Below are 72,089 nucleotides of genomic sequence, written 5' to 3' on the forward strand. Positions count from 1 at the left end.
AAAAAAACAACAGGCACAAATGCTTAAACAAGACGCTAACACGGGAAGTAAATACAGTGAAAAACAAGCACAAATGTTTTACAAAACAAAACAAAACAGACGGCAGCGGCGTCAGCCGGCAACGAGGCAGGCAGCGAGGCAGAGGGCACAGCGAAGTGGCACACGCAGCAGCTGGTGGCCGTGCGGCGCGGGGGTGTCCCACAAGTGTTTCATCACTGAGTTAACAGTAAGGGTATTACGAGTTTTTGCTGTAGGTTTTCCTCTGACCGCGTCACCTAATGGACTGATAACAGTTTTAACCGCGTTTTTAGGTCCATACGACAGTTTGTTGAACTTGCGCTTTGCTTCGGTTAAGCATGTCAACTTCATGTAAACAGAGAGTGTTTACAAAGGTTAGACCGCACACCTCAATTTTATGCATGCAGGGAGTGGGCCTTTAACCGCACGTATCACAATTGCACCATTTTGAAATTCGGACACGACAAATACACTGAGTGAGCAATTGTTTCGGCACTTTCTCGCATAATAACCTGCAGAGTGAACCCGCTCACAACACTCGGTGTATCGGGCGTTTCCGCCATTACCGTGGACACCACCTTGATTGTGCATTGATATTGACTGCTTTAGATACACACGCTACGCATGCTAAATGTGGCGAGGATTCCACTGCCTTTTAAATTGCGCATCGCACAATACTCAGACTCACATTCACTCTTATTTATGAATTCAACATTTTTGATAATCGCGCCATGCACAATTTTCAGATATTCACTCACTTTGCATCACGGTTTTCCACTTTTCACTATTTGTTACATCAAACTTAAAATGTTCATCCTGTGCTATTAGTACAAAGTGCTTTATTTTGATATTTTCAGAATTAAAGCCTTCTGAAGAAGGGTGTTAGCCCGAAATGCATTGGGCGGAATAAGTTAATACACGAATACTATGAATGCAATAGTATGAAAGAATTAAAAAACAAAATTAACAAATGATCTAAATCCTTTGCAAGACTCTTATATACATTATTGAAAACTTGACAAAGTGTGCCGATTTGGGGGCGTTACTCCCATGGGAGCTAACGCGTTCTTCAACAATGAAGGTATTCATGTTAGCCAGCTCAAACTCAGTTTTTGCACGTGGCGGAGGAGCAGCACCACACTGGCTCAGAGCCAGCAGGACAAAAATAAAACAATTACCTAAAATCGTTTTACTTTTTATTTGCAAGCTCTGAGCCAGTGTGTGCAGAGAGGGGCTGTGCATGGGAGGGAGGAGGAGGGCTATGTGCACTTTTTAGTGTGCATGTGTGTTTGGCCGGCTGTCTCAGGCTGACCAAACACACATGTGCACTTAGGTTTCTCCTGCCCGGCTGTATTGAAAAGCAGAGCTAGAGAAACAGCACAGACTCCCTGGTCTGAGTGGAGTGCCTTTTTTTTCAGCCCACTCAGGCCATTCCCTGCATTGCTCTATTAGCATGAGAGCAGTGCGGGGATTGCACATGGAGTCTAATGCCGCTCCAGTGCCTGCTGGGACCAGGAATAATGAGGTGCGACATGGAAGGCGGCCACAGATCCAGGTTAGTGGTTTAAAAAAAAAAGATTAACCCCCTGTGAGCTCCACCTCCGGTGCTCCCACACACTGCGTCCACCCACCCCACCACCTCTTTGTGTCAGCCACCACTGGGTGGTCTCAAGCACAACAGTCAGAGAGAATACTTAGAAAAAGAAAAAAAGGCCAATCAAGGAGAATTTAAAATTCTAATTGGTCTCACAAATGCAATGGCAGTGAACACCAAGTCACTGTATGGCACTGCACAAACACAATTCCAAATCCTCACTGCTGATCACCAATATGAGAAATTAGGTCGCTGGTGTGAACACTGGTCAAACAGCAATCACCATTCTTGTCAGGGTAAGGCATGAGCAAACCCTAGAGAATAACTTCTGCTCAAGCCCCTGGTAGCTTAGCACAGAGAAGTCAGGCTTAACCTAGAGGCATTGTTTAAAGTAACAGTAACAGTTAAAAACACCACACAGAAGGATCCCACACAATATTTGTAAAATAGAGTAAAATATAATTAATGAAACAAGACACAAACAATGAACATCTGATCAGTAGGACCAGAGACATGCATTTTTAAAGATGTCAGTGAATAAAACGCAAAAAATCACAAAGTGCCAACTGTAGATATCGAATTGCGCAAGACCAGGACAAAGTTACAAGTTCAGGCCTACAATGATTGAGCACACGCGGGCTACAGGGACCCAGCTAGGCTTTCTGAATAAGAGTATCATAAATCATGTTTGTGAAGAGATGCACAACCTCTTGTCAAGGATGCCTCACACAACCAAGGCAATGTCTGGTCCGGGTCAGGAACTGTGAGGCTGCAATACAGAGTCCTGCATTGTCACTGAGGAGGCCGTCAATGAGGGAGGCTTACCATGCAAAGTCTTGAGAAAAGGATGCATTGTTCATAGGTTGGTCCTGAAGAAGCAGCAGGGTTTGCAATACGGAGTCCTGCATCAACGTGTGATCAACGAGAGGCTTGCGATGTGAGGGCCTGAGTTGGGGATGCTCTGCACAGTGGTGTTTTTAATTTACTTCCCACCCTTTTCCTCTATAAACCCACAACTTGAATAAAAATAAAAATTATACCTACTAAAAATGTAACACATATATTAAAAAACATAAACAATACTTAGACCAAAAAAATACATCACATACATTTAAAATATATTCTAAAATATATAACTCTAATTAAAAAAACGATATTTTAAACAACTATATATTTCAAACGGTATTATTGACTTACTATATTTTTTTAACCGATATTTCTTCTCTTCAAATCGATATTCTTGACTGTCGATATTTTTCATAGACGATATTTAGGACTCGATATTTCTGTAGTTTGAAATTTCCAACTCGATATTTTGTTGGCACACCATTTTTTAAGCCAGGCAAAGCCACTGTGCCTGACTCTGAGTGGCTCCAAAAATCATCTGCCTTGGGAAGGCATTCCGTGGGTATTGTGTGGGTGTTCCCTTGCACCTACTTTGGTTTGTGTCACATTCCCAGATTTACAAGAACTTGCACCAAAATCTTACATCATCCCAGGAGAGGCGTGAATAGAAGAAATTTCTGGTAATTTCTTCTTCTTTCTATGTGTGCTGCATTGTGAAACACATATAGAAAGAGGAAGATGCCTCCCAGGATTGTTTTTGTGAAGGATGGTGCAATTTCCTGGTGACATGATCAACACCAACTTTCTAAAAGTGGCATTTTCAGAACTGTGATTATAATCTGATTTTACTAAGAAAGAGTGCTTTTAATTAGAATTATTTAGACAATTAACTCATCTTGCCCACCTGTTCCTAATTGGAAGTTAGTGTTTAATGAATGTAATGAGGTAACTCCATTGTTATCCTTTGGGAGGGGTAGGCCCTGGAGTAGAGAAAAACGATTTTAGGAGTTCTTCACTACCAGGACATATAAACCATAAAAGTACATGTCCTACTTTTTAACTTAACTGCACCCTGCTCTAGGGGTGTACTCTATTTGGCATGGTTACCCACCTCGTTTTGCCTGACCCTGATGCATATTTGACTGAGTGTGCACTGGGTTCCTATTAACCAGGTGCCCAGTGCCTTTGTTCTATTTCAAAACTGCACCTTTGTTTCCACATTCACATGTAAGTTCCTTGTAAAATGTACCAGTGGTACCAAGGACCCTGTTAGCAGAAAGGGTCTCTAAGGCCTAGAACATGTGTTCTGCCACCCTAACAAACCCCTCACCAGAACCAGGCAGACTACCACTGCACTGTGTTTGTTTTAGTGCAGATACAATTGAAGACTTAACCTGGCAGATATCCATGTGTGCCAGGCTTACCAGCACTGCAAGAGGCATAGGTAAGTCACCCCTACAGCAAGCCTTACAGCCCTAAGGTAGGGTGCACTCTCTCATGTGAGAATATAGCTGCATGAGCATATATACCCCAATACTGTCTAAGTCCGTTCTTAGACATTATAAGTGCACAGTGAAGCCATACTTAATACATTGGCTAGAACCTTGTCACTACGAATTCCACAATTCGATGATGGCTTTGTTAAATTCCAAGATGTTTGGTACCAAACATTTCATCCTAATAAACCCACCCTGATGCCAGTGATGGATTTATTAAGAAATGCACCTAGAGAGCACCTCAGAGTTTCCCCCTGAAATCCTACCAACTTGCTAGTGTGTGCCTTCCTGGTCCGCACCAACCTGCTACCTCTAGACATGTTGCTGAGCCCCTGGGGTGGGAGACATTTGCTCCCATGGGTCGAAAACAAAACCTGCTTCGGGTGAAAGTGCTTTACACCTGCACACAAGCATCAAAAGTTGATAAACGTCAAATATTTCCTGTTCTTTGTTATGCCGACCAGGGTCTCTCCATCTAGTGGAGATGCTCAAACCCCTGACCAAGCCCCATTTTTGGCAGCAATGTTGGCTGGAAAATCAATAAGCAAGAGAGGTGTGTCCCCTTTCAGCCAGGACAACCCCTAGGGGGCCCTGAGCTGGATTGCCCCCCTCTATGATAATCCTCCATACTGCTTTGGAGGACTCTAGCCAAAAGGGTTATGATATGCCCCTTCTCAGAGGGAGTGGTCATAAAAAAGGTGTAGGCTCCTGAAATGCAAGTAGCCCATTGGCTATTATCTTTGACTCAATACACACACGGCCATCAGGTCTAGTGAGGTGCAAAACTGAAAAAATGGGGACTAACTTACAAGGGGATATCCCTTTTTAAGGACCGTTTCCCTGACCCACCAATGGTGGCATGTTTTATCATTGGGAAATCTTTAACAAAGGGGTTATAACTAAAACCCAACGTGAGCTAACAGGTTGTCAAGACGGGTGTAGTCGATGTGAGTTGGTGAATTAAAACTAACTATAAGGTTCACCTATTAACACAGCCAGAGTGATTATCTCCATGGTTGCTACAAGTACTAGGGATATGCGCATGTACGGAAAAGGGTCACGCGGCAACGACCTCGAATAAATTGAGGCGTAAAAGTGCTCTGCCTTCAATGTAACAGACAACATGTAGATTCAGGAGCCAGAAAATAATTTTCCACTCTTGCACTTGGAACTTCTGGTGCGTAAGCACTGGAACAGGGATGTCAGCCGAGGGCGGCTGAATTGCATGCAGTTATACAGGAAGAGGTATCTGAACTGATGACTACTTCCTGGGTTGCCATCCTGAGGTATGCTGGGACATGTAGTTAGCAAAAGTGTTGGTGAGCCAAAACCCCTGACCCTTGGCCCATCAAGATAAACATTCCTGGAACTGGGCCTGCTGGGCGGACTGCCTGCCTTCCATAAAGTTCAAAGCCCAAAGCTCTGCTTGTGGAAAAACCGACCACCTCTGCATCCGACGCCTATGGCCCAAGACCAAGTGACCCACCGGTCCAGAAAAAAGGTTCCTCAGTGATCCGGAGTTACAGTCACTCATGGCTTGACCCCTGCTGGACTCCACTTTGACACCTGCATCCTCTACATGATGACCACACTACTGTGACCTCACTGATAAATGTTTTCTGACATGAAAAGACTCCCCTGAACCCAGAGCCCCCCGAGCCTTGGGAAGATCTGTTGATGATGTCCCAAAGTTCCAGCACATCCCAACTTACCAGTGCAGCTGTAGGTCACTTTCGTTTGGCCTCCTGGCCTGAGCCTGCTTCCTTTTTCTGACTTTGAGATTCTCCATTGGTTTGCATTTGGCATCTGACGCTGTGTTGGCACTCTCCACCTGGCTGCCCATGTGACCCTGAAGGTGTAAGTTGGGGCTGACTTTTGCCCCCCATGCTTAGCTTAACCCCAGAGACTGGGTAGAAAAACTGTGCTACTTACTTCACAATAAAGTACCACTTTGATTGCCCCCTTTCTCCATTGGATAACATTGGCACCAGATACCAAGTTTGAACTCTATACCCAGCCGCCCCAGTGCCGCTCGTGGTGCAATTTTGTCACTTTCCTGAAACTTGCCTGGTACTGATTCTTTCAACAGAAACTCAATATCGTAAATCATTTACTTACCATTATATTGCTGAATGTGTTTCCTTCCAGAGGATAACATTGTAATACTGGAAAATGCACTGTGTCCATTGTTTACTGTGAAAAGCATTGTTATTTTATATCGTCTTTAGATGCAACAAAATATCTTTGATTCTGTAAACTAAATATACTAAAAGTATGATTTTCACCAACCATAAGTCTCATTGAATGTGTATAATCATTTCTTGCCTGTGTATGTACAAAAAATGCTTAGCACTGCCCTCTGATATGTCTAACTGCTTCCCCCCTCTACCACAAAAGTAGGCATTAGTATTACCAACTTGAGCCTCTGTAAAGCCTCAGGGGATCCACTGGACTCTGTGCGTATACCTCATTTTGGTACAGGATATACAGAGCCAGCTTCCTACAAATGCACTCTTGTTTGGGCCTGGCAAAACTTTTGTTTTAGGCAAAGCTGCACACTCAGGCTACAATGGCAGGCCTGAGACATGTATAAAAGTGCTACTTAAGTGGGTGGCCGGAGTAGTAGCATTTAATGTTTACTCAAGTCTCAAACAGTGATATGCCTATAAGCACAATTTGGAGGTCAGCGCAGGATCAAGACAGAAGCAAAGTGCTAGCCTGTTGCGTCACCAGAATTCAGTAATCTAAGGACAATGCTATATAAAGTGAAAAATATTGCCTCCGGACTTTTATATTTGGACTGTTGTTGTTGCTAACTGAATTGTAGATCAGGTCATTTTGGGCTGATGTAATGTATGAAATATTGCCAGCTGAACACGTGATTTGGATGCCATTTTCTTGTGTATTGATGTCTTGCTCCATTTCTTTTCAGACGTTTCAGAGCCACCCTCAGTTCAATTTTGGATGCAAAGGTGCATTTTGCCCCGGTAGAAATTTAGGGGTGGGTGTTAAACTATGCTCAATCTGTGGCGTTCTCAGAGTTTTGCCACTCCATTTGGAGTGTGGATTTCTGCAAAAACTCCTCCATTCAACGTGTGGCGGTGGTTACAGATGCCCAACTCTGGGTGTCTCTGCCTTTCTCAACCTGTCTGTCTCCGGTTCTGATGCTGCTTCCTATCTCTCTTTAGTTCATTCTCTGTGGCTTGGACAGAGCCTTAAAAGTTTGTAATGTGGAGTTTTTTTTCCGCTTGCCCTTCCCACACCACATGAGTTTGCAAGAGATTGAGAGGCAGTCAGGCTCCTGTTCATATGTCGTCGGACAGCCCCCCATCCTCTCACAGGCAGGCAGGCAGGCAGCACATATGCACACCCCGTAGTAGCCCCTGGGAAGCTGGCTGAGCAGAACTTACTGCAGAACTTCACAAGCAGTAAGTCTAGTTCAGAGACTTTATTCAGTGTACAACTGTAAACCAAACTGCCCCTTAAAGGGCAGAATTTGTAGCCTGGGCAAAAAATTCAAGGAGGTTGCATGAGAGAGTAGTAAATATTTGAAGTTTGCTTCTCGCGTGAGACTCTATAGCTATGAAGCATGTGTGGACTTGTAACTGGAGAGGATTGGCCAGAAATCGAGTGTGACATGACTTGCAGATTAGTTGGTAGATACAGGGAGATGTGGAGACTGGCAGTCAGGGATGAAGAAAAGGTGGGCAGTTGAGAGTTCTAAGAGTTGATAAGAAGTTAAGGGGGAGGAAGTGGTGAGGATGTCGATTGGCGGACATGGTGGTGGGTGGAAGTTGCATGAAGTTGTGACCCCAAGGGTTCTGCTATTAGGTGGAGATTGGCTGTGTTGATTGCAAGGGAGTGGATGGAAAATAGATGGGTGTTGGTAGGGAAAGTTCACATCAGAGGGTTTATGACATGGAGATGGTCAGAGTTGGGTGAAGGAAGAGAGGGTTGGAAGTTTATGGGGATGGATAGAACATTTAGGGCCCGATTCTGATGTTGTTCGGAAGGCCTCCAAATCGGATTTGGCTTTGCTGGATCCGATTCATAGCCCTAGTTTCTGACTGAATCATACCCAGGTCCGGATGACCAAGTACAATGTGTAGATTGCGTAAGCACCGACCAAATCGTTTCCAGACCCAAACCGCTCCATACCTCTCGTCCGTAGCCAAACCGTGCCGCGCAAGGGAGACAATTTCTGACCGAGCAGGTATAATGTGCAATTCGGTCAGATGCTTCGCCTCGGTCTCAGCAAGAAAAAAACGCTGTCGGAAGAGTACTTCTGGAGGCAGTAGCAGGCCCCCCATCACCCGGGGCATCTGAATCGGTCATGGGGGGTGCCCATGGGTCCCACCGATCCTAACATGAACAAAGTGGTGGGCGCCTTGGGGTGCCCGTCACAGGGTGTACGCTTTACCCTACCCACCCATTTTAAGCTAGGGGAGCCTGTGTATGCTTCTGTACACAGGCTCATTACACACAAGAGAGAGGGAAGGGCCCAAGGGGATGTTTAAAGACCCCACACTACTATAACCCCTTAATACAAACTATTACAACAGAAAATAGTAGAGGGTCTATTGAACAGTTGGCTCTAGTGTGTGTCTGCAAAGGTAGGCTTGAACTACGTCACAAAGTTGAGCATCTTTCCTGTGTGGAAAAAATACCCATCAGTTGTCGATCCTGGGCACCCTGTTCATCATTTGGGTTTCCTTCACACCGGGAAGGTAGGTTTTAGGCCCATAGAGATGAATGAAATGGAAACCTTTTTCTTGTTCTCATATATCAGGGTAAGGATGGACAACTCAAGAGCAGTGCAAGTGTGGAGTGAAAGGGTGTGAACTGTAATGTGAACAGATAAAATTAGGTAATAGAAAGGAAAACAAACTTTAATAGACACCTTTCTATTCCTAGTGTAAAAAAGTGTGCGATGCTAGTGGTTTTACCAAATAGCCACTACACTTTATATGTGGTCAACATGTTTCTACAGGCTCAATTATGGATCCTCTCAGGTATCCTGCTGCCTCCTTCAGGACCTTATTCGCGACTGCTCATTAAAAAGTAAACAGATGAGGGAACTATCACCTGGGTATTTCAGTAGTATATCTTTCTCCTACCTTCCAGTGAAATCCAACGGATCCAGGTGGAGATGTGATGTTCAAGCAGACACATACAAAAAGACAACAACCAACATTTCAATCAGTCAGTTAAATTACAATGTACTAGAGTTACATGTATTAGCTGAATCGTTATAAAATCGAAACATGATGGTTCACAACGTGCACCACACTTTCCAAGTTTAAAGTGGTCACTCTCACTTACAAAAGTTGTAGGAGAGAAACGCTCCACCCCACCTGGCCACAGCTCAGGTACATGGAGCCCCTGCACCAATGAGCATAAAAAAGGAAAACATATTAAATGTCGGGTTGGTATGACATGTCAGAACACTGACTTCATTTTACCACTCAGAAATCAGCAAAGTAATTCTGTGACTTCACCTAAGTATGATAGCGATATTCTGAAATGAGGCATGCTTGAATGTGCTACTTAGCTTCAAAGAGCCTCTTCTCTGTATGATAATGGTGAGTAACATCATGCTTTTTTGTGTGTTTCATCTTTATAAGTAGCACATTGCTATTATGCACAGCATCTTAAAATAGAAAACCTTGCTAACAACATCGACTCTGTCCACTTCTTCCTGTACCGTTTAGTGAACCAGCCTTGAGATCCCATTATTAAAGGTAACTGATTATTGTCTTTTCTCTAGTTCGAACGCCCCCTTTATTACAAATAAGCGCTTACTCATATCCGTAACGTGATCTAAACCCGGAGCCCCACTAATGTTTGTATCAAATTCTTATACTCTCATTAAGCCCGAGCGCTCCATTGTAATCGTCGGCTCTGCTTGATCTCTATCGTTTGCAAAAAGGATCGAGCACTACTGTGGCAGCTGCCCCATTGATGTTGGTAGCGAATTCTTACAATTATGTTTAGCAAGAGCGCTCTGTTGTGATAGTCGGCTCTGCTTGTTTGCAGAAAGAATCGAGCACTCCGGCAGCAGCCGCCTCCCTTTCAGAGCAGACCATTACTGTCTCGCTAGATTACCACCAGCCATTTAAATACAGAAATCTCTCCGTACTAACCCCCGCTAGTCGCGCGACACACTTACCATCCGGTCGGTACTCCAGACGTCCTTCTGGGCTGTCTCGGGGAGGTGCCGACCGGATAGGAGTGTTCGCCTTTGAACACTAGCGTTTGTCGCGAGCAGCGCGTCATAGTTGAGCGCGCTCGCATTTGCTCTTGGGAAATGTAGTTTTAAGCTCTAAGTAGGCCCCTACTCGTGTTTCCTGTTTACTTCGAAACGGCTCATTATACTGATCCTTTGGCTTACGAGTATACAACTCTTTAGGTGCATCTTATTTATGATGTGAATTATTTATGGGAAGCCAAGGGTTCATGTCGCTAGCATGATGGCCACACCAGATCAGAAAATACCTTAGTTAACAGAGCCCTACTATTCATTAATGTAAGCTAGGTGTATCGTGGACAATTGATTTATGCACTGACTCCATATATCACGCACTCCATACAGTTGGTCACTTTAGCTCTGGATCCCTTTATAAACAGTATTCCAGATATTATGTTTAAGGGACACCAACCGGGGGGGAAGAGGGATTCTGTACCTTAATCTTCATTAAAACTAGGTGTATAGTGGACAATTGATTTTATCGGTTGCTGCATATGCCACGCACTCCAGACCATTGGTCATTTTAGCACCTCCCCGAGACAGCCCAGAATGACGTCTGGAGTACCGACCGGACGGTAAGTGTATCACGCGACTAGCGGGGGTTAGTACGGAGAGATTTCTGTTTTTAAATGGCTGGTGGTAATCTAGCGAGACAGTAAGGGTCTGCTCTGAAAGGGAGGCGGCTGCTGCCGGAGTGCTCGATTCTTTCTGCAAACAAGCAGAGCCGACTATCACAACAGATCGCTCTTGCTAAACATAATTGTAAGAACTCGCTACCAACATCAATGGGGCAGCTGCCACCGTAGTGCTCGATCCTTTTTGCAAACGATAGAGATCAAGCAGAGCCGACGATTACAATGGAGCGCTCGGGCTTAATGAGAGTATAAGAATTCGATACCAACATTAGTGGGGCTCCGGGTTTAGATCACGTTACGGATATGAGTAAGCACTTATTTGTAATAAAGGGGGCGTTCGAACTAGAGAAAAGACAATAATCAGTTACCTTTAATAATGGGATCTCAAGGCTGGTTCACTAAACGGTACAGGAAGAAGTGGACAGAGTCGATGTTGTTAGCAAGGTTTTCTATTTTAAGATGCTGTGCATAATAGCAATGTGCTACTTATAAAGATGATACACACAAAAAAGCATGATGTTACTGACGATTATCATACAGAGAAGAGGCTCTTTGAAACTAAGTAGCACATTCAAGCATGCCTCATTTCAGAATATCGCTATCATACTTAGGTGAAGTCACGGAATTACTTTGCTGATTTCTGAGTGGTAAAATGAAGTCAGTGTTCCGACATGTCATACCAACCCGACATTTAATATGTTTTCCTTTTTTATGCTCATTAGTGCGGGGCTCCATGTACCTGAGCAGTGGCCAGGTGGGGTGGAGCGTTTCTCTCCTACAACTTTGGTAAGTGAGAGTGACCACTTTAAACTTGGAAAGTGTGGTGCACGTTGTGAACCATCATGTTTCGATTCTATAACGATTCAGCTAATACATGTAACTCTAGTACATTGTAATTTAACTGATTGATTGAAATGTTGGTTGTTGTCTTTTTGTATGTGTCTGCTTGAACATCACATCTCCACCGGGATCCGTTGGATTTCACTGGAAGGTAGGAGAAAGATATACTACTGAAATACCCAGGTGATAGTTCCCTCATCTGTTTACTTTTTAATGAGCAGTCGCGAATAAGGTCCTGAAGAAAGCAGCAGGATACCTGAGAGGATCCATAATTTAGCCTGCAGAAACATGTTGACCACATATAAAGTGTAGTGGCTATTTGTTAAAACCACTAGCATCGCACGCTTTTTTACACTAGGAATAGAAAGGTGTCTATTAAAGTTTGTTTTCCTTTCTATTACCTAATTTTATCTGTTCACATTACAGTTCACACCCTTTCACTCCACACATGCACTGCTCTTGAGTTGTCCATCCTTACCCTGATATATGAGAACAAGAAAAAGATTTCCAATTCCATCATCTCTATGGGCCTAAAACCTACCTTCCCGGTGTGAAGGAAACCCAAATGATGAACAGGGTGCCCAGGATCGACAACTGATGGGTATTTTTTCCACACAGGAAAGATGCTCAACTTTGTGACGTAGTTCAAGCCTACCTTTGCAGACACACACTAGAGCCAACTGTTCAATAGATCCTCTACTATTTTCTGTTGTAATATTCTGTACACAGGCTCCCATAGAATTCAATGGAGTCCGAGCGAACCGACTCCGTAAGCCTACGGCAGCATCGTACTGGCTCGCCCGGACTCACAGAGCACGTTTTGCTTGGAAAGATGCCCGGATCTGAGTCGTACGGAGGGCTTTATAAGCAAGATTGGAATTTGGCCCCTAGAAGTAAAGGGCAGCCCATAGACCTTGTATAGCTTGCAGATGGAGGATGTGTCCTGTTTCATGACTGTGGGAAATCTTGGTGCAGGAATTGACATGCACACTGCAGGTTACAAAGGTTTGAGTCTGACGGGGCTGACTCTGTGTTTCATCCATTCAATGTTTTTTAATTTATCATATTTTAATGTTTTATAGAGCTCTAAAATATCCTTGGCTGCTTCAAAGCACGGTGTGTGGACCGGGAAAGGGATGATTAACATAGATAGATTGTATCTTTGCAAACATAGAAGTTTTATAAGTTTCGTTCTCCCCGCACGATTATTTGAAAGCCATCAATCAAGAGTACGATTTGCAGTAATCAAAAGATCCATAATTCAGTTTTGTCACAAGAAATGTATTAACATCGAGCATGATAGAGTTCTCGCAGAAGTTGTTGAGTAATTCCTTAGCCAGCCATAGATTCCAACTTTTTTTACACAACTGTGAGGGGAGTTAGTATTGTTCAAAAGGAGAGGGTCTGTTTTATTCTCATTGGAAGAAGTTAAATACAATTAGTTTTTATGAGGGTCAAAGACGTCTTTTGCACGATGTTAGACCTGGCATAGTTTGACGTTTTTCCCCTGTCTTTTTTGCTTGCTGACCTCCTTGTTTGGACTCTGGTTTTGCTGGATTATTGTCTCTATGCACTTTCTCACTGCTGTACATTTTTTTAAGTGCAAGTGCTCCTATTGTAAATTGTACTTTGGATTGGTGTTTCAATGATTGGCATATGTGATTTACTGGTAAGTCCCTAGTAAATTTCACTGAGTGTGCCAGGGCCTGTAAATCAAATGCTGCTAGTGGGCCTGCAGCGCTGAATGTGCCACCCACACAAGCAGCCTTTCAAAGAGCTCTCAGACCTTCCACTGCAGTGTCTGCACACACTTTTTACTGCTATGTCGACTTTGCAAGTGCACCCACTTGTCAAGCCCTAACCTTCCCTTTTATTGCATGTGAGAAACCCCTTTGGGCAGGGTGCAGTGTATGTGAAAGATAGGACATGTCCTGGTGTATGTGACGGATCACTGACAAAATATCGATTACACTAATATAGAATTGGAAAAATATCAAGGATAAAATATCGAATACAAATATATCGAATTCCTATCTACAAACATGTAAGTACAAAAATATTGAATTGCAAATATCGTTCCAAAAAATAGTTAGTCAAAATATCATTTTTTTTAAAATGTCTTAAAAATAATTCAAAATTAATGAAATATTAAAAATAATTAAATAAAATACTTCAAAATACTTAAATAACCTTAAAATTATTAAATAATTAATTTAAGTTATAAAAACACATCCAATTTGAAAAAACCATAGGTTATAGGCCATATATAGTTAGGAATTTACATTTACAAAACCTTGAAAATTCACTGAAAAAAACATTGGTTATAGGCCATATATAGTTAGGAATTTGCATTTACAAAACCTTGAAAATTCACTGAAAAAACCATTGGTTATAGACCATATATAGTTAGGGATTAGCCTTTTCAAAACCTTATTTTACTCACACAAAACCATTGAAATTTCATATATAGTTAGTTCCACTAACTATATATCGCGCACCCGCAATCCACTGCTGATGATGTCACATATTACATCATTCATGACATGGTTAGTGACATCACTGATGACATCACTGATGACATCTCAAATGACATCACTGATGACATCACTGATGACAACATCCAGTGACTGTATGTTTCTGTAAAGTTAAAATATGTCTTACATATTGAAGAATGAGTGGATGTATAAGTGTCTGGATGAAGGATTTAGTAGGTGCATGACTGACTGTATGAGTGAGTGATTAAATGTGTCTCACTGAGTGCATGGGTTAGTGACTAAACTGTTTTAATTTGTGCATCATTATATCTGTTGTTCTACAAACTGCTGCATATGTTGATCAGTAGCTATATGAGTAACTGTATGGGTTATTCATTGGTTGTCCAAGTATTTGTATGGGAAACTGAGTGTGTGTGTATGGGTGGCTGGGAGGTGTTTGACTCTGTACATAGATGTGTGAGTAGTTAATTCACTATATGTATGGGTTCAAAAGTGCATGTGGAAACAGCTGTATGGGCGGTTGACTGTGCATGAGTGTATTAGTGAGTGAATGGATATCTCAGTGCTACATGTCAAAGTAAGTACATATGTAAAACACAGTACATGTGAGAGTTGACATATATAAATAACTGTGCATAAGAGCCAGTGAATGTGTGAGTGGCTGTATGGATCATTGTGAACATGTATCAGGGATTGTATAAGAGAGTAAAGTAAATATGTGTTAGTATATGTTTGAATAAGTAAGGTGTGTATAACTGTATAGTTGAGAAAATGGAGGTGTGATTGATTTTTTGCATAACTGACTAGGTGTGTGAGTAACTCCATGGATGAGTGACAGTCTGTGACTGTCTGTTTACACTGATTGTATCTAAGGTTATATTAGAGTCTGAAGAGGTTCATGGTATTATCACATGAATGATATCATCAGTGATGTGATCAGTCATGTCAAATGAGATGTTATCAGTGATTTTATCAGTGATGTCATTTGAGATGTCATCAGTGATGTCATCAGTGATGTCATCCGTGATGTCATTTGAGATGTCATCAGTGATGTCATCAGTGATGTCACTAACCATGTCATTAATGATGTAATATGTGACATCATCAGCAGTGGATTGCGGGTGCACGATATATAGTTAGTGGAACTAACTATATATGAAATTTCAATGGTTTTGTGTGAGTAAAATAAGGTTTTGAAAAGGCTAATCCCTAACTATATATGGTCTATAACCAATGGTTTTTTCAGTGAATTTTCAAGGTTTTGTAAATGCAAATTCCTAACTATATATGGCCTATAACCTATGGTTTTTTCAGTGAATTTCATTGGTTTTTTAATAGCAAATATCAAAAGCTGTAAAATGTCAAGTACGTGATAGGTAAAAACTTTTTCGTGTTTATGCACGCTGATGTGCTTTGAACGCTGCCCCCCTCCCCTCTTTTCTCTTAGTAGTACTCTCTCTTTGCAGATAGTGAAGAGTAGTTAATGCAGGCCTTTACCCCCGTTGTAATCCGTCGTGCCTGCTTGTCTCTCCATTTGATTGATTGTTATCCAAGCATTTACTGTTTTACAATTGATTCTCTTTGGTTCATTCTCTATTTACAAACAAGCACAAAGTCGCAATACTCTGTTTAGTCTTTGCAGATAGTGAAAAATCGTGAAAAATTGTGTAAAAAAATAAAAGTAATCGAGCAAAATCAGTAGGCCACTAATTGGATCTCTTTTTGACCTCGCTAAAATAGAAACATTAGGAACAACCCTTCATGAGAAATACGAAAATAGTGAGATGAACTGAGCTCCACACCATGAGGGCTGCAAGACAGCTCGGCTCCGTCACCCACCCCGCCCAAAATAACGACAAACCCTATGCAAATATTAAAAATATAGACAACACACCAGCAAAGTAACAGGGTAAAACATTTTATTAAATAACTATTTACATTACGTTGGTTTATGAGATGATGTCAGTAGTGGACCGATGTGTGAATAGGTCGGAAGCAGCACAAGGCGCCAAGATCCGGATGGCAAGTCCTGGATGTTGGGTGCCATAGTTCAGAGTTCTGAGTTTGAGCCTTTTTCAATGCCTGTTTTTTGTTGTTTCCCCTCCATCCAAAACAAAAAAAATATATAAAACTGTGCAAAAATACAAAAAATCAAAAAATGTTTAGAAAAGCAGTGCTTGTAAGACTGTCTGAAGCTTATTTCCACCTACTGCAGCTTCACTATTCTCAAAGTAAGTGAGGGTCGTTTGTGGACCTGACTGCATTTGAAAACAATGTTATATGGTACCTCCCTAAACCGCTTGACGGAGGCCCCCGAGGGGCGGTGTGATGGCACGGACTCGGAGAAGACGCTTGGCTCCGACCCCCTCCCCAAGTCTTATAGCACTGGTGTAGCCTGAGATCGCCCCCGACATAGGCGGCCGGCTCCCGGGGTCCGGCGGAACTTTTTGCCTTTTGATGACTCTTCTATTCTGGACTTTGTCCCACAATCCGTTTGACCTGAAGACACGCTGTAGTGGGGCGCCCCTTTACCGTTTTAATTGCCATTCCGCCCGCTTTTGCTACACTGTGCCTCTTCCGCCATTCAGCTGTTTACCGCCCGCTCTTGCGACTACAGCGTCTCGCTCACCATGTAGTTGAGTTGCTCCCGCTCTTGCGGTGCAGCGATAGGCGACTGCCACAGGACTCCCAAAATGGCGGCTGACTCTTCGGTTTTGGGCCTGGTCCACTAAAATGGCCCTGGGACACCTTGGAACTCGGACGCTTCCCTGATAGGGCTTGGGTCCCATTCTCGAAAGCGTCCCCTCAGCCGTGAAGATTCTACAAAAGTCTTGGGGGCCCCCGACTCCCGCAGGCTTCTGGTGGGGAGCGGCTGCCATGTCTGCTCGTGGAATGGCCACGACGGAGCTACGAGATGGTAGTGCTCTCATGCTGACGCCAGCTTTAGTCTGAAACATCCAGAAACACTGTAGACTACCAATTCGATCAGTTCCGGTAGCGCCCCAACATGACCCGGTAGAGAAGAACTTGCCCTCCCCTCTTTGACTGATGGTTCTTGTTGCCTGTCCCTCCCCTCTGTTGTCATTTAACAGAACTTTTTGGACTGCTGAAAGGGGTTGTGTTCCGAACGCTGGTTGGTGAAGACATTTTGACTATATTCTTGACCTACGTTGTCGCGTAATGCGTTATATGACACGCCGCGTTAGCGCACCCGGAAGTGATCCGGGGCGCGGCGCGCAGCGCGTAACGTAAGCATAACAGGTCATGTGACTTGTTAATAAAACTTTTCATTGGTTCATTTTACTTTTGTTATTTTAATGATGAAAAGCTTGGTCATATGACCTAAAAATTACGCTTTTTATTGGTTTCGAACATTATTTTTTTTAAACATATATGTTATAATATTCCAGGCTAATGTACTTTCCCGGAAAATTTACAACTGTCCTGCAAGTAAAATATATTCCTTTTTCGAGAAAAAGGGCGTTTCTTCGTTCCATGACGGAGCCGTTGAGTAAAAGAGACTCGGCCTGCTGTCTTAGTCGCCGAAACGCCTGATTATCAGATTCTTATCGATCCCTTTATGTTGCAGGAGTGGAAAACACAACTGCCCTTGACCATTTATCTTTACTGCGTTCCTACATATTATACCTTTTATCCGTCATGTAATTGGACTGCTTTATTTCACTTGCCTTTTACTGATTCGAAAACAGTGACTAAAAGTAAAAACTTTAACAATGTAAATACTACTACCATGTTTTGTTTTAAAAACCTTTATTGTGAAAATGTCAGTATACAAATACGGGCCTATAACCACGTGGGCCGGCCACGGAGCAAACTGAAATCGTATATGATGAGGAGACATTTACATTATAGAGGAACGTAACGAGCGAGCCATTAGGTTGCAAGAACTAAGATGTCTAACAGTTGCGGAATCGGTGGACGTACATTTTGTAATTAAAATACGACAGGGCCACTTACAAAAAAGTTATCTAGATATACATTTGCGTGCAAGTACCATGGGTGACGTTAATTCGAACTTTCAATAGTACAGTAATAAATAACACATCAGAACTTAATATCAATAGGGATGTCGAAATATTCAATCAATTCTCGTCCCCGCCAGCCATGAGCATCAAAACTGCATTCATATCTCGTGATATCAAGGTTGTTCAACCAGTACACAACAAGGAGTTACGAGTCCCATTTATACCGGCGCCATTTTGGGCGAGGCCGGGCAGGTCCAAGATATAGTCAAAATGTCTCCACCAACCATCGGCCAGACCAGAACCCCTTTCGGCCCTTTATGCTACAAGATGGTGTCTTCCATTCAGAAAATATTGTTGGCAGCATTTTGAAAGGAAAGATAAACAGCCGTTCTCCTAGTGAGTCTCACATTGTTACATTTAGGAAGAATGTTGAAGAGTAATATGTGGAAAATCTGAAGCCATTTTTCTACAAACTCTCAATCAGCCTTGGATGGAAAAAAAAATCCTGAAGAATGTACAAACTGAAAACCAATTTTTGTCTGTATAGCATCAACAGCAACGCTTGAGTCAGCTTTGTGTCAAGCCGCCATTTTCATTCAATCAATAGCGTCCCCCTGCACACATTCAGGGACCTGGTCGTGTCTTCAGGTGAAACGGATTGTGGGACAAGAAGCAGAAAGGAAAAGGAAAAAAGTTCCGCCGGACCTCGGGAGCCGGACGCCTATGTCATGGGCGATCTTTGGCCACACCAGGGCAATAGTGAAGCTGCAGCAGGTGCAAATAAGCTTCAGACAGTCTTACAAGCACTGCTTTTCTAAACATTTTTTGATTTTTTTGTATTTTTGCACAGTTTTATATATTTTTTTTGTTTTTGATGGAGGGGAAACAACCAAAAACAGGCATTGAAAAAGGCTCCACAGTGCAGGGCGCCTTGTGCTGGTTCCGACCTATTCACACATCGGTCCACTACTGACATCACCTCATAAGCCAACGGGGCACCCCACGCCGACTTTCGGCACAGCATTGTAGGATGGCCACACCAGTGCGGCAACTTGCTGGACACCACCTCGGTGCCATCCGGATCTCGGCGCGTTCGAGTCACTGTACCGCAAGAGTGACCGGAACTCAGCTGGACACGCCGTCTTTCGGCGCAGCATTGTAGGATAGCCACACCAGTGCAGCAACTTGCTGGACACTAACTCGGTGCCATCCGGATCTCGGCGCGTTGTGCTGCCTTCGGCCTATTCGCACACCGGTCCGCTACTGACGCCGCCTCACGTGCCAACGGATTTTCTACGCTTTTTGTAGCCCTATGCCGCATAACAGGTCATTTGACTTGTTTATAAAACTTTTCATTGGTTCATTTTACTTTTGGTTTCCTAAAGATGGAAGGCTTGGTCATATGACCTAAAAATAACACTTTTCATTGGTTTAGAACATTTTTTTTTCCCAAACGATGAAAGCCCCACCTTGTTTCTGGATGATTCAGACTGAAGCTGGCGTCAGCATGAGAGCACCACCATCTCGTGGCTCCGTCGTGGTCATTCCGCGAGCAATCATGGCAGCCGCTCCCCACCGGAAGCCTGCAGGAGTCGAGGGCCCCCAAGACTTTTGTAGAATCTTCACGGCTGAGGGGACGCTTTCGAGAATGGAGCCCAAGCTCTAGCAGGCAAGCGTCCGAGTTCCAAGGTGTCCCAGGGCCATTTTAGTGGACCAGGCCCAAAACCGAAGAGCCGGCCGCCATTTTAAGAGTCTTGTGGCAGCCGCCTATCGCTGCACTGCAAGAGTGGGAGCAACTCAACTACATGGTGAGCGAGACGCTGTAGCCGCAAGAGCGGGCGCAACTCAGCTGGATGGCCGCCACCTGGGAAAGCCCGTTCACGCCGCCTCCCCCACGCCCCCCCCCGGGCCGCCCCACGCCAATTTTCGGAGCAGCATTGTAGGATACCAAAACCAGTGCGGCAGTTTACTGGACATCACCTGGGTGCCATCCACATCTCAGCGCGTTCTGCTGCCTTGGGACTATTCGCACAACAGACCGCTACTGACGAGGCCTCCCCCCGCACCACCCGGGACGCCCCACGCTGTTTTTCTGAGCTGCATTGTAGGATCCCAAAAACCAGTGCGGCACCCAGGTGACATCACCTGGGTGCCGTCCAGAACTCAGCACGTTATGCTGCCTTGGGACTATTCGCACAAAAGACAGCTTCTGACCATTGTTGCTTTTTTTTGTCAAAAATGTTTAAATGTTTGTTACAGTTTTTGTTCCGTTCGTTATATTTAAAAGTTAATAAAGTTTTATAATCCTACTTTGTTGGAGTGCTATATATTTTAAAAAAATCGGGTGAATGGGGCCTTGAATCGGGTTATTGTTATGTGTGGGCTTTGCAAGTGTACTGCTACAAGATCGGACATTTCAAACTCAAATGCACGTTCTTTTTCTTACCTTTCCGAAGCATGGAGCGCAATAGCAGGCAGAGAAAGGGTGATGCAAGTGTTGAACACTGCCTGGCCTGGCAAGTTGCTGGCAGTGCCCCCCCCCCCCGCCCGCTCCTGAAAGAGGACACACACACACCGCTGCCCCGAGTACTTCACAGATCTTTAAAAGACCATGCGCTTGTTCATGAGGCTTAAATGGTTTATCACCCCTTCTAGAACCCCTGCATCGACCCTCTGACGTTTCCTGGAAGAATTACCACGTAACACAATACCAAGCCTTGTCAGCTGAAACCCCTGAGGAATCGTGGGGCATATTATCAAGGGGGTTTATCTCCGCTTTTTTGGCTTTAAAAGCCAAGAAAGCGGAGATAAAATTATCTCCCTATTACCAAGCTGTCGCTAACACCAGTTAGTGACAGCTAAAAGGAGATAGCGACCATCTTGGGCCCCGCTTTGCATGTCAGTGATATTTATCACTAATGACATGCAAAGTGGGCGTGCCAAGATGTTAGCGACTGGAAACAGTCCCTAACATCGCTATCTCCTATTACCAACTTTTGGAGATATTCGCGCTGATGGACCTACACACACTATAAGTTTTCTCCCAGGGTATTAAGCTCATTATTTTTTTCCAGTCCCTTCAGGCAGATTTTACCTTAAATAGGGTGGATGGTGTAAAGTCCATCCTTTATGTCGGACCACCAGAAGAAGTATTCTGTTAATTCTCTTAACACACCACAACTAGAAGAATGGGTCTACAAATAATTGAATTGAATCTCATTGTAATATGAGTTAATATTCCCAGTGAATCAGAGAGAGATATATAGGCATCAAAGACAGAGAAGAAAAGAAGCTCGCAAATATATTTTATTCATTACCCGTATTACAAATATTTGAAGAAATAAAAAGCTGATACAACTGAGACATTTTGTTACCTCTATGATGGTGACCTATGGATTCGTCATTTAATAGTTCCACTTTTAAACTCATTTTCTAGACAGGCAATATTGATCCTATGTTGATATTTTAGAACGGATTTGGAGTGCTTCTGTTTCAAATGTCATTTTCTGGTTGTAGCTCAGAGGACACCTTTGTGGTAGGTGATGGCTCTAACATCAGTGGAAATAGTGCTGGTTCCAAGCAGGAGCATTTAGAACAAGGACACAATGAAGCATTGGATCATCAGTGTTCCTGAGCAGTAATCAAACAGATAAAAGATCAACCCTGCTTAAAAACATTGACACTTTTATAAATCAAAACCTTTGACCTACCCCTTTCTTTTAACATCTACCCTATGCCATCACTCAGAAATAAAAAAACAGCAACTCTGTGCTAACACGTAATTCACAGAATTTCTGTTGGTAGCCTTTTATTCATCCTCCGTCAATCCAATGTCTAAGTCTCCACCCTCCAGCCACAAGGATGCAGGTAACACACTTCCACTGTCTAGGAAGCTATATCTACCCTTCAACAGGTCATGCAAAATGCATCCCACCAATTCATGTACTAAGACTTTCCACACACACAGAGTCTTCCTACTATACACTTTTTACATATGCACCACTCATACATGCTCATGGAATGTCAACTGAAAGGGGAGTCACACAAACTACTGTAACAGTATTGACATTAATTTCCTCTTTGCTGACCTTTCGAACACTTCTGCCACAAAGGTATTCCCATAAACCTTCACCTAGCCATTTCACAGACCAATATTCTGGTGTTTAAGCTGTCAGTGCGGGTTTTTTTCCCCAGTGTTATGACAGCGGCAATTAGGGTCTTTTGTTGCCGAGAATCCGTCTTTGAGCTATCCGAGATGATTTAGCTCAGTGATCCTCTTTTATAACCATCTGAGCTTTCTCGTGAGCCTGAGCTCCCCTTTGCTTATTGCCATAGACCTTAAACCCCCTTTGTTAGCCATTAACCATGTTTGCTGAATTAAGCCATCTGAGGTCTCAAACCCTTTCTATCATCCTTTACCTACACACTCCTTGTCATCCATCCTCCTTTAGACCTCTTTGTCAAGTGTCAGTCACTCTGCTCTCAAATCCACCATCACAGTATTGTACCAGCATCAGAGAGTGTCTGTTATCACTCAGCGGTCGGAATTTACCAGTCATGGGTCTTTGTTCACTAAGCATGCTCTGATTTCTCTGGAAATGCTAACCATTTCTAAAAATATGGATGTTACTGGGGATTGTCAGCAGAAGTATCATGCAAAAGAGCCGTTTACAAAAAGGATATCCTAATATATGTGGCGCAGAATCACATAGGTGTCTTCAGTGTCCTGATTTTCTTCCTTCTCCTCCAGAAAGTTCTACGCCTTCTGTTTTTAGTCCTCCACCCAATTCTGTTACAAGTCTTTCTCTTCCTGCCTCTGGTCCAACTAGTTCTGGTCACCCAGGTACTGGTTTCCTGAATCTGGGGCTCCTGGTTTTAGTAATTCCTGACCATCATCTTCCTGACCCTGCTCCAGGGCCTACTTTGTATTGGCCCTTTCTGTGACTCCTGTTCATGATAGTACTGATCCTTACCCTGATTCTGCTGATCTGCCGGATCCTTCTTCACCTAATTCTGTTGTCTCAATTTTCCAGATATGGCATTCTTACTCTTCCTGGTTTGAGTCATCATGCTTCTCCTTGCAATAGTCCCCATCCTTGTAGTCCACCTGCTCCTGCATCCTGCATCCACATGTTTTAGTCCACCTAAACTAGGTCCACTTGGGCTTAGCTTACTCATTTTGGTCCTCGTCTGGCCTCATTGGTCATTGTGGCTCTGGTTGTCCTCGGTTCCCCTGATCTTCACCAGCCTGGTCCTGATACTCACGTTCCTTGTCCTCCTGTTGAACTTTGTACTTCAGGTCCTGTTCACCTTGGTTATGAGCCCACTGGTCATACTAGCCTTGTTTCTAATTCTGCTTATTCTGATCCTTCCAGTCCACTTAATCATTGCCCATTTGGATCCTGGTCTCAATGGCCTTAGTCCACCTTCTCCTTCCATGAATAGTTCTCTTGGTCCTCCTCTATTTTTATATTGCACTCTTGGCCCTGGTCCTCCTGCTCCTTGTCATACTGATGTTGTTCCAACTAGGCCACTTGTTCTTGATTCTCCTTGGTCATGTCATTCTGTTTTTAGCCACCCAGCTGGGTTATCCTGGCTCCTGTCATACATGCATAACTTGTCCAGGGTTTCCATTTACTTGCCATCATGGCCCTCTTTTCCTGGTATGCTAGGTCCAGATACTCCTGGACCTCATTGACTTGTTCTTCCTTTTCCCCTTGGTTGTGGTTCCACTGGTCCTCCATGCATTTGTCCTCGTAACTCTTGTCCTGGTGGCACTGGTTGCCTGGTCACCTCCTGCTGGTTCTCTGGATCCTGTTCTGCTAGTCTTCCTCACTCTCAGTCTGGTTTGCCTAGCACTGGTCTTCTGATTCCTGGTCCCAACACTCTGTGTTTTATTCCTGGTTTTGTGGTGCCAAAAATACTTGATTCTTTTGTTTGTGCCCCTCCTTATTTGGGTCTTTTTTTACCTTATTCTCTAGGGTTCTTGTCCTCCTGGATATCCTGGTCCTTCCAGGCCCACCTTTCCTAGCTCTCCCTCTTCCTTCTTGATCCTCTTGACCATCATCCCTTTGACTTGATTTCCTGATCACCTTCACCCTTCTCATCCAATTCCTAGTACATCAGATCCTAGTCATACTGGTCCCCTCGGACCTCCTGGAGTCTTGTGTCCTGGTCCTTTTAGGCCTTGTGCTCTTGTCACTTCTCTTGGATCATCCTGGTCCTTTTGGCCCAATGGCTTGTCCTTACTGTCCTTCTGACACTTCACCTAAGGGTCTGGGCACACTTGGTCTTGATTTTCTTTGGCTGGATCCTTCTGCGCCTTGATTTTGGTCCTGGTCCACCTCGTCATTCAGGCCCTGTCCTCTTAGTCTTTCTGTGTCTGCCTGTTCTGGTGCTCATGATCTTCCTTACCCTGGTCCGGCTAACCTCAGGTTTCTGTTTTGTTTTGCTCTATGTGGCACTTGTGGCCCTGGTACTAAGGTCATGGTCCCTTAGGCACCAATATGCCTGTTTCTGGTCCGCTTGATGGTGATCTTTCTAATCCCTCATGCTCTAGTCCACGAGCCATCCTACTCTAGGCTCCTTGTTCCTGGTCTCCCTGGTCATACTTGATGTATTGTGCTTGTTATTATAAACATTGCCTTTTGGGCAACCTATCCTTTCTTGTTTTCCCCAGTATGGCCCATCTGTCTCTTTTCTTTTCTGGATCTCTTGTTCCTAGTCACCTTATAGTGGGTTCTCCTCACCCTGAACCTTCTAGACATGGTACTGCAGGTCCTGCCCACCTTGCCTCCTGTGTACTGGCCATCTTAGACTTTGTCCTCCTGGTTTGGGTTGTCCTGATCCTCCAGGATCTAGTCCTTGTCTTCATAGTCCTACTAATACTGCAGCCCTCTTGATCCATTCTCCTTGGCCGAGTCACCTGAATATGGTCATTTTGAGCCTGGTCCTCCTAGACATAACTGCTGGGTTCTCTTGGTCTTCCTGATTGTGGCTGTCTTTTTACATCTGATCCACGTTCATCCTGGTCCTATTACCTGTAATAGTTGCAATGCTCCACTTGATAATCCGAGCCCTGGTCTTCTAGGTGCCCTCTTAGTCCTGTTTTTGTTTCTCCTGGTCATAATACCTTAAGTTCTTCCACACCTCCTTGCTCTGATCTTCTGGTTGCCCTTGTTTCTGGTCCCCCTGTTCTGCTCACTATCATCTCCTGGTACTTCTGGTCATTGTCCTCGAGGTCCTAATCTTTGTAGTCCTCATCAATAGGTTTCTGATCTTCCTGTCCCTAGTCTTCTTGCTCCTTTCTTTCATGGTTCTGTAATAACTTGCCCTGGTTCACCACATTTCAACCTAGACGTTCCTAGTTCTAATGTTTTTGACCTCCATTTCATGCTAGCCTTGGAACCTCCTGGTCTTGTACTTCCTAGTCTGTGTGGTTGTCCTTCTCATACACTCTTGCACCTAGTGCTTTGGGCCCTGGCTCTCCTGGTCCATATAGCCAAAGCCTTAGTTCTGGTATTCCTATATTCAGTCCTTACATTGTGGGTCACCTAGTGCTAGTTCCACTTGCCATGGTATCCCTAAACTTCATTGTCCCCAGGCCTCCTGTCCCACTCTAGTCCTACTAGTTTTTGTGGGCTCCTGCTTTGCCTAGTCCAACTTATTCTTGTCACCCTGACCCTGGGCTCTCTATATTGGTCTTCTTAGTTGTGGCCCTTCTGGGTCTGGTCTTCCTTATCCCTCCGGCATTCATCCTCCTAGTGCCCATGTTGATGGTCACTCTGGTTCATGTAGTCCGTGTCAACCTGGTTTAGGATCCACATGAGTTTGACCTTCATGGACCTTCTGATTCTAGTCCCACTGGACCTGGACTTTCTGGGCCTTTATATCCCTCCTGAATATTTAAATCTAAGTTGTCCAGGTCCTGCTAACGCTGAACCTTTCTGGTTGCAGTCTTCTCAGTTCTGGTCCATTCGATTCTGCCCCCTTTTTCCTCCTTGATTTAATCTCTATGTCTTTGCCCTCCTGTCTCTGGTCCTCATCTACAATGATTTCCTGATATTGGTCATCTTTGGTCTGTCTACCTGAGTCATCCACGACTGTCCTTGTATGTCCTCATCCCTCTAGTCCTGGCTGGTGAACTTAGGCACGCCTATCCAATTCTAGTCATTATGCTCCAGGGCCTTCTGTTGCCTTTACCCCTGATACTTCTGCTTCTTTAAACCCTTGGCCACTGGGTTCAGATGCCCTTATTCCACATCCACCTGACCCTCCTGATCCTCCTAACCCTGGTACCTGTACACCTAGTCCTGTTTTTGCTTGTCCTGTTCATCATCATCTATTAGTTCTTGGACGCTCTGGCATTGGCAACACTGATTTTCTTGTTCTGGTCCTCATTGCTCTGGTCATCGTAGCTCTCCTGGTGGTCCACCTCCAGACCCTTATTTTGCTACTTTGTCATCATCTTCTTTGCTCCTTCCCAGCCCCGCCTCCACAATGAATTTAGTTAGGTACATTCTCCAAGCCTGCCACTCAGTTTTTTGGGGGGCTTCTGGATTGCTTTTCCTGAGAATACACTACCAAGGACAGAAATTAGGGCTTGGTAGAGACAGGACTTTCCAACTTAAAACATTGCTTAGCATGTTGAAAATTGAAACTACCATCCCAAAAAAACATTGACATGGGGGCAATACCATCTATGCCTGAAACCAACTCTGCTGGGAGAATAGCATGAACAAATAAATGTATTTATTTAAAGGCAGCTGAGTGAACGCCTCCCGTGAATCACCCAGGTGCATTACTTTCTGTCTTCTGCTTTCACTACCTCATTTCACAGAAGCCCCTTTAGTGTCTCTTACTCAGTTTATCTCCTACAAGCTTCCCAAAGCATTGCTCGCAGGCTCTATTGCCTCTTTTAAATGTTCCTCCCTCTAGGGTTCAGATACCACCTAGTTCTCTGCATTCCCTGTTTGCTTTTGCTTGTCGACCGCTGCTGTGTTGTAAAGTGTGAAATTCTAAGCGAACATTATCCTCTTAATAAACCCTACGGCATTAGAAGCCAAAAAGAGATCAGCCTTCAACAATCATCAAAAGAAGGATCATGAACTTAAAAAAAAAAAATTCTCATGAGAGAATAAAACATTTATGTAACATTCTTTAACACCATACTCATTATTCTTTGCAGACAGATATAAATACTTCTAAACTGCAGCAAAAAATATTTCAGTACCGTACCCTGAGGCTCTTGAAACTAAAGTTTGATTCCTGCATTTTGATTTGAATGTTAAAATAACATTAAAGCATATCATCAAAATTTGTTTCATTTTTTTCATACTTAAACCACTCAGTTTAATTCATGCACTTACATTTTTGTAAACTACTGTGCATTTGATTCAGCCCTTACTTTCAAATGCTTCATACATATTGCGTCCCAATTATATGATGGCCGCCACCCACCATGCCTAAAGTCTGTTTTTTTTTTCATGGCCCTGATGATTTGTAGGGGTGCATTATGATCATGTGTAGAACGCATATAATCACACAATTATTATTAACATGAGGTGATAGAATTGTGGAACGTATTACCACAATTATTTGACGTTCTAGCAGAAAACGTTAACATGTGAAACGCATGCTGTGAACTGACATTATTCACTTATTAAATGTGCTTGACAATCGACATTATTTCTAAGTAGGAGCCAAATGTATATATTGAAATGCTCATAATGGTTAACAAAAAGATAAAAACACAGACGGTGGACTCCCTTCCTGCACCTCTATGCCAGTTTCCAGGTTTATAAGGGAACCTGCTCTACAATCCCAGACACCAACCGCCCTCTGGTGCCACTGTCCCAAAGATCAAAATTCAATTCTTGAATGGTGTGCGCAGGAGAAACAAGTAATGTCCAGCAATTTAGCTCCAGATATTTTCAAAATGTCTTTATTGTTGAAATTCAAATGATTTAAAAAAAACAGGGCAATTCAGCCAACGCATTTCGTTCTTGTTAAGAACTTCACCAGGGCAACTACGGTAAAAAAAACTCGTCTCGGAGGTGAAAGCATGTACGTTTTCACAAGTAGTCAAAACAGAATTATCCGTTGCCGCACTTTAAAGATATTTTAGAAATTGAATGTAACTTTAGGGTGCTGCAGAATTGCAGCTGCGATTAGGGTCCCACGTTATATGAGGAGATCGAAAGACGCTTCTTTACATCCGAAAGCACTAAGGTAAGTTTAAATCCAATGCGATATGTTGATGGTTGGCTCTGTCAAAGTATCCCTATTTAAATAATAAAAACGAGACAAATTTGCACTGTATAGGAAATGATATGTGTCAACATTCATCTCATAAATAGTTCAATTTTTCGACTCGACAAATTGAACACGGCAATAGTTTCTGACAGGCCTTATTGTGGCACTGACACTGAATTAAGTGTTATCATGCACTGCATTTACTATGATGCAATGGGGCAAACTGAGTGCTGGGATGTGAGGCAGTGTGCGTCCACGCTCCTGCTGCCTTCTGGCAATCGATTGCTTTAAGAATACCATAAAAATTAACATAAATATCTGTTTTTCTAACGCTTAATATACTCTTTGAGAGACGAGCTTGGTTTGACAAATGATATATTGTAGATAGAAATAAAGGTAAAAAAACATGAGTGAACAAGTCACCTTCACATATCTGAGCTTAGTACACACATATTGAATCCGTAAGGGGCAAACATATAAATGAAAAGTTAAGAAAAAACATTGTCATTACACACCAGCCCCTTAGCTGGTTAGGCCTTTCACCATGCAAAATCCGAAGAAATATTTTGCGTGTCAAAACGTATTTTTTTTAATTTACTAATTTATTAATCCAAATTTAAAATTCACTATACAGTATTCCAGCTCAATAAAGTGATCAGGACTATTCAACTTGCTCCACACCATTAATAAATCTCATCATACAATTTGAGCACAATTAAATTACAGCTCTATGGTTACACATCCTTCACACTGAGCAAAAGAATGTGCTAACAATACCCTCCAACATAACAAAGAGCAACAGGCAACAAAGAGCATCACGGACAAGCAGATGGGAGGGGCCAAAATTATGCTAAAGGCTAAGCCCACCTCCCCCCTGAGTTAATCCTGTACATCATCGCCTCAAAGAATGTGTCAACACTTTTAAAAGAGGGTTACAAATACAGATTTGCCTGTGAGGTGATACAAGTGGAGAGAACAGCCTTGCTTGGAGCCCACCCAAAAGAAACCACCGATGATTGTCTAATTGTCAATTTTAGAAGACCACAAATCATTGCAAATGTATTTAATCGCTTACCACAAAGACTTTCTGGGCAAACTTAGATCAAATTTCTCCCCTTGGGATATTGTTATAGACCTCTTCGGCATAGTAGAATGAAAAACTTGGCACCAGTTTCTTTTTTGTGGGAGCAGTATTAGAGCAGTATTAGAGCATGTCAGCTGGTATTGCTATGTAAGCCCGATGCACCACTTACAAAAACTATTTTATTGCACTTAGACATTCGGGATTGACATAAACTGATTGCGTTGTCAGATAGGGGTGAAGGTCTAAGGTCTTTGGAACCCTACAGATTATTAAACAGCTATCAAGGAGGGGTGGCCTTTAGATTCCCCGAATCAGCACTTAATAATTCATTGTTGCAATGTGCCAGCGGTTAGAAAGAAATTAAACAACTCAGATTGGCTAAAGCTTGAGACATCTGCTCAGATAATTTGATTACAGGAGACTTGGAGAAAGGAGGACGTTTGTATGGATGGTATTTATTCAACACTAACTCCTACTGCTCCTTCGGCAAATGGGCATGCCAAAGGAGGTTTAGCAATATGTATTTCCAATCAATTCCCTATCATTGTGAGGAAAACTCTGACCACTTTCCCTTATTAGCAGGTGATCTGCCATTTTATCGACAAAAGGTATGAGCTAATTTTAAAACAGTTTTACAATAACATTTTTAATAACTCATGTGACGGAATGATTATTGATTTGGGAAAATAATTGGATAATTTCTAAGCTAGGATGAATACCACCCAGATTTTCCTTTGGGTAGAGGATTTTAAAACAGATAATTGTCAAGGTTAAAGTCGTACTGTATGTTGTCTTCTGTGTTGTTTTGGGGCTGAATAACTCCATTTTATACATCTATTTGGATACCTTAAATGAACTTACAAATAAATTGAATCTTGAAATTATAGGTCAGGAGTTAGATGGAAACACTCAGGATTTACCGACCTTTTATGGAAATGGCCACATGCCCATCATTGATCATATTTTGATGTCAGTTAAGGATTTACGTTTGATTAAGTATTTTAAGGTAATAACCACTGTGTTAAGTGACCATGCTGTATTAACTTCCTTGTTGAATATTGCCCTCCACAAAAATAGAGCCCAAATGGAAGTTGTGCCTTTAATTAATATATCAGGGAAAATGGTTTCTCCTTAAAATGGCAGGGGCTAACTAGCCCACAATACCTAAGGCTATTATCACAGAGCAATGGAACTCTTTTCTTACTTGCACGGAATAGGGTGTGGCCCTCATTAGGCTGGTTGATGCCTTTCACTGTATAATATTAGCAATCTCATCAAATTTACATACACCAGTTAAAAGTGGGGGAAGTAGAAGATTTAAACAAAATGGTTTGATTATTGTTGTACCTAAGCTAACCAGGGCCTTCGAAGGGCTACACAAGAATTACCTAGAGATGGGGTGACAATAAAGAAATTAAGGAATGATTGTAGGACCACGTAAGACAGAAGAAAAAAGGAATTAGAGGAGCAGGCCTTGACCGATTTAGAACAGGCAGCTAAAACTTTAAACAATAATTTCTTCTGGTAAACTATAAATTCCCTATTCTTAAAGAGAGCATCACCTCTACCATGGATTGTCCGATTCGCCTGATACCTAAATTATGCATTTTGGAAGTATTTTTGATCCAGACAATTTCAGAATTGGTGAGCCGGTGTGTTGCCCAAACATAATCAAGTCTGGGCCTTTGGAAGGAGTAGCCTTGGAGTAGCTTAGTAAAGCCTTACAAGTAAGTGCCCAAGGAAAAGCACCGGATCATGATGGGGTTCCTGTGGATATTTATGAGACCCATCCTTCCTTGTGGGACACAAAAGTGACCCATATTTTTAATATTGCAGCTCTCGCCATTTCCCGAAAATCATGGAGTGAAAGCGTGATTATTTCTATATTCAAAAAAGAGGATAGTAGCAACGCTAGGTGTTATTGCCCTATATCCCTCCTGGATTCCACCATGAAATCCATGGGCAGGGTGAACTTGGCAATATTGGAAGCCGGTGCTCGGGAAGAGAATATAATAACAGATTCTCAATATGGTTTCAGGAAACACATAGGGACTGTAGAACAGTGAATTATCTTACACTGTATTGTTAGTAGGTACACCAAGGCCAGGGAAGTTCATGTTTATTTGTGGTTTGCTCACTTGTTTAGCCCATCAACTAGGTGAATCATGCCAAGCTATGGCAGGTCCTTTTAGACATGGGTGATCCAATTACTATTGTAAGCCATCTCTCCCAGATAAATGATTCTCTAACTGCCTGTGTGCACTATCGGAAAAATGGGGAGAGAATAAGTAGCTTCCAGGTGACCCGGGGCATGAGGCAGGAGTGCAAACTCTCACCATTCATCATTTCAATGAATAACAATGGGGTGGACAACTTTCTGCGAAACACAAATGGAGACGCCCTGAAGGTGGGCCTCTGGATCACTGCGATTCTACTTTACGCAGATAATATCCATGACGGCAATTGACCTTTAGCGCCTAATAACACATTTTATTATCTTCATGGAGAGTAGAGATCCAAAACTGAATGTAGCTTAGACCCTTAGCATGGTATGTGGGAAAAGCCAAAATAAAATGGTTTCAGCCATTAAGGAGAGTGCCAAAAGCTCGAGGAGGTGGACACTTCTATTTATTTGAGGATTGTTTTTTCCCAAAGGTGATTGGTCCCCTCACCTGCAAGCAGCCAAATTAGAAATCGAAAGGGCTATTTTGGCAATATCCAGCTTTCCTAAAAAAGTTGGAAATAAATCTTTGAGAGACATCACCAAACTTTATTGGTCTAAATGTCACCCAGTGGCTCTTTATGGTTCCCCAGTACTGGGTGAAGAAAAGACTAAACTCTTAAAGCTGCAAGAAAATAACTATTTACGTAGGCTTTTGGCGGTGCCAAAATCAAGTAGAATTGGTCTAGAGTTTATGGAGGATACCATTGACCGTAATACATTAACAAAATGGTATTGTATCGGGCAGAATAGGGAAATCATTAAGGATTGCATGGAGTTGGATAACTCTGGGAAAAATACCTGTCTTTAGTACATAAGATTTTTGTTACTAGAGCTGGTTATAAATGTCAAACCCCTAGAGCCCCACATTATTTAGCAATTTAGTAAAAGAGAAATGAAATTAATTTTGTTGGGAAAAAGAGCAGCACTTATGGTATCACAAGAGAAAAAAAAATCTACAGTGCCAAAGTACTGCGTGAATATGTATCAAGAGCAATCGAACATCCGCACTGGGGCGGAATGTTTGCGCGCGCTTAACGGGTTAAAAAGGCCCTTTCAGAGATGATATTCCTTAACCTACTTGGAGGGTTTGCGGCTTGCACATTGTTTTTTACATCAAAGAGATACAGGAGGAAATCAAATTGGATCCTTGGGCATTTTTGTGAAAGGGAGATCGACATGCGAGTTGATTCACTCTGAATTGTTGCTTTGCCAATCTACATCCTCTGATAAATTCTTGAATGTGTAAATAGGTATGCTTTTAGCAATGTGTATTTTATATTTTACTGAATGTTTTAAAATATGAAATTATGATCTTTTTATTGTTGCTCTTTTATGGATTTGTTTACAAAAACAGATTAAAGAATTGAACAAAAATTGAAGGTATGAATTAGACCAAAACTGTAAACAGACATGATTCTCATATTTGCACCTGATTTCGAGCAAAGGGCCAATCAAACTAGCTTGTCTTGAATTGGCAGGGAAAAGGGATTTCCTTTTTCGTTATGATGCAAATTCGGCAGGCCATCAAAAACGTGGGAGAAAGGGTAGCTTTAAAAAATGAACAGTTTTTCTTTTGAAAGGGAGTGAATAGGTGGATTGTTATTATTACAACTACTTCTGTCTCTCAGCTGGATAATACTCAGAAGTCAGTAGTTATCGAGGTGCTGAAAAATGTCCCCCAAACTCTGACAACTTCCACCTAGTAGCTTAAGGTCGGAGCCTGCTGGAAAGCTTACCATTAGTTTAATGACTTTAAAAATGATTCAAATGCTTGAATAATGTATTTGCTGCAGTTGAATATAAGTTGAACTCGACCCGAAGGTACTGGAGCACTTTACATAAGCATTGAGAACATTACACAGGGAAACTGTAAACCATTTTTTTGGGGGTGGGTTTAGATTGGGTGATTGGTAGAATCACTGGAGTCTGAGCCTACGCCGAGACTCAAACCTGGGTCCCCATTCCCAAAGTCGGAAGCTCTGGCCCAAACGCCACATCCTCTGCATTTGCAGAAACGAGGGGAAAACAAGCACCACTTTACCCTACACTATCAATAAGCTCTCTGTTTTTACACCTTCTGTGTAGCTGCACTCTCCTAAATTAGAGGGGTCAATTTGACTAAATGAGTGCAGGCTTAAAAAGATACCAACTTCAAATAGGAAGCTACTTATCACATTGTATTCTTTGCTTTTATTTTGATTTCTCTTACTAAAACATGTGACAATGTGCAAAAACGATTCAGAATATTGTAGCAATTAAAGTAAATTGATCCACTCAAAGACTCCAAAGTAGAAAAGTCTGCTTTAAACGTGCTGTGCAAGCTGACATCGTTTAAGTGTGGTAGTTGGAAAGCTGGGGACACTTCTGAAAGTATTTTTTTCAAGGTCACCTATTTTATTATTTTACTCTGTTACTTCGGCTTTTTCTGAAGTAAATCGACTTCGAGCTTAGTTAAAGTAGTCGTGGGATTCATGTTTGGATAGCGAAATTATTGCTAACAAGGTTTTTTTTTTAAAGATTTTACATAATGCACGAACCATAATGAATCTGATGTTGCTCCTATTTCCCGCTGCTCTGTTTTAATAGAATCGAAATTTGCCTAGCATTTGTAACGGTAAGTTTCAATTCTATTAAGGACACGGAGGCGAGGATTATGCTTTTCTTTCTTCGCATTTATTACAAATTAGAAAACACAGCAGCCTTAGAAAAGCTCATAATGCAGAGAAATGCTTCAAAACCAACAATAAAGCATTTTTTGTTATATAACTTCAAGGAAAACAATGTCTCTGGGACTACAACTCCCATTACAACAATATAACAGTCCGAAACAGAGTCCTTCCTCTATGTCCACAATCCATAGATAGGCAGTCCTTTCTCCCTGTTCCTCCTCTTTCTTCGCGCAAGTTACGCCATCAGTTCATTGGTCTGGCTTGGAACCATCATTTCCTAACAGAAGAAACAGAACTGCGTCAGCGTCGTAACGGACAAGTCAGGATTTCACAATTGAGTCAACTATGCAAGGTGTCAGATTTAACCATGATGGAAAATTTCAAAACCTGATTACTTACTGCCATACGGGGGGGTGTCGCTTGACGATATACTGGGTGGGATAATCCTCGCCTCCGTGTCCTTAATAGAATTGAAACTTACCGTTACAAATGCTAGGCAAATTTCGATTCTATGGCAGGACCGGAGGCTCAGATTATGCTAGTTCAAAGCTTACTTACCACCAAGCTTGCAATATCCACCACCGGCTTAAAGTAAAACCTCTTAAAGGTGGAATCGGAGGACCAGTCCGCGGCCCGCATCAAATCCTCTAAACGAGCTCCTGCAGAGAAAGCCTTAGAGGCCATGGCCCCTCTGGCAGAGTGAGCTCCGAAACGTTTAGTATCAATACCTGCCTCTTGCATGACCCAACGCACCCACCTGGCTATGGTGGGGGAAGAGACCGCATGGTGTGGTTTACGCAAGGCAATTAACAATTGTCTCTCGCCCGGAGGGCGAATGTCCCAAGTCATATCTTCATAAGCTTTCAGACACTGAACAACACATAGCTTCGGGACATCCATGAAAGCCGGGTACGAAATCGTTCTAGAAGCCGACTTTGTGCGGCGACCAATTGTGAATGTGACACCATCTGGTGAGAACACTCGTGCTGAGACATCTAGAGCACGCACATCCGACACTCTCCGGCAGGACACCAAGCACAGCAACATAGCCAGTTTCGCCGAGAGTTCCTTGACCGATAGGTACCTGTTAGGTTGCCAGGACAAAAAGAGATTCAAAACCAAATTGACGTCCCAAAGGACTGAGTACCGGGGCTCTGGTGGCAACGCTAGTCGGACGCCCCGCAAAAGTCGGCATACGAAAGGGTGTACTCCGATCGGAGCACCGTCAACTGGGTGATGCGCCGCCGATATAGCGGAACGCACAGCATTAATCGTGCGGTAGGCAAAACCACCCACGGCCAATTCCGTCAAATAATTCAGCACGGGTACGAGTCCTGCGACCAAGGGATCCAAACTCCGTCGAAGACACCAACGCACCCACTTAGACCAAGCGGATTTGTAGCGCTTCGACGTACTGGCAGCCCAGGCCTTGGATAACAGACCTTCAGCTGCTCTCGAAAGGCCCGGGAGCGACCAACGTCTCCTGAAAGCCTCCATGCCATGAGGCGGAGAGAGCCGTGAACGATGAGAGGATGAGGATCCCGATCCGGGTTGAGTAGCAGGTGAGGAGACCGGGGGAGTAGGATTGGAGAATCCCAGGAAAGTTCCAGAAGAACTGGAAACCAGACTTGGTACCTCCAGAGCGGCGTCACCAACACCAGCTCCACTTCCTGCCGGCGAACCTGCGCCGCCGTTCGCATCACCATCGAAAAAGGTGGAAACGCAAAGGGCTTCTCCTTGCTCCAGTCCTGGAGAAACGCATCCGTGGCCTCTGCCAGCGGATCCGGCCTCCAACTGAAGAATCTCGGGAGTTGGTGATCCAAGCGGGACGCAAACAGGTCCAGTGAGAAAGGACCCCACAGCCCGTTGAGCCAGCGAAAGACCTGGACATCCAACATCCACAGACTGGAATCTCGAAGGTACCTGGAGTGCCAGTCTGCCACCTGGTTGGCCTGACCCGGCAGGTACTCCGCCGTCACCGATACGTGATGGTCTAGGCAGTAATCCCAGAACTGCTTTGCCAAATTCGCCAGTGCCCGGGACCTCGCGCCCCCCAGGTGGTTCACGTACCGCACTGCCGAAACATTGTCCATTTTCAATAGTACGCACGACTTCACTGAGTCCCTGGTCCAGCAGCGTACTGCAAAGGAACCCGCCAGAAGCTCCAGACAGTTGATATGCAACTTCTGTTCCTCCAAGGACCAAGTGCCGCCTGTTGAAAAATCCCCACAGCGCGCTCCCCAACCGACTTGGCTGGCATCGGATTCGATGACGAGGTCCGGGGAAGATCCGAAAATTGCCCGACCATTCCAGGCTTCCATGTGGGTAAGCCACCACAACATTTCTTCCTTGACCTCCTCCGATAGGGGAACCATTTGGTCGTAGGACACGCCTCTGCGTAGATGATAAGCTTTGAGGCGCTGGAGGGCCCTGTAGTGCAGAGGGCCCGGAAAGATGGCCTGAATCGAGGACGACAGCAGGCCCACCACTCTGGCAACTTGACGCAACGACGTGTGAGACCTCGCAATTGTCTGTCGCAAGACGTGCTTGATCTTGGACATCTTCCGGGGCGGAAGACTCAGGGAAGCATCGACGGAGTCTATGACAAACCCCAAAAATTCTACTCTCTGAGAGGGTACGAGAACCGACTTGTCTCCATTGATGACGAAACCGAGCTCTTGGAGTAGGTCGATCGTCCGGTCCAGCTGAGAAAGCAAGCTGTGTGGACATTGCGCCATCAGTAAAATGTCGTCTAGATAGACAATTAGACGAATTCCCTGCGCTCGCAAGAACTCCACCACGGGATGTAACACTTTGGTGAAACACCACGGGGCCGAGGATAGACCGAACGGAAGAGCCGTGAATTCGAACACCTGTTCCCGCCAAAGGAACTGGAGGAAGCGACGATGAGGAGGGTAGATCGGAACCACAAGATAAGCATCCTTGAGATCCAACCGTACAAACCAATCCCGTGGAAGGAGGATATCTCGAAGGAGATGAATTCCCTCCATTTTGAAATGATGATAGACCAACCACCCATTGAATTCCTTGAGGTTGATCACTGGCCGACGACCTCCACCGGGTTTGTCCACTAGGAAAAGATTGCTGAGGAAGCCCGACGGGTGCCGAGTTGATTGGCGAACGGCCCTTTTGCGGAGAAGTTCCGCGACCTCTTCGTCTATCAACTGGGCATCGGCCACGGAAAAGATTATAGGGCGCGGGGCGCATTCCTGAAAAGGTTGATCGTAGAATTCGATATGAAACCCGCGGATAGTTTGGAGCACCCAAGCATCTGCCGTAAGTTCCACCCACGCCCTCCGAAAGGCCGCTAGGCGACCGCCAATCTGGACCTGCTCTGCGGGGATAACACTCACCGTGTGTGTTGGAAGCGTTGGAGTTCTTTCTGAAGCCTCGACCTCCGAAACGCTGCCCTCTTGTAGGATAGAAGGAGTTGAAGTTGGCTGAGGTGTTGTACTGACCTCGCCCGGAGCCTTGCCCTCTGTTGCCGGCAGTCTGCCCGCCACGGCCGGTCCCGCGGCCCCTACCGCGACCGGCCCCTTGAGAGAAACGCTGCTGGAACACGCGTTTGATACTGGACTGAGCTCTGTCAAGGGACGTGAAGGTAGACACGAACTTCCCTAACTCTTTAATGAACGGTTCTCCGAAGAGACCACCTTGGGCAACCGCTCCTGCCTCCGAAGAGGCCAAGTCTCCTAACTTAGGATCTAGCTTTATTAGGAAGGACCTCCGCCGTTCGGTGGAAAGGGCGCAGTTGGCATTGCCCAAGAAGACAATCACCCTCTGCGCCCAATTTGACAAGACGTCGGGGTCGATGGTGGAGCCAGTAACTTTAGCCTCCTCCGCCATGTCAAGGATCTTAGTAATGGGCCCTACTGCGTCGAGCATTTTGTCTTGGCATGATCGCCAGGATCTGTCAATGCCCCTACGCGGATCCTTCATAAACTTTGCCAGAAACGTTGCCATCTTTGCGTCTAAATCCAGTGTCATGGCAACTTTTCCCTCCAAGGTGGGTCTAGGACATTCCCCACGGAGACATCCCCTGGCTTCCTGCTCCAGAGGTTTGCGCAACCGACTAGCCACGAACTTTGCCACCTTGTCGCCCGGGGCCCAGGCTGCGGACCGCGGATGCATTATTTCATCCGGGTCCAGCATACCTGAGCTGTCCCGCGGTAACTCAGTGGCCGAGCTCGAAGGTCGCCAGGAACGCACCGATTCCTCATCCCCGTCCGAATCCTGGGAGTCCCTCGGAGACGAAGGGGCAGTCCCAGTAGCCACCACCGAAGTGGGGGCCGCAGGCTGGTCAGGTGGGGACTCGGTCGCCTTAGCCAAGAATGCGTCACGCAGACGTTCAAAGGCACCCTTGTCCACCCCCTGAGCACCCTCCGACAACCCCCCTTTGCAGGGTTTCTTAGGAGCAGGGGGGCTCTCACCTGATGAACCTGGGAGGGCATAAGGGATTCCCGACTGCGCCTGCGCTAACTTGGCGCACTCCTCCACTATGCGCGCCGAAAGACGCTCCTCCATAGGGGTTACTACCTCTGTCACGCAGCGGTAGATGGAGCTATCAACTGCTTGATAGAATTCCTCATCCTGCAGATAGGACTGAGAATCACCCCCATAATAGTCGTCCTCCATGCTGTACACAGGAAGCTTTAGGGGGGTTCACACTCTACCCAATAGCTTGGGTGTCACTTAGAATTTAGGGCAGACCAGAGGACTGCAGCAGTTTTGGTTGCCAGGGACTGGCAAAATTAGGGTGCACTCACAACCCCCAGCGCGCAGACCCACCCCAGGGGGACCAGGTCAGCTGCCTCACCGCGCGCTGCCACACCAGTCAAACACGAGTGCCAAAACCTGCCAAGTCGGCGTCAACGCGGTAGAACACCGCAGTACAGACCCCCACCGGGGCGTTCACACAAGGGGCAAAAAGGTACAGACCCGGTATACGGGCGTTTAATGAGGCAGAGTAGAGGGCTCGGCTCCGCGGCGGTTGGTCTCCTCAGCGCGGCTCCCCTGTGAGGAGAAACTCGCGCTGGAGACCAACGAGACGCGGCCGCGCCCCCTAGCGGTCGACTGCGCACCGCAACACACACACCGGGAACAGTCGCGAAGGAAGCGAAACGGCGCTTCCGCGACTTAAATGGGGCTCTGAAATGAAAGAGAACAACAGAGACCCATAGCCCCAATAAAAACCAACATTACAGTGCATAAATACAGTACAAAATTCCCTTAACAACAACAACTGTGAGAGGGAAAGCAAAAACACTTAACTGGCTGCGGAAGCAGCGAAGAAAGAGGAGGAACAGGGAGAAAGGACTGCCTATCTATGGATTGTGGACATAGAGGAAGGACTCTGTTTCGGACTGTTATATTGTTGTAATGGGAGTTGTAGTCCCAGAGACATTGTTTTCCTTGAAGTTATATAACAAAAAATGCTTTATTGTTGGTTTTGAAGCATTTCTCTGCATTATGAGCTTTTCTAAGGCTGCTGTGTTTTCTAATTTGTAATAAATGCGAAGAAAGAAAAGCATAATCTGAGCCTCCGGTCCTGCCATAGAATTGCGAACATGTATAATTTCTAACTTAAATGACAATAATTTACTACAGCATGATATGTCTGAATGCCATACTTCTTACTCTTAACACATTTTCAAAAGTAGTTCTAAAGGCTGCAGGAATCACCAATCAAAGTCTATTCTGCTTGCTCAAGTTTTATAACAGCAAAAAGAAATATCGTGCAAAAGGGAATTTTCATCTACAATTCGAAATGCTGTGAACAATGCTACAGCATTAGACATACCTTAGATACTATAATGACCAAGTGCAATATTTTGTAAAACAGTGTCATATACTTAGCAGCCAAATTGGCACATTAACAGTCAAGCAGACTCTATGTTTTCTTCAGTAAACAAGATGCTTAGCAGCAGTTGAAACATTGTATTATTTCTTGACTCAATTAAATATGTCTCTAGAGTATTATCTTTTTCTACTTGATTAATCGAGAATAACCGATAGTTTGTTGATGAATATATGGATCCAAGAATCAAATAAGATTACTTTCCTTATAAAAAAAGCAGAACAAATTGTGTGAACAATCAATAACGTGGTACTTAACACGCAGTATTGTAAATACTGCTTAATGCCCATTTTTATGTAAAGTACTTATAAATAAATAAAATGTGCTTACATACATAGGGTCTATATTGCCATGTGGGAAAGCATACCTTCATAACTCATTACAAGTTCGGAAGACCAAAAGGAAAAAAAACATAAGTCTTAATCATGCAGTACACTGGGCCTGATTCAGAGAGGTAAATCTGTAGAAATCTCCGTGAACGTAAATATATCTGTAGTAACGGGGTCTCCTAGCCCGTTCACACATGCAGCCACGCACGCACGCAACTCAGGGGCGGGGTAGTCCCTGAGTATGAATAAAGGGGCGCGAGACCGCACATGAACTTCAGCCTGTAGCAAAGAGCCAGAGTGTCCGTGTCTATTTATGAAAGTGAAAGTGAGGCCCCACTCTGCGGCCTAGGTTGTCCCGTGCCCCTCAAGACTCTACACTGGCGACGAGGCGGGTCCTGCCCCACGCCTCGCCACCGTTACTGTGCTCTGTCGCTTGTGCCCCGCCTGGAGGGCTTTCGCCTGTCGCTCTTGAGCCCTCGGCGCGAAGTCTACCCCGCTGCTGGCGCACCCAGCTGGTCTGCAGGCCAAGGAGAGCCGCAACATGACACCAGCGCCTGCTCGAGGTGCTCAGGTGAGCCCTGTGCCCCCCCCCAGGGGTCTACAGCCCGCGTGTGTATGCGGCATCAGGGAGACTGTAGCTCCGACGTCTCGCCACACTGCTGCCACGCCCAGGGGTGCGCGCTCTCGCCCGACCGCTAGGCTGACTACCAGAGCGTGACACCCGCGCATCGGGGGAACAGAGAGTACGCTCCATCATTGTACTGCAGCGTGCGCGAATGCACTCAGAGCCTCAAAAGACAAAAAAACAATAAACAACACATGAGAAGGCAGCAGAGGGCAGAAGGACAGTGCACGTCCAATACACTCCACATTGTAAGGAAAGAAAGAAGGCAGCAGGGATCAGGCTGCCAACCCTCCCACACGTGCAACACAGATAGGCACTAGCAAGTGGAGAGATACCACAGGAGACACTGCACCAGGCACGCAAGGGACATCTCCAGCTAAAGCCCCCAGGGCTGAATGTACGTCAGTGCCTCGGGCTAGTCACCCCACGTTGTACACCCAGCGGACACGGCACATGCACAGCAACACGTGCAGAGCAGTTACCAGCAGCAGTGGCACTAGCAGACCACACGCTGCACCACAGGACGCACGCCCAAGCGCGACACCCACACTGCGGAGAGGTCCCGCCCACAGGACACCCAACACGACACGCCCGGCCACAGACAACGTCTGCCTCGTGCCCGCACACCAACCAGCATGAGTGTCCAACCAGCGGGCAATGGAGGTGCGTCAGCAGCGCCAGCAGTGCAGCAGGCCCCGCCACCAGCCGCGCCTCAAGTCGCCGTGCAACAACAAGCCGTCGCGAACGCAGCAGGACCGGCTGCAGCCACCACACTGGTTCCCCCAGGCCATGGACTAGCATCTCCCCTCCCACCCTTCAGTCAACTATCGGACCCGTTCACAGCTGCGGCACGATGGCGCTGGCGCTTTTGGATTGGACATCTGGACCACTACTTCATCGGGGTCAGAGAAACCAACGGGAAGGTGAAGCACTCGCTACTAATGTGCTTCGGGGGGATGAACTTTACGAACTATTCGAAACACTCCCGGATAGAGGTGAAGCTGATGACTATGACGCAGCCGTCATTGCACTGAACCGGTATTTTGACCCACGAGTAAACCCTGACTACAAGTGGTTCAAGCTACGACAAGCGCGGCAAGGCAAAACAGGATCGATAGACACCTTCTACGCCAGGTTGAGAAAACTTGCTATAACGCGCGAACTACCAGACCATCGACTAGAAATACATGAGCAAGGGTGCCGATCCGTGTAACTCCGACGCCTCATCCTGAGACAACCGAGGATATCTCTCGACGAAATCCAGGTCCTTGCAAGATCGCACAAACTCTCAAATGCTAGAGCCGATGAAATGCAGGCTGCGTTAAATCGCCCAGGAATGGCGACAAATACCCCGACCATAAAGGAAGAACAAGTGGATGTCATCCGCCAACGGCCACCAGCGCAAAGGGGCAATGCCCTCACGACACCACGTGCGACATGCGGCAACTGTGGAATGGAGCACCCGGCAGGAGGAAGATGTTTCGCGAAGGGGAAAACATGTTCGAACTGTGGGACAGTAAACCACTTCGCGAAAGTGTGTCGAAGTAGCGGTAATCGCCGCTCCAGAACGAACTCAAGAGGGCCTGCCCAGGCTATTAAACAGTTATCTCTGGAAGACCCGGGTCCCTGCAGCGACACCGCTCGGTCGGCATTCCACCTAGATGACGACGACGTCTTCTTTGTGTCCTTCGTAGGGAGGGACGGTTCACCGAGGAGACCACCCCCATGTGCGAGATCTCCATCGCTGGCTCCCCGGTACAGGCCCTGATTGATACAGGCACTTCTGTGAATGTAATGGACAGTGCACAATACGAACTACTGTCTCCACACCCACCTCTGTCACCGTCAAAGGCAGGAATATATACGCATGACAGCGACGACCCGCTTCCCCTGCGTGGAGTGATAGAGGTAATAGCCGCCTGCAATGACCAAGAGGTAAAGACATTGGGGCATATTACCAAGCAATAGCGATAATTATCGCTATTGCTTGGTTAGCGTGAAATAATTAACGCTGAGCTGCGGCGATAAAAATCGGCCGCAATACATGAATATCGCTGAAAAGTCAGCGATATTCATGCATTAGCGAGCTAATGCTCTTAGCCATGTTATCCACCTCCCATTGGATAACATGGCTAAGAACTGCTCAGGGCAGGTGTTAGCTTTTGGAGATATTCGCGCTTAGCGCGAATATCTCCAAAAGTTGGTAATAGGAGATAGCGATGTTAGCGACTGTTTTCAGTCGCTAACATCTTGGCACGCCCACTTTGCATGTCATTAGTGATAAATATCACTGACATGCAAAGTGGGGCCCAAGATGGTCGCTATCTCCTACTAGCTGTCGCTAACTGGTGTTAGCGACAGCTAGGTAATAGGGAGATAATTTTATCTCCGCTTTCTTGGCTTTTAAAGCCAAAAAAGCGGAGATAAACCCCCTTGATAATATGCCCCAAGGTTCCACGTCACCGGAGGGAGAAGAGGCACCCTACTCAGATGCCACACAGCCGAAGACCTTCAACTAGTATTCTTTGCGCGACAAGTGCATGAGCTGCACGCAGATACCATGCTGAAAGATTTTCTCACTCTATTTAAAGGGCTTGGTTGTCTGAAGGGGAAGACTTTCAAACTCCATGTGGACAACACAGTGAGACCCACAGCATTGAGACACAGAAGAGTGCCATTTCATCTACGGCCACAAGTGGAGGAGGAGTTGCGAAAGTTAGAAGAACTTGGGGTCATAGAAAAGTGTCAGGCCCGACACCCTGGGTTTTACCTCTTGTGGTCGCTACGAAACCCAAGCAACCGGGCGCCATACGTCTGTGTGTGGACATGCGCCTACCAAATAAAGAGGTGAAGAGGGAAAGGCATTTGACGCCCACGGTGGACCACATCATTGCGGACCTCAACGGTGCCCGGTGGGTCTCCAAATTGGACCTCAATGCCGGGTATCACCAGCTCGAGCTACACCCGGACAGCCGCAATATTACCACCTTCTCCACACACGTTGGCCTCAGGAGATACAAACGGTTGAGCTTAGGCGTGTCGTAAGCCGCGGAGGGATTCCAGAATTCGATTAGAGAAACATTGTCGGGACTGCCTGGGGTAATACATCTCAGTGACGACATCCTCGTTTTCTCTAAGGCACTCGAAGAACATCACGGACACCTCTGCGCCACGCTGCAACGCTTAGCGGACCACGGACTCACCCTCCGGTGGGCAAAGTGCTTGTTCTACAAGGAGTCGGTGGAGTTCTTCGGGTTCATGTTCTCGAGGGAAGGGCTCAAGGTAGACCCAAAGAAAGCAGAGGCGATCCGGTCAGCGCCAAAACCAACGTCCGCAACCGAGGCCAGAAGCTTTCTAGGGATGGCCATGTACTGCGGCCGCTTCATCCTGTGTTTGGCGTCCCTCTCGGAACCCCTGCGCATGCTAACGAAGAAAGGACAACCGTGGACGTGGTCCTCAAAAGAAGATGAAGCGTTTGAAGCCGTCAAGGATGCCATGATCGATGATAGAGTCATGGCTTACTTCCGACCTCACCAGCGCACAGAAGTGGTAGTGGACGCAAGCCCGGTTGGCCTAGGGGCTGTCCTCATGCAAGAGACGGAAGCTCTCGAATGGGTGCCCACTGCATACGCCAGTCGAGCCCTTACGGCAACCAATATGAGGTATGCGCAAATTGAACGGGATTTATTGGCGATCAAGTGGGCCTGCCAACATTTCCACCTATACCTATATGGACATGAGTTCAAGGTGGTTACCGAGCACAAACCTTTAGTACCACTATTCGCCGGAACGGCCAGGCTTGCCCCACTCCTCATCGAACGGTGGGCCGCGCAGTTACAGACCTACTGCTTCAAAGTCATCTATCGACCAGCGGCAGACAACCCAGCAGACTTCTTGTTGAGGCACCCCAGTGTGGTCGCACCGAGTCAGGGGACAGATGACTTCGAGGAGGTCGAGGAATTCGTGAGAATGTTGTCACAGGAAGCGTGCCCCGCAGCTTTCATGCTGGAAATGATTGGAAAAGCTACTGAGGAAGATGAGTGCCTTCTCAGAGTCAAGGCCACCCTGTCAAATCACAATTGGAAGCACTTCCTAGATGGGGTCAGCTCCCTCACAGCCACCGAACAACAGTTGAGACCACAAATGTGGAGAGCTCAATGTGAGCTCAGTGTGGGCCCCCATGGGGTCATCCTCCGGGGATCAGCAATTGTCATTCCTTTCAGCTTACAAAAAGAGGTGGTGCGACTGGCTCACCAAGGCCATCAGGGGGTGTCCAAGACCAAGGCGTGACTGCGCAGCAAAGTTCGGTTCCCTGGCATGGATTCCGCAGTAGAGAGAGAAATTAGCAACTGTCATTCCTGTACCATCACGGGGAAGGACCCGGCCCCTCATCCGGTGATCACTGAGGACCCGTGTAGAGAGCCATGGTCGAAAATCAGTATAGACTTTGGATCCTTCCCAGATGGTCATCACACGCTTGTGGCGATAGACTCTCATTTACGGTTCCCGATAGTGGAGGTGGTGTCCTCCACTGCGTTCACACAGGTGAAGAAAGCGTTGTTGAAGATGTTCGCCATGATGGGTTTGCCCGAGGAGATAAGGTCAGACAACGGTCCCCCGTTCCAAGGAAAGGAATTCCGGGCATATCTGTCGGCAAGAGGAATACACCACCGGAAGATTACCCCACAATGGCCACAAGTTGATAGCGAAGTTGAAAGGTTCATGCGAACCCTGAACCGTGCACTGCAAATTGGACAGGAGAGAGGAGAAGACGCGGAAGAATCTTTGTCGAAATTCTTACGTGCTTACCGGCAGACACCACACTCCACCACTCGGTTTTCCCCGGCACATCTACTATTCAAGAAGACACCAAGAGACTGTGTACCAGCCGCACCGAACTAATGCCCGCCAGACTTTGACCAAGATGCAATTCAGTGTAAAAGAAGACAAAACAATGAACAAGCCAGTCGAGCACGGAGAGCTCAGCCCAGATCCTTGGTAGTCAGTGACAAAGTAGTCCTCAAAAATCAACATCCTAACTGGAAGTACGACACCGCCTATGAGCCCGAAGTATGGGAGGTAGTGAACATACAAGGCACCATGGTATCCACAACCCGAGGCACAAGAGCAGTGACTCGGAATGTGTCATGCTTCAAGCTAATCCCCAGGGGGTCCGAAGGTGCCGATCAGTCTTCGGCAGGGGTGGAGTACGAGAGCAGCGATCAGAGGAACACCGAGACACCGACGAGCCAAAGTGAAAGTGAGCCTTGCTCCGCAAGCTCCTGAGCAGCAGGAAGATGAGAACAAGGGGAGCATTCCAAGGGACACCAGAGAGTGCTCCGAACAGCTCGGAAGAGGAGAAGAGGCTCGGAGTCAGCAAAGTCAAAGATACCATCTCAGACCGAATCCAACTCCCAGACAGAGGCTAAGAGACTATGCCTGGAGCCTGGGGCGATCCAGTAACCTCCCGTGACCCGGACTGTTCAATCTGTACGTTTGGAGGGATGTAGTACCGGGGTATCCTAGCCCGTTCACACACGCAGCCATGCACGCACGCAACTCAGGGGTGGGGTAGCCCCTGAGTATAAATAAACGGGAGGGAGACTGCACGTGGTCTTCGGCCCGTAGCAAATAGCCAGAGTGTCCATGTCTATTTATGAAAGTGAAAGTGAGGCCCCACTCTGCGGCCTAGGTTGTCCCGTGCCCCTCCAGAATCTACAATATCCATTTAGATGGAGATACATCTCTGATTAGGTGCATTTCAGTACATCAGGTAATAGTATTACGGCAACCTTTAAAAGTGTGTGCTCCCATCCCTTTAAATGAGCAGTGGGGCATCTCACAAATCAAATAATGCAGTAAAGTTACTACTAGTAATTCGTGAATGTTAGTCATGCGTAGATCAGAGATATGTTGAAATGCAAATTAAAAGATATATAAAACACAAAAGCTACCCGTCAGATATAAAGGGAGCCAGATAAAGGACAAACAAAACAACACAAAACCATATATGAATTCCTGTAAGAAAACCTAATTTAAAATTCATAAAACTAAAACACAGAAATCATAGACATTTTTGTTTTACAATGATTTCATTTTAAACCCGTTTTGTTCTGAAACTATTCACCTAAAATCCACGATTAGTGGAACACATTAGTCAATTTTGAGACTATATCGTAAATTGTTTTATAAATATTGACTCTGATCTAAATCCATCATTGAATAATGTATCTTTATAAAAAAAATACCTTTTCAGCGCATGCAGCGTTTGGTGGTAAATCCTTTACTCTCCGCCTTCCTCAGGACAAGGAAGCTCATCAATGAATGAGGACAATAACTCTCAGGAGGACTACTGGATGTAATTGACTAAACAAGCAGCGACAGCAGCAAGCCGATGCTGTTCGTTAACCCGGGAATACCTCTGTTTTAGCCGCGTCTAACTCCCTGGACTCACCGATCCACAGACATGGTTGGGGGTCGGTGGAATCGAGCCGAACATCACCATTGTTTAGGGGTTTTGCGGAGTGAGGCATGGAGGACCTTGTCTGCTGGGAGAACACTGCTGAAGACGCTGGTAGTTCTCCTGGAAGTCTCTCACCCCCAAACAATGGTGATGTTGAATCACTGTGACTGGTATATCCTCAGACCTCCGGTAACACTATCTCCAGTGTGTCAGAAGATGCTATCTCGTGCTCAGTGTTAGAATGGCTTTTTTTATCTGAACAAAAGATGTCAGTTGCTAGCTGGGATGTGCCACAGAGGGCCTTACTACCCCCAGTCTGATTAAGCTTCTACATATGAGCCCTGGTGAAATCGCTCAATGTGGCAATAGCATATTTTACATGCATGTAGATGGATGCTCAGCTAATCTTTCGACTTGCAAAGTCCTCATGTGCCAATGAAGAAGATAATGGGTCACATAACATGACATTCTATTAAATCCTCATTAGCTGGTTGATGACAGCAAGCCGTCTGAAGTCTCATAGTCAAGTTTCAGGGGGTACCCTATAGCTTATCCAAACAATGTAATGACGTTTTATGGTGCGTACTCAAACTTAGGAAATTATATCATAGGAATTGCATATGAAGAGATGGTGCAAACGATTCTACAAGCAAGGTGATAGATTCCAACAAAAAACTAACAACGCACATAGCAGGTTTGGCAACCAAAAATCTTTGTGTCCCTAAGTGGCTCTATGGGGCAGATACAGAAACCCCAAGAATGAGAAAGTAGGTGACAGTGAAGTATCACTACTTATGTTTTATGAGAAGCATCTTAATTTTATTATTTTGGTCAGGCTGATTGCCTAGGTCTCAAATCTCGTCGCTTACTAACTCCACTTAGGTGTCCTTAAGACAGTCCTCCCACTCAGAGGACTTGCTATTGTCATTTCAGCGTATTAAACACTTTTTCATTTTAGGAAAGCAAAATTGCTTAAGAGTTCAAATTTGATACTAATCCTTAAGTAGGACGGCCACTAGTCGATGTCTTCTTATATTTGTGTATAGAATATTTCCAAATTCCAGAAGCATTACAAGTTATTTCTTCCTCTTCTGATGGAACTAGTTTGAGATTGGGACTAATGTAGGTGCTTGCTTTTGTCAAAACGTTAATACTTCTTTGAAGAAGGTGTAATTACATCATGTTAGATTTCTGATTTTCTGTTGAGCTCCTGAGGCAGTTGTCAGTGACCATAATGCCCATTTTTACCAGGTAAAAACCAGCACAACAGAAAAAGGGGGCTACATTTCATTGCTGAAACGGAAACCTGTTCTACGTGGGAGTGATGATATCCCACAGCAGACCCGAAAGCTCACGTTTGTGCCTTAGAGCACTAAACAAAGAGACAAAAACAATACTGTTTTCACACTGTATTCTTATATACAAAGGGCGAGGCTAGATGAGCCCGCCTTTAGGGCCCGGCCCCCCGGCCCACGCCGCGCCGCCATTGGCTAAAGTATCCGGCCGGCTGCCCTATGGGCGGCCGGCCGGGGAAGTGCTTCCGGGTTGGGGAAGGGTGACACACGTCCGGTGGGGGCGTGGGGGCAGAGGCCATGACCTATTTAGGTCAAGATCACTCAGAACTCGGCATCTTTCCACGCCAACACCGGACCTGCTTGCACCTTACGCGACCCATGCCCCTTGCTTTATATAATTTCTTAAATCTTGTTTATCCCGGCCCAGTAGCTTCCCCTCCCCCATAGTCGTGTCATTCTTGCATCGTGTACCGGAGAATCCTGAGGAGGAGCGGGTTGCGACATTTTCCGGCGGCGTACTGGTGCAGTCGATCCGAGGCGGAGAGAGCGTCGACCAGCTCGTCAGGTTTAGGTGTCGGGGCTCTTCTGGCTGTGGGCGGGTGCGGGGGTTCTGAGACCAGGCTTTCCTGCCCTCCCTCCCTCTTTCTTGGTGCTCGGCACGGAGGGCGTCTCGGAGACCCGTGTTCGCTCACAGGTACCTTGAGCGTGGGTAAGGGGCTCCGACACTGTCTCCTGTCGATGTGGTGGGGAGGGAGCGGCAGCGCCTGCGGTACGGTGCTCAAGGAAGCCTTTGAAAGCAGCGTAGCGTGAGTGAATCATGCCGGCCAGGGGGGGGGCAGAGCCACAAGCGCAAGGACAAAGATCCAGAAATTGCGCAGCTACTTTCTCTGTTGCTGGCGAAATTCAATAGGGAAGATGAGAGCAGTGAGGGGGAGGCGGAGGAGCTTCCTTTGGAGCCAGAGGGAGAGGCTCCGAACAATGTAGAGCGCCCGCGCAGGCAGGGGGTCCCGCCCAAAGCAGCCTTCCCGCCATTGAAAAAGAAGCCCAGAGTGCAGAAACCGGGTGGGAAAAGCACACAGAAGAAGAAGGTGGGCAGTAAGGGTACTGGGGTCATCCGTCCAGCGAGCATTCCCCTGGAGCCAGTGTTCACGATAATCCCCCCCCCCCCTTCCTCGCCTCAGTTGCCTGTAGTACCGCTCTGCAGCGCCCTTAGTGCCCCAGCAGTGCCTCCTGCTGCAGATACGACTGGGGGGATCCTAGACGAAATTCGGGGTGCCTTAGCAGCGCTGGGATCTGCCCCGGTGGTCCCTGGGATAGCGAGTGCGACTCCTCCGCTTCCTGCGAGCGCTTCCCCTCCCTTGCAACCGGGGGGGTCTGTGACAGGGGGCCCCTTGGAGGAAATATTGAGCGCATTAAGGGCTCTGACCCAGGGGCAGGCACCTCAGGGGGGCGGAGGAGCGGGGGCTTTGCCGAGTGTAGCGGTTTCGCGCCTCTTGCCAGCAGTAGCGTCTGCGACAGTAGCAATCGCACCTTGGGCCCCAGGGAGAGCCGACGAGGGCCCTCTCAGCGAGATCAGGGAACAGCTAGCTCTGTTGGTTAAAGCGCAGTCCGTGAGTGTACCGGCAGTGCATCTGGTAGCCTCGGCCCCTTCGAATGCTCCCAGTTCTTCAGGAGGTAAGCCTGAGGGCAGGAATAATGATACAATGGTGATTGGAGTGATGCACAGCTTGTTCTAGTTCAAAATCGGTTTTTCCTTGGTTAGACAATGTTTGTTTGTTTTGGTGGTGCTCAATGAGGAGGCGTTGAGGGCCCTGCGACGTCGAGTTAACTGTTTGATACGTGAGACCAGAGGAACTCTGGTACCATCCCTAATTGGCACACACTGATGTTGCGTTTCCTTAGTTTAAGAAAACCACTTCCATTCAATATTCGTTATATTTCATCATTTATTTCATGGTTTTAGTAATGATTTATATCAATGCATTTCAAATTTCTTCATGATTGTTGTCAACATGTAAAATCAGGCAATATCATAGCGTGTCCAATGCATTTCGGGCATTTAGAGGCATGCCCTTCATCAGGGAATTGACACTAGAAATAATAACATAGGTGAACATTAGTATGAGCGGGTCATGTGCTCTTCATCATTATCTGTTCAAAAAACCACATAGGGGACATGTGCTTATAAGATTACATAACAATCCATGCGTTTCATACAGTTTAAAAAAATGAGTGGTGGTGTGGGGAAAATCGTGCTGGGGATTGTAACCATGCTTGATGTGTTTAAAAATGCAGGGTTCAGAGATTCACTTACATGCCTGTAGTCGAACGGTAGATAGAAATCTAGAGAAGATAAATAAACGTGAAAATTCCATCAATGCTAATGAACGTAAAAAGTGTGACAGTGCGCTCCAATATATAATTTTGTTTGCGCTGAAACTGACCTGAATGGTTACGGGTAAAGCATTCTATCCGGTACTCGTCTCCGTAAAACGCCGGTGAAGACTAGGGCTTCCCGCGTTAATAAATTCAAAGCTTCAGAGGTCACATGGTGGGTCACGTGTGGTTGAAGTAAAGAAAAGACTTAAGATCGAATTGCTTCGTGCTATAAAGCCGGGTTGTCAAGATGTGACGGGCTATGAACAGGGTTATTAATAGTAAGGACCAAATTAATAAATATGTGGAATCGCGGGTCTCCTGGTAAAAATATACCGGTTAAGGAAAAATAGGGGGAAAAAATATATGAAACTCGGGGTATCGAACTGGCTTATAAGTAGTCTATAGTATGCGGTGAGCTATTCATGTGGCTAATATGCAAGCAGAATAACGTCAGGTGAAAAACTGGGTTATGCAGTGTCAAAGATGTTAGGAACAAGCACAATAACAGCAAGATCGATTTACAGAGCAATTATATCAGAGATAACACGAAAATTCAATTCTCTCATTTAAACCCATGGGTTTCTGGGTTGACAGTTTGTGGATCCAATAGTTCTCTCGTCTTAGAAGAAATTTATTATTGTCTCTCCCTTCATGTTTAGGAACAGTCTCCAGAATGATATACTTTATTTGGGAAACATTATGTTGTAGTTCTACAAAGTGGGCAGAAAGAGCTGACTTCAAATTCTTTAGTCTGATGTTGGATTTGTGTTCAGTGAGACGCACCTTGATGCGTCGCTCAGTTTTCCCGACGTACATCTTCCCACACGGGCATTTTATCCCGTATATTAGGTTGCTGGAGTCACAGGTGGCGTTAACTCGTAGTTTTATCGGGTTACCCTGTGTTGGATGGTTTATGGTGTGTCCCCTAATAATGTTGTTGCAGTTGCCACAGTTTAGGCAGGGCTTGGTTCCAGTGTATATGGTAGTATCATTGGGTTTGCTTTGTAGAATTTCTCCCAGATTTTTGGCTCTGGTGTAAGCAAATAGCGGGGGTTGACTGAATGCTTTGTTGAAATCAGGTTCAAGGTTGAGGATTGTCCAATGTTTCATTATAATTTGCTTGAATTTTTTGCTGTTAGTAGAATATTTCGAAACCACTACTATCTGTGTTTGCTCAGATTTTAAGGTTGATGTTAAAAGTTTAGTTCTTTCCAAGTTGTCAATTCTGTTTTTAGTTTCATCCACTAGGTTTTTTGGATAACCCCTTTTCAAAAATTTGTTTGACATTTCACTCAGTCTTAAGTTGAGAGTGGTTTGGTCTGAAGTGATTCTTTTGACCCTTGCCATTTGGGAATATGGTAGATTTCTAATCAGGTTCGGTTCATGGAAGCTGGAGTGCAATAGCATATTGTTCCTGTCGGTGGGTTTAACATAGAGGTCTGTGCTAAATCCATTTGGGGTTACTGTGACTTTCACATCTAGGAAATTCACTGATGTGTCAGAGATATCCCAAGTTAATTGGATCCTTTGGTCAATGGAATTGAATATGCTGAGTTGGGTTCTTAATTTCTCCTCCGTGTCCGTCCATATGATGAAAAAGTCATCAATGTATCTCGATATCATTTTCAAATGGTTTGTCCAGTTGGTATCCTTTAGTATATGTTGGGTTTCATACCAATGCATGAAAATGTTCGCGTACACAGGTGCGGCCGAATTGCCCATTGCCATCCCTGTGAGTTGTTGGTACCATTTGTTTTGAACTCTGAAGTAACTGTGGTATAGGGTGAACTGCATAAGCTCCATCAGAAACAGTTGGAAGTCTTGGTCTACATCCATATTCAGGATGGCTGATTCCATTGCTTCTATTCCCATGTTGTGGGGTATGTTTGTATATAGACTGCAAACATCAGCAGTACATAGCAGTATTTTTTCTTTTGGGTTGAATTGGATTTGTTGTAATTTGAGTAAAAATTGCGAGGTATCCTTTATGTATGTTTGGGTAGATTGCACCGATGGTTGGAGGTACTTGTCAATTAATTGTCCTATCGGTTGATGTATGCTCCCTCTGGTGGAGACAATGGGTCTCATGGGGGGGTTTCTGAGATTCTTGTGAATTTTAGGCACCATTCTTAATGTCGGGCTTTTGGGATTGGTGCTTATAAGGAAGTTCTTCGTCCTTTCTGTAATGGTTCCCTGTTTGTGTGCCTGGTCAATAATGCTTCTTAAAGTCTTAGCGTATTCCAAGGTGGGATTGGAGTCCAATTTGTTGTATGTTGACCTGTCCATGACATGTTCCGTTACTTTTTCGTTGTACATTGAGGTGTTCATGATGACGATCGCTCCCCCTTTATCTGCTTTGGTGAAGATTATTTGTTCATCGGTTGCTATTCTTCTCAATGTGTCCAAATCCTTCTGCGTGATGTTTCTGTTTTTGGGTTTGGTATATTTGAGTTTGTTGAGATCCTGTTTGACTAGATTTTCGAAAAGATCTAGGGTCTTATGGCTTGTGGGTGCTTGGAATGAGCTCTGTGGACGTAGTCCTAGTAGTTGGTCTTTATCTTGTTGCGGACGTTCTGGTAGAGTGTTGTCAAAAAAATGTCTGAGTTTGAGTTTACGCATTAATTTGAAGAAACTGACTTCTTGTTCCAGGTGATCTGTGTGGGTGGTAGGTACAAACGAAGTTCCTTTCTCCAATAGTCTGAGTTCGTATGCATTAAAGTGTTGGTCACTGATATTAATAACTAGGTGCTCTGTGGTTGATTCTTCTTGGGTTTTTTCTCCTTCTCCTTGGTTGTCGCTGCAGTGCTCCGAGTGTTCGGCGGGTCCCTTTCTTTCTCTTTTTCTTTTTCCTTTCCCTCTCCTGGGTCTCCTTTTTGCGCTTGGCCCTGGTCTAAAAAAGGGCTACTGTCATGTGTTTGACTGGTGGTGGCTTCCACAGTTGGAGTTTGTTCTTGTGGTGTTCTAGTAGGTTGACTTTTGCGTGGTCTTTGAGTAGATTCACTGTCTGTAGAAGAGGTATCTGTGTTAGAGTTATAAGGGCGGTTTCTTCGTTTTTGGGCATACACGTCAGCCCATGTGTAGACCTCCCCCAGTCTATAATCCAAGGTGTCCCGCTTGAACTTACGAATTTTGCGTTCGTTGATCTCCCTAGAATGTCGATCGATTTGAGTTTTAATGTCTTCCAAGGTAGTTTTCAGTTCATCCTCCGTCATCATTTTTGATAGTTCCGTGGATGTTTCCTGAATTTCAGCGGAGATTTCCTCCAAGATGGTAGATAGTTCTTGAATGATTAAAAGAATTAAATCCAATGAGCACTTATTAAGGATCTCATACCACCGTTCCTGGAATTTTTTAGAGTGTTTGCATAGGGATGGTTTGAGTGCAATTATTAACCCACGGGGTATGCGTTGATTCCTGTGGTACTTGATAAGGGTACTGGCATGTAGTTGTTGATTTGTTTTTCTCTTAGAATGGAATCAGCCATCCTGAATATGGATGTAGACCAAGACTTCCAACTGTTTCTGATGGAGCTTATGCAGTTCACCCTATACCACAGTTACTTCAGAGTTCAAAACAAATGGTACCAACAACTCACAGGGATGGCAATGGGAAATTCGGCCGCACCTGTGTACGCGAACATTTTCATGCATTGGTATGAAACCCAACATATACTAAAGGATACCAACTGGACAAACCATTTGAAAATGATATCGAGATACATTGATGACTTTTTCATCATATGGACGGACACGGAGGAGGAATTAAGAACCCAACTCAGCATATTCAATTCCATTGACCAAAGGATCCAATTAACTTGGGATATCTCTGACACATCAGTGAATTTCCTAGACGTGAAAGTCACAGTAACCCCAAATGGATTTAACACAGACCTCTATGTTAAACCCACCAACAGGAACAATATGCTATTGCACTCCAGCTTCCATGAACCGAACCTGATTAGAAATCTACCATATTCCCAAATGGCAAGGGTCAAAAGAATCACTTCAGACCAAACCACTCTCAACTTAAGACTGAGTGAAATGTCAAACAAATTTTTGAAAAGGGGTTATCCAAAAAACCTAGTGGATGAAACTAAAAACAGAATTGACAACTTGGAAAGAACTAAACTTTTAACATCAACCTTAAAATCTGAGCAAACACAGATAGTAGTGGTTTCGAAATATTCTACTAACAGCAAAAAATTCAAGCAAATTATAATGAAACATTGGACAATCCTCAACCTTGAACCTGATTTCAACAAAGCATTCAGTCAACCCCCGCTATTTGCTTACACCAGAGCCAAAAATCTGGGAGAAATTCTACAAAGCAAACCCAATGATACTACCATATACACTGGAACCAAGCCCTGCCTAAACTGTGGCAACTGCAACAACATTATTAGGGGACACACCATAAACCATCCAACACAGGGTAACCCGATAAAACTACGAGTTAACGCCACCTGTGACTCCAGCAACCTAATATACGGGATAAAATGCCCGTGTGGGAAGATGTACGTCGGGAAAACTGAGCGACTCATCAAGGTGCGTCTCACTGAACACAAATCCAACATCAGACTAAAGAATTTGAAGTCAGCTCTTTCTGCACACTTTGTAGAACTACAACATAATGTTTCCCAAATAAAGTATATCATTCTGGAGACTGTTCCTAAACATGAAGGGAGAGACAATAATAAATTTCTTCTAAGACGAGAGAACTATTGGATCCACAAACTGTCAACCCAGAAACCCATGGGTTTAAATGAGAGAATTGAATTTTCGTGTTATCTCTGATATAATTGCTCTGTAAATCGATATTGCTGTTATTGTGCTTGTTCCTAACATCTTTGACACTGCATAACCCAGTTTTTCACCTGACGTTATTCTGCTTGCATATTAGCCACATGAATAGCTCACCGCATACTATAGACTACTTATAAGCTAGTTCGATCCCCCGAGTTTCATATATTTTTTCCCCCTATTTTTCCTTAACCGGTATATTTTTACCAGGAGACCCGCGATTCCACATATTTATTAATTTGGTCCTTACTATTAATAACCCTGTTCATAGCCCGTCACATCTTGACAACCCGGCTTTATATCACGAAGCGATTCGATCTTAAGTCTTTTCTTTACTTCAACCACACGTGACCCACCATGTGACCTCTGAAGCTTTGAATTTATTAACGCGGGAAGCCCTAGTCTTCACCGGCGTTTTACGGAGACGAGTACCGGATAGTATGCTTTACCCGTAACCATTCAGGTCAGTTTCAGCGCAAACAAAATTATATATTGGAGCGCACTGTCAAACTTTTTACGTTCATTAGCATTGATGGAATTTTCACGTTTATTTATCTTCTCTAGATTTCTATCTACCGTTCGACTACAGGCATGTAAGTGAATCTCTGAACCCTGCATTTTTAAACACATCAAGCATGGTTACAATCCCCAGCACGATTTTCCCCACACCACCGCTCATTTTTTTAAACTGTATGAAACGCATGGATTGTTATGTAATCTTATAAGCACATGTCCCCTATGTGGTTTTTTGAACAGATAATGATGAAGAGCACATGACCCGCTCATACTAATGTTCACCTGTGTTATTATTTCTAGTGTCAATTCCCTGATGAAGGGCATGCCTCTAAATGCCCGAAATGCATTGGACACGCTATGATATTGCCTGATTTTACATGTTGACAACAATCATGAAGAAATTTGAAATGCATTGATATAAATCATTACTAAAACCATGAAATAAATGATGAAATATAACGAATATTGAATGGAAGTGGTTTTCTTAAACTAAGGAAACGCAACATCAGTGTGTGCCAATTAGGGATGGTACCAGAGTTCCTCTGGTCTCACGTATCAGGCAGGAATAATGAGCCAGGAGGGGGTGCTAAGACTGGAGGGGGACAGGGGTATGTTTTATCTAAAACAGGCCGTCTAGCTACTCATGTGTCTCTTGAAATGAAGGAGAAGATTTGGAAAGGAGAATATGTAGATATATTCTCTTTGATAAGACCAAAAAGATTGGATGTGGAGAGCAAAGACAGGGATGGAAAGGACAGCTCCTATAGAGACAAGAGACTGAGGGTGGAAGAATCTATTAGGAATTGGCTCTTTGGCTTTCAGGTCTTCATGACAGTAGTCATTGAGAAAAAAACAGAGTTGGCGGAGTCATTGATATTCTATATGCATAAGATTTTGAAGGCGCACACAACGCATGGTGGTACGGCTTGGCTGGACTATGATAGGGATTTCAGGTGGGAGAAGGTGCAAGACCCGGATATGGGCTATGACCAGGTGGAGGTCAATGTGTGGCTTGAAAGTGTGAATGGCAAGTCAGGTGGTTCGCATAGCAACAGGCAGCCCTTTCAGACTTCCCAGGGAGGACCTGGAGAGAAGAGGGGGGCATGCTGGGCATTTAATAAAAAAGTGTGCACCTGGTCTTCAGAGAAGTGCAGATTTAGGCATGCGTGTTCCTTTTGCGGGCACCCTTCCCACCCTGAATTCAAATGCATCAAAAAGTCCAAAGAAAGGGGAGGAGGGGGCAAAGAGGTCAAGCCTCCTCAGCCATAAGCTGCCTACTCCTGTAGACATTGGGAAACTGATTTTTTGGCTGAATCAGTACCCAGACCGGTCAGCAGCCAAATTGTTGTACCTTGGGTTCTCCGAAGGCTTTCGCATCCCAGCTCAGGGCGTCCCGCCTGTTGGGTACTGCAATAACTTATTGTCTGCCAGGACACAGCCAGCAGTGGTGGAATCGAAAGTAGAGAAGGACCGTGGACTGGGGCGCGTGGCGGGCCCTTTCCCGGCCCACCACTCCCTGGTTTTGTGTGCTCTCCGCTGGGAGTAGTGCCTAAGAAGGAGCCGGGCCAATTTAGAATGATCACAATTTGCCTGCTCCAAAAGGAGAGTCCATGAATGATGCTATTGACCCGGCTCTTTGTTCGGTGACCTACTCCTCCTTTGATGAAGCTTTGAGGAAAGTGAGGATATTAGGTCCTAATGCTATCATGGCTAAGACAGACATAGAGTCAGCATTCCGCCTGTTGCCAGTGCATCCCGATGATTATCACTTGCTGGGTTTTCAGTTACACCACCAATTCTACTTTGATAAGTGTATGCCTATGGGGTGCGCTGTTTCTTGCAGGTATTTTGAAACCTTCAGTTGTATGCTCCAATGGTTGTTTTCATACAGGACAGGGCACAGGGATGTGGTACATTACCTGGACGACTTCATGGTGATGGGACCAGCAGCCTCAACAGCATGTCATCAAGCGTTAGAACAGCTAGTGGCCATGTTCAAGGAATTTAATATCCCTTTGGCCCAGGGCAAGACAGTGGGCCCGGCGATGTGTATGTCTTTTCTTGGGATTGAGATTTATTGAGTAGTGGGGGAGTGTAGGTTGCCTTCAGACAAGGTACAGGCTTTTTCCCAGGCGATAGAGGCAGCGTTGGCTGGACCCAAGGTTACCCTACACCAATTACAGGTCTTAGTGGGCCAGTTGAACTTTGCTCTCAGAATAATACCAATTGGCCGCCCCTTTTCAAGATCAATAGCCAGAGCTATGGTAGGCCTAACCCAGAAGCACCACAGGGTGCGCCTCCGAGCAGAGGTGAAAGAGGACCTGAGGGTGTGGCGCGACTTCCTGATGAACTTTAATCGAGCTGTAGTTTGGCCTTCTCCCCCGGTGCCTAACTCTGAATTGGGACTATACACAGACGCTGCAGGCAGCATTGGTTTCGAGGCTATCTTGGGACCTCAGTGGTGCGGGGCAGAATGGCCGGAGGAGTGGCATAAGAGTGGACTGACTAAGAACATAGCCTTTTTAGAATTGTTCCCAATTCTGGTAGCGGTGACCATTTGGGCTGAGCATTTCAGGAATAGGTCGGTTATATTTTGGTCAGACAACATGTCCGTAGTGGAGGCTATTAACAGCCAGGGGGCTACCTGTAGACATGTTTTGAGATTACTGAAGCGCCTGGTGTTGGCATGTTTGAAATTGAATCTGATGTTCAAGGCAGCACACATTCCACGGGTTGACAATCATGCCGCTGATGCTTTGTCTCGTTCTAAGCTGCAGGAATTCCGGAGGTATCACCCCGAGGCGGAGGACCGGATGACGGTGTTCCCACCATCACTGTGGAAGATTGGAGCCCCGCTTTAGCGGGGCTGGTAGGTGCCTCATTGAGTGACCGCACTCTGAAAGCATATCAACAGGGTTTCTTGTACTACAGGACATTGGTTCAAGAGGCTGGGTTTTCATGTTGGCACACTGATCATGCAATGTATCATTTTCTTCAGCGACTTAGCGATCAGGGCAGGTCACTCTCTTATGCTAGGGCTCACGTGTCTGCTGTGGGGTTTTTCGCCAGATTAGCGGGCTTGTATGACCCTGGGACCTCATTCGTAGTTAGGAGGGCTTTGTCAGGTTGGGCCAAAAGGGAGGGCCCCAAGCGAGATGTTAGGCGGCCATTAGATATTAGGACCTTGAGAGACATACTAGGTGCCCTCCAGAGACTGTGCTCCTCTAATTTTGAGGGCACGTTATTTTCTGCAGTGTTCTCCCTTGCCTTTTATGGGGCATTACGCTTAGGGGAAATTGTAGGAACATCTCGCAGCGACCACGGAGGGGGGCTTCAGTTTGGAGACACCAGGGTGGGCTCTGGGTTTTTAGAGGTGATCCTGAAGAAATCTAAGACAAACCAGTTAGGTAGAGGGGCGGTGATCCAGCTGTGCCCCGCGCCGGCGGTCCTATTTGCCCGGTCGCATGTATGCAGTCATACCTAGCCATCCGTCCAGGGGGAAAGAGTCAGGCTCTGTTCATCCATGAGGGAGGGGATTGTGTTTCGCAATACCAATTCAAGGCGGTGCTGCGGATGGCCTTGGGAGACCTGGGACTGGGGCACTCGGCTTACTCATCTCATTCATTCAGGATAGGGGCCGCTACTTTGGCAGCTGGAGCGGGGCTGTCTTCTAATGCAGTAAAGAAGGTGGGCCGCTGGCCATCCAACTGCTATAGGCGATACGTAAGGCCTGAATTGCTTTGACTTTATGCAATGCCATGTCCATGCCTGACCTTTCTATTTCCTCTCCGATTAATAGTATGCCAAGAAAGATGGTGTGGGTGTTGGGACACTCGTTTGTGCGGCGGGCAGCAGTGCGATTGTGACAGCGGCGAGTGCGGAAACCACCAGGTCTGGAGGGGACGGAATTCCTATGGCACGGTTTGGGAGGAATGTGCATTCGTCACCTGCGGTGGCTTGTGGAAGACATCAGAGAACGTGAGGGACAGAAGTCCCTTGAATTGATCATCATCCTTTTGGGCGGCAATGATATGGTAGACAGAGGACGCTTGGCGGTCAAAGAGGCACTGCTCACGGAATTTGCTTGGCTGGGACGGACCTTCCCCCAGGCCAGGATAGCATGGTCTTGCATGATCCCACGACAATGGTGGGGCGATGGAATTCGGGCAAGGGCTCTAAATGTGTCAGTCAGACGTCTCAACGGGGAGTGGGCAAAGTTGTGCTCAGAGAAGGGCCGCTTGCTACATCTTCCACACAGGATGATCTCAGGAGTAACTATGTTTCACCAAGATGGAGTTCATTTATCTGACATTGGCACGGACGCATGGATCAAAGGGATATGGTCCTTTGTGCTGAACCTAGCTGCAGGGGGGAAGGGCGACGGACCTTTGGGCCCTAGTCTCCCTTGTGGCGGAAAAGAGACACTCAACCACTGATAGACTTACAAAATGGACGGGAGTCCACCTTGCACACTCCCTATGCCAGCACTGAGGGGAGAGAAGGTAAGCTCTCCGCAGGGGGATGGAGACCACTGGCTGGGGAGGCTAGGGCGACAGGTACGAGCCTCCGAGGCAGCCTGCTGGACGAGAGGTGGGGCCCTGGAAATGGCGGACAAGGACCCGATGGCTGGGGCCCATCGCTCAGGGGCGCAGGTGGGTTGCACCTTGCGTGGGCATCTCAACCTGGGGGGATGCGAACCCCTTGGTGCTGGGGGAATGAAGAGGAAGTTATGAGTGAATACAATGTGAATAATGCATAAAACTAGTTGATAAGATGATTAAATAATAAATGATATGTTGCTCATAATTTGATAATGTTTTTAATAATAATCATATGTCATGTTTATGTGTTTGTTATTAAACATGGCCTTTTTACACCCACCACTTTTCTCAAAGTTTGATTGTTTGGTGGGCAAGCTTGCGTGGAGCATGCTGGGGGATCCGGGTCCTATACGAAGGGCGAGGCTAGATGAGCCCGCCTTTAGGGCCAGGCCCCCCGACCCACGCCGCGCCGCCATTGGCTAAAGTATCCGGCCGGCTGCCCTATGGGCGGCCGGCCGGGGAAGTGCTTCCGGGTTGGGGAAGGGTGACGCACGTCCGGTGGGGGTGTGGGGGCAGAGGCCATGACCTATTTTGGTCAAGATCACTCAGAACTCGGCCTCTTTCCACGCCAACACCAGACCTGCTTGCACCTTACGCGACCCATGGCCCTTGCTTTATATAATTTCTTAAATCTCCCGCTCACCCGTCCCCTTAATGCAGTAGTTTAGAGGGGTGCGTTGCGGAAAAGAGACATTCAACCACTGATAGACTTACAAAATGGACGGGAGTCCGCCTTGCGCACTCCCTATGCCAGCACGGAGGGGAGAGAAGGTAAGCCCTCCGCAGGGGGATGGAGACCACTGGCTGGGGAGGCTAGGGCGACAAGTACGAGCCTCCTAGGCAGCCTGGTGGACGAGAGGTGGGGCCCTAGAAATGGCGGACAAGGACCCGAGGGCCGGGGCCCATCGCTCAGGGGCGCAGGTGGGTTGCACCTTACGTGGGCAGCTCAACCTGGGGGGATGCGAACCAGAGGGCCCCTTGGTGCTGGGGGAATGAAGAGGAAGTTATGAGCGAATACAATGTGAATAATACATAAAACTAGTTGATAAGATGATTGAATAATAAATGATATGTTGCTCATAATTTGATAATGTTTTTAATAATAATCATATGTCATGTTTATGTGTTTGTTATTAAACATGGCCTTTTTACACCCACCACTTTTCTCAAAGTTTGATTGTTTGGTGGGTAAGCGGGCGTGGAGCATGCTGGGGGATCCGGGTCCTATACAAATGTCTAACTTATATAAGGCAAACACAACAAGATGATGGACAAAGTCTTGAAACTTTTCAAACACTCACCCTCAGTCAAGAGATCTGGGTGAAAGCCATCGTTCTGGGTCAAGACTGATTTGAATATGACTGCGCTCAAACTGGGGTGGCAAGGTAGGCAAAAAAACAATGGATGTAACCTAGATCTGAACACAACACCATGAGCGAACACATTGGAAGGCATGTAAAGTTGATACTGGCATAGACCAATGCATTGGATTTTCAAGCAGATGATGTTATCTTTCCTCCATGTGTATTTTAATTCCCTTTTCACTTCATGCTGTTCAATCTGTGACAAATTGGGTTGCTGGTTGAGTGGGGTACTAACCCCACTCAAGCAACATCCACATCCCCTGTCTGGGTGAACCACAAAAGTCACAAAATTAAACTGTGCTTAACCCTATGGTAGCTTGGCAAAAATGTAGTCAGGCTTACCTAAAAGGGCAATCTGTAATTTATTTATCATGCACACAAACAGAAGTAAAGTGAAAATACAACATATGAAAAGCCCACACCAATTTAGAAAAAAAGAGTACATTTTAAAACATTTGACACCGAAAAGGCAAAAATCCAATCAGTAGAACCAGAGTTAAGAATTTTTTAGGTTTAAGGTAAGAACTAATGCCTAAATGATCAAAGTTCCAATCACGGATAGCTAGCCGCATGAAACCGGGTCAGAATAGAAAAATATGGGGTACCGCAATGGTGCACGTGTCGGAAACAAGATGTGGATTTGGCCCGGTCGGCGCTTACCTACAGACTTAGTTCAATAGGCCAAGGCTGCAGGTGTTGTTCGAGGAGGAGGCGTCACCAGAGGTAGACAGTGGACAAAGTTGTGATGAAGTTTTGCATATTCAGACTTAGCCTCATTTTTGGAAGTAAAAAATCTCCAGATGGACGAAGCTGGAATCTGTAGCCAACGAGGGCTACATGAGGTCAGAATACACGTTCTGCAGAGGACCGCAGAACAGGATTTGCTGCTGGGTAGAAGAACATAGGGGAAGCTGCTGAAAAGTCAGGCTAACCGGTGATGCACCTTGGGTAGATAGACAAGCAGGTCCCGTTATCATCATTGTTCTTAGAACAGCTTTTAGCCAAAAGAGTTCCATGTTGTGGATTTTGGCCATCTGGGCACATTAAACACCACTCACAAGTTTCCAGGACTTGGGAAGCACCATTTGGAGAGTTGGGAGTCATTCAGTTTGGATAGTATAATAAAAACAAGAACAACCCTCAAGTCCCTGTAAATATGGGTACCAAGTAGAACCTAAAACAAGCATTCACATGGAACTCATTTAAAGGAAAAATACGGTGATACAGAATTAGAATTAATCTATACCAACATTTAAATTTCCACTTTTCGACAGACAAATATTGGTCGGGATTTAGTCTATGTAAACATTAATTCAAAAGGAACAGCCAGTATCAATTCGCTTCAGCAGAACATTTGCAAATATGTGAGTGATAAAAGATTTTTGGTAAAAAAGAAGAAAAGAAAAACTCTAAGTGAGAGAAATCAAAACTAAAGAAGAAAACACTGTGGTCAATTGTGTGAGCGTATATGGTATAGTGGTTATTTTATCAGAAAGACGGCAAAATCTGTTAAATACAATGAAAGACACAGAGGAGAATTCCTAATGTGTCATCAAAACATAGGTCCGGTCTGCTTTCTTTTTGTTGATGCTGTTTCGACCCTATTCTAAATACTAGGATCTCATCAGGAACATGATAAACCTGGGGGCAACAGAAATATGCAAAATGACCAGGCTGAATGAATAATTGGTAAACAGTAAGGAAGAAATAGGCAAGATACATACAGCCTGAGTATCAAGGTGGTCTCATTTATTCATTTGTTGACCATGAGATGTGCAGCGACTTGGGATATTAGCAGGACATTGTATGGTATTCACTGGTGCACTTAATTTGCAGAGTGAGTGTCTTTAGGCTAGTGGCATCAAAGGCCAAGTCATGGAGGCATGGTTGTCCGCTGTATAGTTCTGCAATGTAGGGAATGTAGGTTTAGTGATATGCCCAACGCAATGCTAAGGAATGGTACACACAGATAAGGGCCGGGGACCTCAACCAATTGACCCGTGGACGGAAGCTTCCACATGGTGATTGAAAATGATGTAATTTTAGAGAAAAACGGGGCATTTAGACAAACAGTCCATTGATGCTATGTCAGTGATTCTCTATGTTGTTTGTGTCTAGACAAAATGTTGTGACTTATGGAATCTTGTTTATTGTGGATTTTGCTCTGATTTGTAGTATCTTCACTTGAGCTGAACCAGGCCCTTTTTTTTATAGATGTCTGAACAAGACATTTAGGCTAATCTCTCTCTCAGAGTCTTAGAAATTAGAGATATGGAAGACTGTCCTTTAGGGCTCCAGGGTAGAAGATTTTCTATTGAAGCATAGTGTTGCGTTCAGTGGGCTATGAAGAAAAACAATGAGATGGCTCTCATTATGTTTCATCTCTATGTCTAAAAAAGGAAGGCTATGGTTACTTGAGTTGGATGTGAACTCGGGAAAAAGTTTACTTCTGTTGAGATATTGCATGAACAACAGTAGATCCATTTGGAGAGCTCTCTATATCAAATAGATATCACCAATGTACTTTTTCCATCACCAATTGAAAACCTGATTTACAACTCATGTTGAAAGAATTCTGAAGAGAAATAAAATTTGTTTTCGAAATGCTGTAAGGCAGCTGCCCTTAGGGAATCCATTATTGAAGTGGAAACTTCCCCAAAAAAATAAATAGCAAGATTAACGTACTTTTTTTTTTCATCAAACGTCTTCAGGTGCATTAAAAACATGTGGACTACATAGTGAAGAATATTAAGGGATTCAAGTTTAAATGATGATCCCCGTTCGAAGACCTGATGAGAACCCAGGGGCTTATTATCAAGGGGAGAAAGCGGAGATAAAATTATCTCCCTATTACCTAGCTGCCGCTAACACCAGTTAGCGACAGCTAGTAGGAGATAGCGACCATCTATAATTATCGCTATTGCTTGGTAATATGCCCCCCAGTTTTTCCAAAATATTTGTGGGTTCGAAATGGGCCAAGAAGTTCATAACTACCTGAGAGGTATTATGCTGTTCTTGAAAAACAGTGCTGGCTTCAAGGGAACCATTATTGATGATCAATCTGATTGATTTGTGATTGAAGGTCCCATAAAAACCAGCCTAAAAGAGGTTTTCTTTCCCTCTGGCATACCTAAAAATAACTGTATGGGCTGGGATCAATTTATGCTAAGCTTTAATGTCAGCAAAACACACAAGATGATGGACGGAATGTTGCACAATGGCAAACATTCACCCCCAGTCACAGATCTGGGTTTAATCCATCGGTATTTTGCTCACCCAGCCACCCCAGTTCAGACACGGCCATATGCAAATCAGTCATGACCCTGTGCCTCATGGGAACAGTCCAGGCTGAACTGCCAAGCCATGTCTGGACCGGAATCAAGCATCCTAGGACCGGTTTCTGGTTATCAGCCGTCTTCAGCCAGGATAGCTTGACTCCAGTGGCTTAGTGAGCATGGGACCCACGTCTGGCCATACCCTTCCCACATTGCTTTTATGTCAGTCATAACACATATGCTGGTTTTTGTATGCATTTTTGAAGTTTGTCCTAATTATGTATATTATTGTTTTGTATATCTGTTTGGAAACGTGTCGATGTGTTCATGTCTACTGCATTGTCTCAGTGTCTGTGACAGACATTGGTTGTATTTTTGAATTGCACATACATTACTAATGGTTACGAAAAAATAAAAATAAATAACGTGATTATGTGAATTTAGAGTTGTGATCAGCAAAAAAAGTTATACATTAGTTTGTGTCAGTATTGGATTTTTGTTGGTTTTTTCATAGTTTAATGAGGCCCAGCGTTGCTGACAATATATGAACTCACCCCCTTTGTATCATTTTATTCAATCAACTTTCTGAATGCGGTATTTTAAAAATTGTAAGGGGGCTATTCTATTGGAAGTCACACTATTTGAATGAGTGGTGATGGGTGCCTGCCCAATGGTCGGTAGCCCTGAAACTACCCTGAGTTGGTGAGTTGAAGATTCAGAGTACATGCAAGTCCCTGATTTCCATGCAGCAAGTGGGCCTGCTTGTGTGCATAAATGGTTAGTGGGTGAGCGTGACTGAAGGCCACTCATATGCTCCAAAGGCTGCATGCCTGAGCCTTCCTGGTTGTGAATGAATAGCATATCAGAATACCTGCAAGCCTACAGTGCCCTGCTACTAATAGAGTCACTGGTTTCAATGAGTGGGGAGGCGACTAGTGCTCTCATTGCAAGGTCACTCCCAAACATTTCGCATTTTACCCTCCACTTTTTTGCTGAATTTGATTTTGTTGGCCTTAGGGCTCTGTACACTTTACCATAGCTAACCAGTGCTAAAGTGCTTGAGCTTATTGCCCTAAACATGGTTTGATTGACCAATACCTGATTGGCACATTTATTTGACTGATATGTCCCTTTTAGAGTGCTAGGCCATATACCCAGGTCCTGTAAATTAAATGCAACTAGTGTGCTGCAGAACATATTCTACATGACTTATTGTACCACCCACTTAATTAGCGACTCAAAACATCTGAGGCCATAAACTCCAAAACAAGTCCTTGATGGAATTGTAGACCACTCCAGCAAGGCAAGGAAGGGCTGGGTGAGGGGCAGCTAGGTAAATGATTTCGTTAGGCAGTACAACGTGATTGTGAGGGAGCATATGCCCAATACCTGTTTTACAGAACTGCACCAACAACTGGTAAATAGCAATCTGACTGCCCCCAGGAAGCTTGCTTAGGAGGCAGACCTTTGGATAAGAAGGTACCTGGGAGTGACGGCAAGAAGGGTGATTCAGGTTCATCCCAGCAGAGCGAGGGGGAGTCAAGTTACACACAGACAAGTCTCAGTATAAGAGGGAAGGAAAGGATTCCAATGCCCCTTCTCTGAAGAAGAAGGAAGGTTTTGGTGAGTAGTGGTCCAGGGTGCCCCATTCACAACCCTGATGCTTTGATTGTTCTCAGCTTGCACACAAGCATTGGGACCCTGCCTGACCTAAGAAACCCCCCACTAGTGGAACAGCTATAGGGGTGGCCAATATGGCTTTAGAGGTAAGTAGCCCCCAGGGGCAAGATTTAGAAATGTCCCTAAACTCCCTCAATTGGTAGATAGACTCAGAGAGTAGACTGGAGATCTCAGAGGTTGAGGGTCTTCATCTCCATCGGGTCAAGTTGAATAGGGTCCCAGTCACTGATCTGAGGGGTACCGGTCCAGCTGGATCATGGTAGTGGAAAGGCTGCTTTTCCCAGAGAGGTACACCGGCCAGGTGTGTATGATCACTCAAGTATCCCTGGAGTGGGGTGGGGAGGTGACCCAAAGGAGGGTTATTGTTAGTTACTAGAGGCCAATAGACTGCCTTCTGTGAAATCTGTTGCCACTGATGTCCGGAGAGCTGGGAAGTGCTGCCAACCAGGGCACCCTGAAAGCTGAGAATTCTTTTTTTAAAAAACTTTATTTTTTGCAGCAGGAAGTACACGGATATCTTCAGCCTTGAGCACATAAATTCCATTTTAACTCCCGTATCAATATATAAGTTAGAGCTTGTAACACAGCCTTTAAGCCCACAACCCGGGGGTCGGGCGGCGCATTCTTAACCAGTCACCAAAAAAAACGTGCCATATAAGTATCCGTGTAGGCTTCCCGTGTCACGTGAAATCCCTGCTTTTTATAGTTTTCTACCTTCCCTCCCCCCCAACTGTGTTCTGTAAAACCAAGAAAACATTCCCCAACGTGTAAATTGCCACATCATACCTTTCGTTGCACCATAAGAAAGGGTTCCCCTTCCCCACATTCGGAGTCTCACACTGCTCCGAACCCTCCCTCCCGACAGCATTCCACAGAGCATAACATTACTCCTCTCGTGCGTAGCCCCGTGGTGCTACTCCCTTCCTCTATCTATGTATTTACAAAATCATGTCCAGTCCCAAACCTGTTCGTTGCCCACGGTGGACTGCCTATCACACTTTACTGTCCCCCTTCAAGACCATAATATTGTCTCCACTTTGCCCACACTTTTCGAAATTTCCTGGGGCAACCTCTGGCCTTATATGTCACCCTTTCTGCCACCATGTAGAGATCCAAGCCCCTCCTCCATTCCTCCACCTCTGGTGTCTCTGCGGCGCCACAGTGTTTCGCGATGTCCCTCTTAGCCACCACTAGCGCCAGTACTAGGAAGATGAGTAGCGGGCGTGGCAGGTCTACCTCATTTGTCATGCCCAGCAATGCCAACTTGGGGTCCCTTACCAATTCCACACCCAAGACTTCCCCTAATTCCATGAAGATGTGTGCCCAGTATATTTGTATCTTGTCGCAAGACCATATGGTGTGGTAAAAATCTCCCTGCTGCTGCCGGCATCTGAGACACGTGGGATCTGTTATTTTCCCTGTCTTAAGGAGACGGACTCTATTGAAGTACGTCCGGTGCAGAACATTTAACTGAATAAGCCGCAACCTGGACTTGATCGCTACCTCCCGAGGGTGCATCAGGACTATCTCCCAGTCTAGGTCCTCCATCTCCCCCACATCTGCCTCCCAGATCCCCCTCAATTTCCTTAAGTCATCTAGCATGTTGTTAGTTAGTGTCTTGTATGTGAGGGAGACCGCCTGGTGTACCATTTGTTCCTGGAGGAGCCTACCTTATAGCGGGGCGTATTCCGGTATGTCTGTGAGTGTTATATTCTGCGCCCTCCATGCATGTGCCAACTGGGTGTGTTTAAAAAGTTGTGAACGATGCAGTCCAAATTCCGCCTGTAGCATGTGAATTGATTTCAATTCTCCCTTGTATATCACATCCCCAATATGTGAGATACCAATGTCGTCCCATCTTTGGATTCTCTTCAGTTTTTGTAATTCTGGCAGCCATTGGCACTGCCATGGCGGCGTCTGTCTAGTCGGTTTCCCTGCCCAACCCATACGTTTCGTAGCTCGTGTCCATGCCCGCAGTGTGATCAATGTTGCCGGTAGGAGCGACTTCTGCGCCCTTCCCCCATATAGGTAATAAAGTATGTTATGGGGTGACAGCTTGTGCCGCTCTAGTGCATAGGTCGGGTGTTCGGCCGGGGTATGAATCCAGTCATTTATGGGCGTCAGGTGTTCCGCCCAGTAGTACGCCTCTAAATTAGGTAATGAGATGCCCCCGCTGTACTGGTGCCGTTGGAGTGTCTCGAGGAAATTCGAGGTAGTTTCCCCAACCACAAGAACGAACGGAGGTCTGCGTGTATTTTGGGGAGTGCGGCCGTCGGGAGAGGGTAGTACTCATTCTGAAGTGCATAGAGGAATTTTGGGAGGGTAATCATTTTATACATTGCAGCCCTGCCTAGTAGGGTGAGCGGCAATTGCCTCCATCTGTTCATGTCTTCCACCGCATTGGTCATGACTCGCTCTATATTTCTGTTGAAGGAACGCGTCTCGTCCCGAGTTACATATATCCCCAAGTATTGAAACCCCTGGGGGGAGAGGCAAACAAGCCGACAGAGGCGTGGAGGACATCACTTACCTGGCGGACATCGACTCCTGGGGCCCAAACGCTGTAGTCTCGCCGTGCCGCACAGCTCCATCTCGCGGCCGGCGGCTGGAGACTACAGCTCCCAGGGAGCCTAGCGGCAACTTCCGGTTTACCGCTACTTGAGCGGGACGCTTCCCCGGCGGAGTGGGGGAGAGGAAAACAAGCCGACAGAGGCGTGGAGGACACCACTTACCTGGCGGACATCGACTCCTGGGGCCCAAACACTGTAGTCTCGCCGCGCCGCACAGCTCCATCTCGCGGCCGGCGGCTGGAGACTACAGCTCCCAGGGAGCCTAGCGGCAACTTCCGGTTTACCGCTACGTGAGCGGGACGCTTCCCCGGCGGAGTGGGGGAGAGGCAAACAAGCCGACAGAGGCGTGGAGGACATCACTTACCTGGCGGACATCGACTCCTGGGGCCCAAACGCTGTAGTCTCGCCGCGCCGCACAGCTCCATCTCGCGGCCGGCGGCTGGAGACTACAGCTCCCAGGGAGCCTAGCGGCAACTTCTGGTTTACCGCTACTTGAGCGGGATGCTTCCCCCGCGTCGCGGGACGCGCAGGGGCGTCGCCGGGCGGAGCCCGGGCAGATGGCGGGCCGTCTGAGGCAGGAGGAGGCTGGGCTGGGCCAGAGACCCTGTGAGTAGCAAACTGTGCTTTTCCTTTCATTTGGAGCTGTGTCGGATAAGGCTGTGGGACTTTCATGCACATACCCCGAGAAACTGGTCGCATTTTTCCTGGTGACACCTAGGCAAAGGCAAAGGCGTAATTAAACACAGTATGAACTTCTGTCATGTCGGGCTCAAAGAAAGATAAGGTGGTCCCGGGGGCAGGTTCCATTGACAATTTCCTCGTCAAAATGGTGAACAAAATTAACAACGACAGAAGGGCTTCATTGGGCAAAGGTGGTTCTTCAGAACATGATCTTTCTTCAGCAGGATTAACTCCGTTGGAGGCGCCACCAGAGATTGAAAATAGCACTGATTGCGGGCTCGGTGGAGCTAATGTAACTAGTGCAATAGTAGCTCTGATCCATCAGGCCCCCGATACAATAACGCTTGACAAATCATCTTCGGACTCTGAGGAAGAGGTAGCGGAAGAGAATAAAAGTGCGAGACCTGTTAGAACCTGTAGAAAGCAGCAAAGCAAGAGGGGGGGCAGGATCACCCATAGGAGAAGGGGGGACACTCACTTGCCTGATAGCCACATCTCCCCTAAGGTGACACCGAACCTAGAGAGCAAAAAAGAAACAAGTATTACCTTGAGCCCTGAGCAGTTTGGTTTGCTAATTAAAACCATAGAGGCCACAATTGATCTAAAACTTAAGGATTCCCTCAACTCCCTAGCGGCCAAACTGGATACCGCTAATGCGGAGATAACAAGATTAGGGGGCCTGTTAGAACAGCAGCTGGCCAATCCAGTTAAGGCTAATCCCCCACTCCCTTCAACTAGTACAGTGAGCTCTGAGGCTGTAGGGAAAAATGCTGTAAAAGCCTCTAAACCATCTCACATAACCCTTCAGGTTAACAGAGCGGACAACAATCTTATTGCCCCTTCAGCTACTTGTCCTTCGCCAGTAGACACTGCTGTGATACATCCAAAGCCAGGTCTCTCACATAACACGAATGCCATACAAAGTAGGCGCAACAACTTTATTAATCTACCCCCGGATTTCGCCCCCTATGTAGTTGTGATGGCAAATGTCCCGGTCCATAACCCAGCTACAACCGAGCCACACAAGGAATCTCACGATTCCCTCAAAAACAAAGTGGTGGCTTGGCTAAGTTCTAAATGTGGTTTTCCCACTAAATTTGCCGGAGACATTATCACGACCAGGAGGGTAAATTGGATTGGTCCCTCGAGGAAAACATGTAGAGGGGATTGTGTGGTAGTGAATGTTAAATACCCACAACATGTGGCCACAGTACTCCTACGGGCAGCATCATTGACGGAGGACAGC

The sequence above is a fragment of the Lissotriton vulgaris genome, chromosome 4_1 (assembly GCF_964263255.1).
Source record: "Lissotriton vulgaris chromosome 4_1, aLisVul1.2, whole genome shotgun sequence".
Taxonomy (NCBI): Eukaryota; Metazoa; Chordata; class Amphibia; order Caudata; family Salamandridae; genus Lissotriton; species Lissotriton vulgaris.